This window comes from Salvelinus fontinalis, chromosome 6, assembly GCF_029448725.1.
Source record: "Salvelinus fontinalis isolate EN_2023a chromosome 6, ASM2944872v1, whole genome shotgun sequence".
Taxonomy (NCBI): domain Eukaryota; kingdom Metazoa; phylum Chordata; class Actinopteri; order Salmoniformes; family Salmonidae; genus Salvelinus; species Salvelinus fontinalis.
In genome coordinates, this window is record NC_074670.1 from 73,537,095 (window position 1) to 73,607,746 (window position 70,652).

At 43.4% G+C, this 70,652-nt stretch overlaps 6 protein-coding genes and 1 pseudogene across 9 annotated transcripts in view; 5 read left to right on the forward strand and 2 right to left on the reverse strand.

Annotated features, from left to right (window-relative positions):
* Positions 1-1,404: 1,404 nt before the first annotated feature.
* Positions 1,405-2,950, forward strand: pin4 (protein (peptidylprolyl cis/trans isomerase) NIMA-interacting, 4 (parvulin)). Its single transcript, XM_055928047.1, has 4 exons — positions 1,405-1,566; positions 1,741-1,814; positions 1,954-2,073; positions 2,498-2,950. Exons 1-4 carry the CDS (start codon positions 1,509-1,511, stop codon positions 2,654-2,656), a joined length of 411 nt encoding a protein of 136 aa, XP_055784022.1. The 5' UTR covers positions 1,405-1,508; the 3' UTR covers positions 2,657-2,950.
* A 307-nt stretch (positions 2,951-3,257) lies between these two features.
* LOC129858685 (long-chain-fatty-acid--CoA ligase 4-like) lies at positions 3,258-21,457 on the forward strand. Of its 4 annotated transcripts, none has more exons than XM_055928005.1 (14): positions 3,258-3,351; positions 5,326-5,828; positions 6,397-6,574; positions 7,234-7,343; positions 8,211-8,349; positions 8,566-8,716; positions 14,649-14,772; positions 14,898-14,969; positions 15,508-15,647; positions 15,873-16,045; positions 16,267-16,530; positions 16,678-16,792; positions 16,975-17,132; positions 20,035-21,457. In XM_055928005.1, exons 2-14 carry the CDS (start codon positions 5,475-5,477, stop codon positions 20,190-20,192), a joined length of 2,136 nt encoding a protein of 711 aa, XP_055783980.1. In that variant the 5' UTR covers positions 3,258-3,351; positions 5,326-5,474; the 3' UTR covers positions 20,193-21,457. The 4 variants fall into 4 exon arrangements, with proteins under 4 accessions (XP_055783980.1, XP_055783979.1, XP_055783978.1 ...); XM_055928004.1 differs by having other exon boundaries at positions 3,276-3,375; XM_055928003.1 differs by lacking the exon at positions 3,258-3,351 and adding an exon at positions 4,655-4,980.
* nxt2 (nuclear transport factor 2-like export factor 2) lies at positions 20,807-28,190 on the reverse strand. The gene is made up of 4 exons (XM_055928046.1): positions 27,970-28,190; positions 22,599-22,685; positions 22,292-22,436; positions 20,807-21,877 (listed from the first exon to the last, which is right to left on the reverse strand). Exons 1-4 carry the CDS (start codon positions 27,982-27,984, stop codon positions 21,693-21,695), a joined length of 432 nt encoding a protein of 143 aa, XP_055784021.1. The 5' UTR covers positions 27,985-28,190; the 3' UTR covers positions 20,807-21,692.
* A 2,989-nt stretch (positions 28,191-31,179) lies between these two features.
* Positions 31,180-33,525, forward strand: psmd10 (proteasome 26S subunit, non-ATPase 10). The gene is made up of 5 exons (XM_055928042.1): positions 31,180-31,401; positions 31,552-31,650; positions 32,041-32,187; positions 32,447-32,613; positions 32,747-33,525. The coding sequence occupies exons 1-5, from the start codon at positions 31,285-31,287 to the stop codon at positions 32,904-32,906; spliced, it is 690 nt and encodes a 229-aa protein (XP_055784017.1). The 5' UTR covers positions 31,180-31,284; the 3' UTR covers positions 32,907-33,525.
* On the reverse strand, positions 31,236-36,542 carry LOC129858665 (uncharacterized protein C21orf140 homolog; annotated as a pseudogene).
* Positions 36,543-43,246: 6,704 nt separating this feature from the next.
* On the forward strand, positions 43,247-50,052 carry xiap (X-linked inhibitor of apoptosis). The gene is made up of 8 exons (XM_055928015.1): positions 43,247-43,436; positions 45,169-45,443; positions 45,544-46,099; positions 46,261-46,360; positions 46,448-46,526; positions 46,658-46,697; positions 48,351-48,533; positions 48,982-50,052. The coding sequence occupies exons 2-8, from the start codon at positions 45,204-45,206 to the stop codon at positions 49,173-49,175; spliced, it is 1,392 nt and encodes a 463-aa protein (XP_055783990.1). The 5' UTR covers positions 43,247-43,436; positions 45,169-45,203; the 3' UTR covers positions 49,176-50,052.
* A 13,601-nt stretch (positions 50,053-63,653) lies between these two features.
* Positions 63,654-70,652, forward strand: part of LOC129858681 (cohesin subunit SA-2-like) — a 38,781-nt gene continuing 31,782 nt past the window's right edge. Inside the window, exons 1-5 of the mRNA XM_055927983.1 lie at positions 63,654-63,839; positions 66,790-66,918; positions 67,052-67,130; positions 69,318-69,470; positions 70,559-70,652. The exon at positions 70,559-70,652 is cut by the window's right edge and continues 80 nt beyond it. Coding sequence (XP_055783958.1) covers positions 66,875-66,918; positions 67,052-67,130; positions 69,318-69,470; positions 70,559-70,652 — 370 coding nt within the window. The 5' untranslated portion in view covers positions 63,654-63,839; positions 66,790-66,874. The remainder of the gene's footprint in view (positions 63,840-66,789; positions 66,919-67,051; positions 67,131-69,317; positions 69,471-70,558) is intronic.

Sequence of the window (70,652 nt, forward strand, 5' to 3'; positions counted from 1 at the left end):
GAATACTGTGTATCAGGATTTTATGGCCATTTACACAGATGGTTCAATACATCCAAGGACATACTGGGTCAGCATTTGTAGTGCAGGAATGTGGGGTGGCAGTCAGGAAACGTATTACAGATAATCTGGCTGTATATACTGCGGAGCTGATGGCCATACTATTGGCCTTGCAGTGGGTGGAGGAAGTCAAGACACACAGATTAGTTATTTGATCTGATTCATGTGCAGTGTTGATGAGTCTCCAGTCCTTTAGGTCATGTAGCAGAGACCTGGATTATGAGGTGTTACAAACCCATGGCAGGATTAGACAGATGGGTCTACAGATAAGATTCACTTGGGTCCCAGCCCATGTTTGGGTGGAGGGGAATGAGGCAGTTGATGTACTGGCTCAACAAGCACTTAGTAGTGGGGATGTTGTCGTTTCAATGAGCAAGGCAGAGGCAAAAAGCATGATACCGACAGTGCTGGTGCAGAGATGGCAGGAGCAGTGGAATAGAGATATTAAGGGCAGGCATTTATTTCAAGTACAGAGGAAAGTCGAGGAGGGGAGGGCGGCAGGAAGGGACAGAAGAGAGGAGGCTATTTTTACAAGTTTAAGGGTGGGACACATCCGGTTGAATAAGACCCTAAATGTGATAGGAAAGCATCCAACAGGAAAATGTGATGGTTGCCAGGAAAGAGAGACAGTGGAGCATGTATTGCTACAGTGTGGGCAGTATCAGAGATCTGGTATGAGGGAGAAGGGGATACAGGAAATGAGTTTACAGAGTATATTGAGTAGAACACACTTTTTTTTCGTATTTGTAAAAAAAAATATATATATTGATTATTAAAGTTGCAGTGAAGCCGCTCAACATCAACATCACATTAGTCATCTAACAGTCTCCCACCCAGAGAGACCCACTGAAGCACACTTTCCTATTTATGCTATTTGTATTCCTCCACGAGTTTTGATCCTATATATTGGGCAGACAGACCAGATCCCTACCTCCTCCCACTGCCACCTCTATGTTTGTGTTAATGCTGTAGTCATTTGGTTGTAATCTTGGATTGAGCAGACTTTCCGTCATTAGATATAGTCTAAAACAGGGGTGTCAAACTCATTCCACGGAGGGCCTAGTGTCTGCAGGTTTTTGGTTTTTCCTTTCAATAAAGCCCTAGACAACCAGGTGTGGGGAGTTCCTAACTAATTAGTGATGTTAATTCATCAATCAAGTATAAGGGAGGAGCGAAAACCCACAGACACTCGGCCCCCCGTGGAATGAGTTTGACACCTGTGGTCTAAAATATTGTATATTTTTTAAGAGCAACCGGGCTGGCAGGTAGGATTTAGCATATCCGTGTCTCTGGCCCACACTCCCGTACAGTAGGTGGCGGTAATGCACCATATTGTTGGCTGTCACCCGCCGAAGAAGATAAACCCCACCGAAGAAGACTAGCTTGCCTTGTGGTAGCTGGTAGATCTCTTCAGTTGTCCAATTCATTTTCAGTAAAGGGTATTTTCAAGAATGCCACCTAAGGGGAAAGGTGGCAAGGAGGCAGGGAAAGGTGGCAAGGGAGGCAAAGGTCTGTTTATTCTTCACTAAATCGACAAAGCATGTTGGATTGAACAAACATGCTAACTAGCTAGCCAACTGAACAACACAGCCTGTGTGCAGTTCAGTGGCAGTTAGTTAGCAGCTAGGAAACGTTAGTTATCTCCATGTAAGTCATGTTATTATGTTGAATGTTATCGTTCAGGTGGAGCTGCTGCAGGGGGTGGAGACAAAGAAAAAAAGGAAGAGAAGACGATTAAAGGAGGCACTTCTGTTAAGGTGGGTAGCTATGTTAGTTACTCTATGCAATGCTACATTCTAGCTACACCATATAGTCTTTAGCTACACTGTGTGTTCTTATGTAAGTATAGACAGCTAGTTAAATTGACTGACTATGCTGTTTTAACGTATTCCCCAGGTCAGACATATCCTGTGTGAAAAACATGGTAAATGTATGGAGGCGATGGAGAAACTGAAGGCTGGGGTTCGCTTCAGTGAAGTGGCCTCACAGTACAGTGAAGACAAAGCCAGACAAGGGGTAAAAGAGCAGTTCCCATGCACATACCTATTGGTTTATCATGTATAGGGCGCTGTCTGCTAGTACCTAAAAGGTCCACTGGATGGCATCCTCTTTGTCTTGCTGTCTACAGTTTTTCAATATTGTTGTTCAGATGAGAGAACTGGGGGGAATATTCATTAGTCGCAGACTGTTGTGGAACATTTTGGTCTGCCAAACTTTTTGCAACAGAAACCGTGTACTCTGGGAACCAGACAGATGTAAAAGCAATGAAATGGGAGAGACCTACCTGAATCTGTCCAATAGAAATGGATTTCTCATTTTGGAGTGATTTGTTTCCATTGCAAATCATTTTGCAACAGTGTCTGACTTATGAATACACCCCTGTTTTAGCCTTTGTGTGACTGTGGCAATATTGACTGTAGTGTTATCCTGGTTGTGACAGGGTGATCTGGGCTGGATGATAAGAGGGTCTATGACCGGACCCTTCCAGGACGCTGCCTTCGCCCTACCCAACAGCACCATGGACAAACCCATTTACACAGACCCCCCCGTCAAGACCAAGTTTGGCTACCACATCATCATGGTGGAAGGGAAGAAATGAACCTAAGGCTGGTAGCGGTAATGCACCATTAACAGTGGATGCCAACCACCATTAAACCCCATCGAAGAAGAAGAATGACCCAAAGGAAAGATCCACTACTCTTTACTTTGACATTGTGCCATCTCCTCAGAGAAAGCAGAGTGTCCCAATCAAAACAACTTCTTTTCTTTCTCTTGCATAATGTTTTTCATGTCCTGGTAATGGCACAACAAAAGCTAACAATTAAATGCACTGTGAAGAGACACCGGCTATTAAGATCCTGTCTGTAGCTAATAAAAAGTGGTGTAATTTTTACACTGGTGGTCAATTTAACAAACATTGTAAAATGTATGTGAATGAATGCCCATTGAGTTTGTTGCACAAACTTACTTCTGATACAAAGTTGTCCACTGCTTTCAGAACAAACATGATACAATTAATGTTTGATATTGCCTCGCTTTTCAATCATGCAACCAACGGTATGCCACTTACATTCCAAGTAATTGAATAACCTAAGTTAGATACTTTCAATAATGAAACTAATTTAATGAAGAACCTAAAAGTAAGAATCCCGCTTCGACAGCTCATTGGCCCAATAATATGGAATCAGATGACGTATTGTTTCCGGGTTCCCTTTCTGGCGGAGATCACAAAAGGTTACTTTCGGTCAATTCGTTCGGCAAGAGGGATCGACTGATCGGGTTTGGCTGCTGAAGGTACGAATGTTGAAAGCTTGCCAGGTAAATGGCTGTCAACTGCTAGCTGGCTGCTGTAATCTTATTAACAATGTAATCCGTATGTAGATAGAGGCTAATTTAAATGGCCAATATAAATATCTGTCTGCATTCATCTCTAACATAGGCGACTGCTAAAATGAAAGCACGTAGAATGTCTATTTTAAAGATCAAAATACGTTTACTTGGAACGTAAGGGAACTGAAACTAGTTCTTGTGTGTGGCCCTCTGGTCTGTCTGTCAAATTTGGGAATTTGAAGAACACAAAGCAGTGTCACTTTCAGTCGTTTTAAAGTGCTTTCGGTTTACCAACAGCCTGGCCTACTCGGAGTAAACTGTGTTGACTTGCACCTGCGTGTAGAGCAAAGTTGTGTTCTCTGTTGATGTGCAAATTTGACTGCAATCAGGTGGCAACTTTTTTTAACCAAATTATGTTTGTGGGTGTGTATACTTTGTGGAACGTTCCAACAGGAAACTGTTCCATAAACATACGGTTGCCAACAAACAATGCATACAAAGTTGTATAGCAGCAGAATAAGATACCGGGTAGGGAGTGGGTTTATTTTAATTACGGTACGTTTTTCACTCACCACGTTTATTCCTGAAAAATGTCTTTCCTCACTCTGGTAGCCTATGGACCAACATTAAGAATAAGCTACGCGGTGATTTGATGCCTATTCGGCAGCTAGTTAGCTAGGTCAATTGATCATGCTACTTTGTATGCGTTGTTTGTTGGCAAAATTGTTATTTATTACGTTTTTGGAAAAGATTCCTGCTCGAACGTTCTACAAATTATACCCACCCGTTGCTGCTGTATGATGGATGCGTCACATGATATAATCACGACCCATATAAATAGATCGCCTAGTCTCATGCCTAGTCTGGATTCATAAAATGAAAGAAAATAATATTGTCCACATTTAGATCATGACTTCTGTGTATGGCAACAACACTTTGACTTCAGCTCTGTGTCTCTGTCTTTCCGGTCCACTTGTCAGTGTGTAGTCCAATCAAAGGATGCTATCCAGGTTTAATGTTTAAGCCTGTTATGATGGCTTAAAGAGCAGTCAGCGTGACCAGGAGTACCCCAGTACTCTGACCCTGATCAGCTCATCGTGGGTTGAGCTGGGAAGATATCATTGGTCGTGACTGGCTCCATCTTCAGTTGGCTGAACTGTGGACATTGGTCAGTGAGTCAACTGGCTACTGGGGCTGGGTCTCAACACTGTGTCGTGGCTTCTTCTCCTCATCTCCTTCAGGAGAGTATACTGGGTGTGTTCCCACAACTTTGCTACCACCTGTCCTGCCCTACTCTGCCAGATCAGGGATCGTGGAGAGGACACAAGGAAAGGAAGCTAGTTAATAAGACACAGCCGGAGTAGCCTATATGAGGACCCAGAGCACAGTAGACTGGGTTGGTTGTTGTTCACAGGGAAAGGTAATTCAGGCATTGGAGGAGTGAAGGCAAAGTTCATTTCCACACTCTGGCTGCACCCTGTCCTCACATAGGACAGCTAACCTAGGGAGCAAGAGGCCAGCACTGGGAGAGAGGTGCCGTGTGTCTATACACATTTGACCATACTTGTGAGTACCAAAAGTCAGCGCAAAACCGTAAGTCAACCAAAATGCAGAGAAGTGAGGACATTTAGCCGGTTCTCACTTGTAAAAAGGCTATTTTAGGGTTAGAGTAAGGGGTTCAGGGAAAATCTGATGTTGACTGGGAATCCATTCCCTTTTTAATGAAGCCTCCGGCATGTGACATACTGTAGTAGTAAACTACCATTCCGTGTTGAAACCCTCTTGTCAAAATAACAAGCGGTCTAGAACAGGTAGACAAGAGAATCCTAACCTAATGATGTTATTGATAGATCCAACCTGACCATCACTGCTCTGTCTGTTTTCACTTACCCTTTTCTCACATATATTAACACCTTTTATTTTGTGTTCCAACATTAGGCTTACTCTGTTTGGATTGAGTGGACTTAGAACCAGGCGGCATCAGCCTAAAGTAAGCCCCTACTTGTCTCTGGATCCTTGGCATCGATAAGGCTCATCTCCTCTCCGGTTCACCTGACACCCTGACATTTAAACCCCCCCAATCCAATATGGGTCTCCACCAATCAGAGCTCCACTCCCTGTTCCTCCTCCCCCTCCACCTCGTGGTGTGGCTGTACTCCCTCCTTTCCTTCCTGCCCTGGTACTACCTCACCAGGGCTGGGGAGAAGAGAACCCAGGCCACACGGGTCAAGGCTCGCTCCACCTCCGGCCACTTCGAGGGGCCATACCGCTGTGTAGACCGCTTCCAGAGCTTGGCCACAGAAGACTTCCCTGGGAAAGACACGCTGGACAAACTGTTCCAGCAAGCCGTACAGCGCTTTGGGGACTCTGACTGTCTAGGGACAAGAGAGGTACTGAGTGAGGAGAATGAGCCCCAGCCCAGCGGAAAGGTCTTTAAGAAGGTAACCTACATGAATACGCCTGTCATAGTGCTACGTACGCCTGTCATAGTGCTACGTACGCCTGCCGTAGTGCTCCTGTAAGTTGCTCTGGATAAGAGCATCTGCTAAATGACTAAAATGTAAAGGTCGTAATGCTACATACGCCTGTCGTAATGCTACATACGCCTGTCGTAATGCTACATACGGCTGCCATAATGCCGCGTTTACGCGCTAGTCGGAACATTGACATTTTCCGATGTGCTAACTGGTCAAACGTGGCACGTGTATAACTACAACCAGTTAGAAATGTCAGTTTCTTAGTTCCGACTAGCATTTGAACGAGGCGTTAATGCCACACGCCCGGCAGTGCTGCACAGTGCCACAAATGCCTATTGTTGTGCCCAACTCAAATTAAGCTACATATGTCTACATAAAGCTGTCTCTCTTCGCAACACATGATCTTCACCCAGCTCTAGCTGACCTAAAATAAACAAGGAAGTGCACTCTTCCTCTATTCTAATAGGAGAAGAGCGCCTGCCAAATTACAAACATTCAATCGACTAACATGTGACAATCTCCTCTCTTGCAGCTGATTCTGGGGAAGTACTGCTGGCTGTCCTACCAGCAGGTAGACTCTGTAGTGAGTTACATGGGCAGTGGGTTGGCAGCACTGGGCCAGCAGCCTAAGAGTATGGTTGCCATCTTCTGTGATACGAGAGCTGAGTGGATGATCTCTGCTCAGGCCTGCTTCAGATACAACTTCCCATGTAAGTACTGTACCCTGAGGCTTCTTCCCAAATGGCACTCGATTCCCTACCTACGTAGTGCACTACTTTTTACCTAAAATAGTGCACTACATAAGGAATAGGGTGCATTCTGGGAGGAGATGGAAGGCTCAACATGACTAGATGTAGCCAACTAAACAACAGGGCTTTCCAGAACGTTTGATTAATCATAGTCATGTTGGCCGGGTGTTGGGAAATCTATAACATATAAAGATATCTTTAAATAGAGGTACATTGTATTAGATTAGAATGCCTTTTGTACACTAACACTGGAATACATTTTGTTCAGGTCAGCACATAACAAATACATTCATACAAATTCAGAGTACCCTGTCATGTACCCAGTCAGTTCAGTACCCTGTCATGTACCCAGTCAGTTCAGTACCCTGTCATGTACCCAGTCAGTTCAGTACCCTGTCATGTACCCAGTCAGTTCAGTACCCTGTCATGTACCCAGTCAGTTCAGTACCCAGTCAGTTCAGTACCCTGTCATGTACCCAATTAACAGAATTGGGATGTACATAATTCGATAATGTGCCTAATTCCCAATCAGTCCGGGAAGTATTGTGCAAGAATAAGAGATAGAAAATGACCCTAACACAATGTCTAAAGTGCATTGCCATTGCTCTGTGTTTACATAGTGGTGACGTTCTATGCGACACTGGGAGAGGAGGCGGTGGTGTTTGGACTGAACGAGACGGGAGTCACACACCTCATCACCAGCGCAGAACTACTGGAGACCAAACTGAAGGTGAGCTAGAACCACCTGACCTAGAACATAGAACCCTAGAATGGCTCAGTTGGGTTGAAACATGGTAGTGCAGCAGAGTTGATGGTTTGACCGAATGGACAGAATATACACTTGAGTTTACAAAACATGTTTTCTCCATGACATAGACTGACCAGGTGAAAGTTATGATCCCTTATTGATGTCACTTGTTTAATCCACTTCAATCAGTGTAAAAGAAGGGGAGGAAACCGGTTAAATAATTATTTTTATGCCTTGAGACAATTGAGACATGGATTGTGTTTGTGATATTGAGGGTGAATGGGCAAGACACAAGATTTAACCGCTTTTGAAACGGGTATTGTAGTAGGTGTCAGGCGCACCGGTTTGTGTAAAGAACTGCAACGCTGCTGGGTTTTTCACAACAGTTTCTCGTGTGTATCAAGAATGGTCCACCACCCAAAGGACATCCAGCCAACTTGACACAACTGTGGGAAGCAGTGGAGTCAACATGGCCAGCATCCCTGTGGAACACTTTCAACACCTTGTAGAGTCCATGTCCTGATGAATTGGGGCTGTTCTGATGGCAAAGGGAGGATGCAACTCAACATTAGGAAGGTGTTCCTAATGTTTCTATACTCCGTAGTAAACGTATGTGTCAACTAGCCTCAATTTTGAGTCCTTCTCATATGTGTTGCAATTGTCTGAGACTATTTGCCAACCGTAGCTAAGTCACGTGTCTGAATTTTATATATATATATATATATATATATATATATATATATATATATATCCAAACTTTCCCAGAGACTCCCTCGGAGAGTGGGGTCACGGACAGGGATGCATTTCTACTTGCTAATTGAACTTTTCTCCTCCCTCTATTCTTCATAGGGTGTTCTCTCTCAGATCCCCAAGCTGAAACACATCATCTCTGTAGACCAGAGGAGGGTCAGTACAGAGGGATACCCACCTGGTCTCGCCATCCACAGCATGGCATCAGTACAGGAGCTGGGGTCACAGCCTGACAACTGTGAGTAACACCAGAGTACTGCATGAGAAATGCTATGAAAATGACACAAGTAATGTTAGAGCATGGTTTTGGTCCATACCAGCACTAAAACACTTGATTAAACTAATTATCAATATCTTAATTGGCCAAATCGGGTGTGTAAGAGCTGTTGAACCATTGGCTGTGTCTGTTACAGTGAAGTGAGACCTGTTAAACCAACCAATGTCTCTGTTACAGTGGCTAGGCCGGTGGTGAGTCCTCAGCCATCAGACCTGGCTGTAGTGATGTACACCAGTGGTTCTACAGGCAGACCCAAAGGAGTCATGGTCGTCCACAGCAACCTCACCGCTGGAATGACCGGACAGTGTGAACGCATCCCTGGCCTAGGGTGAGTGACAGTTGGGTTTAGTAGTTTTACAGGGGGGAGAATAGGCTCTCTCCCTCCCTGCCTCCTGAGGCACCCCCTTAACCCATACCCATAACTCAGGGGTTCTCAAACTTTTTTGATAGCATATTTATCAGGGACCCCCTCATAATCACAACCCAACTCGAGTGAGATACAAAATAGCATACAAGGAGTTTTACTATGATATCGGCAGTGCATTGCCGAACGAACCAAGTATCGGGCCCTGGGAAGGAACATATTAAAGGCGCGCCTCTTGGAATTGGAGAGAACATTTTGCAGTTTTCAAGCGAATTTCCTCTAATTCTATAGATTTTGTCATGGGACAGATTATTTTTTTTTTCAGCTTTAAAGCTAATATCCTGCAATTCTACACATTGTTTCATGAGGCAGAGAACTTTGCAGTTGTTTAAATTACACTGCACTTAAGGAGGGAATAGATGAAGTATTGATTTGAAAATATTGAATTGGTGGAGTACTGTGGATACCAATATCCCCGTGAGCCTCCCAGGCCCATGTAGCCCAGGGTTAAAAACATAAATTCTAGATTAATATTATTGTATTACACACTGTTAACGTATTCCACGGATCCCTGAGACAAAATTAATTGTTCATTTCAACGACAAAAAGAATGTACCAGTTTTAAAAGTTTGGACACATGTTCTCATTCAAGGATGTTTCTGTATTTGTACTATTTTCTACCTTTTTCTACAATCATAGTGAAGACATCAAAACTATGAAATAACACATGGAATCATGTAGTAACCAAAAAAGTGTTTAAAAAATCCAAATATTTGAGGTTCTTCCAATAGCCACCCTTTGCCTTGATGACAGCTTTGCTTTGGCATTCTCTCAACCAGCTTCACCTGGAATGCTTTTTCAACAGTATTGAAGGAGTTCCCATATATGCTGAGCACTTGTTGGCTGCTTTTCCTTCACTTTGTGGTCCAACTCATCCCAAACCATCTCAATTGAGTTGAGGTCGGTTGATTGTGGAGGCCAGGTCATCTGATGCAGCACTCCATCACTCTCCTTGGTCAAATAGCTCTTACACAGCCTGGAGGTGTGTTGGGTCATTGTCCTGTTGAAAAACAAATGGTAGTCCCACTTAGTGCTGGGCGATATGACCAAAATATTATATTATATGGTATTTTGAAAAAATATTGACGGTATTTGACTTTTTATGTTTTTTAATAATAAAAGTTCTACATTTGTTTTATGATTAGTGCGTGACCCTAGGGTGGGAAAATATACATTCTAAGTGATTTCAATGGAATTTTCTCCATTCGGATTGTTTTATACTGTTCAACTTCAACCCCCCAAAAAAGTCATGATTTTCATCCATTTCTGCATTTGAGGTCATTTCCTCACTGCCATGTAGCTGCATGATATGGACAAGTAATCTGGGCCTTATTTTTAACCAAATGTTGCAATTGGAATTGCTATTTATAGCTTAACACTTGGGTTAACTGTTGGAATCATGGGAATAGAATGTCTATTGTAATTATATAGTTAGAATATAATACTGGGCACTTTTAATATGACAACAAATGAAAATGCCAGGGAGAAGTTATTGTGACAGGGTAGGAACTAATGTTTATATAGGGTCCCCTACGAAACACCTAATCTTTGGCTACATTGAATGTTTTCTCTTAGCTACATCATGTAGCTAACAAATTCTTGCTTTGTGTTTACCTCTTCACTTTAGAAGACACTGTTGCACAAACAACATGCTGATTTTAAGTCTACACAATCACTGGTATTATCAGGCTGTAAAGCTAATTATGCTTGCTCTTACTCAGTACATTTTATTAGCTAGCTAGCTAGTGATTAGCGTTAGCGGCTAACAAGATTTAGGAACAACTTGCTAAGAAAATATAAACTAGCTATTTGCAGATGTAAGAAATACAAGCTAATAGTGTAATTATAGAATGCTAGTAGATTTATATTAAGAAGCAAAGTGACAACTGCATCATTGTCATCAACAGTGTTGCATATTCTTATCCGCAGACTTGACAGCCTTGGTTTCTCAAATGACTGCCTCGCCTGGTTCACCAACTACTTCTCTGATAGAGTTCAGTGTGTCAAATCGGAGGGCCTGTTGTCCGGACCTCTGGCAGTCTCTATGGGGGTGCCACAGGATTCAATTCTCGGGCCGACTCTCTTCTCTGTATACATCAATGATGTCGCTTTTGCTGCTGGTGATTCTCTGATCCACCTCTACACTGTGCTAACTAACCTCCAGATGAGCTTCAATGCCATACAACTTTCCTGCCGTGGCCTCCAACTGCTATTAAATGCAAGTAAACTAAATGCATGCTCTTCAACCGATCGCTGCCCACAACTGCCCGCCTGTCCAGCATCACTACTCTGGACGGTTCTGACCTAGAATATGTGGACAACTACAAATACCTAGGTGTCTGGTTAGACTGTAAACTCTCCTTCCAGACCCACATTATGCATCTCCAATCCAAAATTACATCTAGAATCGGCTTCCTATTTTGCAACAAAGCATCCTTCACTCAAGCTACCAAAAGAAAACCCTCGTGAAACTGACTATCCTACCGATCCTCGACTTCGGCGATGTCATTTACAAAATAGCCTCCAACACTCTACTCAGCAAATTGGGTGCAGTCTATCACAGTGCCATCCGTTTTGTCACCAAAGCCCCATATACTACCCACCACTGCGACCTGTACGCTCTCGTTGGCTGGCCCTTGCTTCATACTCGTCACCAAACCCACTGGCTCATCTCTAAGTCTTTGCTGGTAAAGCCCTGCCTTATCTCAGCTCACTGGTCACCATAGCAGCACCCACCCGCAGTACGCGCTACAGCAGGTATATCTCACTGGTCATCCCCAAAGCCACTTCCTCCTTTGGCCGCCTTTCCTTCCAGTTCTCTGCTGCCAATGACTGGAACAAACTGCAAAAATCGCTGAAGCTGGAGACTGATCTCCCTCACTAACTTCAAGCACCAGCTGTCAGAGCAGCTCACAGATCATTGCACCTGTACAGTCGTGGCCAAAAGTTGAGAATCACACAAATATTAATGTTCAAAGTCTGCTGCCTCAGTTTGTATGATGGCAATTTACATATACACCAGAATGTTATGAAGAGTTATCAAATTAATTGCAAAGTCCCTCTTTGCCATGCAAATGAACTGAATCCCCCCAAAAAAACATTTCCACTGCATTTCAGCCCTGCCACAAAAGGACCAGCTGACATCATGTCAGTGATTCTCTCATTAACACAGGTGTGAGTGTTGACAAGGCTGGAGATCACTCTGTCATGCTGATTGAGTTTGAATAACAGACTGGAAGCTTCAAAAGGAGGGTGGTGCTTGGAATCATTGTTCTTCCTCTGTCAATCATTGTTACCTGTAAGGAAACATGTGCCGTCATCATTGCTTTGCACAAAAAGGGCTTCACAGGCAAGGATATTGCTGCCAGTAAGATTGCACCTAAATCAACCATTTATCGGATCATCAATAACTTCAAGGAGAGCGGTTCAATTGTTGTGAAGAAGGCTTCAGGGCGCCCAAGAAAGTTCAGCAAGCGCCAGGACCGTCTCCTAAAGTTGATTCAGCCGTGTGATCGGGGCACCACCAGTACAGAGCTTGCTCAGAAATGGCAGCAGGCAGGTGTGAGTGCATCTGCACACACAGTGAGGCAAAGACTTTTGGAGGATGGCCTGGTGTCAAGAAGGGCAGCAAAGAAGCCACTTCTCTCCAGGAAAAACATCAGGGACAGACTGATATTCTGCAAAAGGTATAGGGATTGGACTGCTGAGGACTGGGGTAAAGTCACTTTCTCTGATGAATCCCTTTTCTGATTGTTTGGGGCATCTGGGGAAAAAAGCTTGTCCGGAGAAGACCAGGTGAGTGCTACCATCAGTCCTGTGTCATGCCAACAGTAAAGCATCCTGAGACCATTCATGTGTGGGGGTTGCTTCTCAGCCAAGGGAATGGGCTCACTCACAATTTTGCCTAGGAACACAGCCATGAATAAACAGCCATGAATAAAGAATGGTACCAACACATCCTCCGAGAGCAACTTCTCCCAACCATCCAGGAACAGTTTGGTGATGAACAATGCCTTTTCCAGCATGATGAGGCACCTTGCCGTAAGGCAAAAGTGATAACTAAGTGGCTCAGGGAACAAAACATCGATATTTTGGGTCCGTGGCCAGGAAACTCCCCAGACCTTAATCCCATTGAACTTGTGGTCAATCTTCAAGAGGCGTTTGACATTTATGAAATGCTTCTAATTATACTATAATTATTCCATAGTAACATCTGACAAAAATATCTAAAGACACTGAAGCAGCAAACTTTGGAAGTTAATATTTGTCATTCTCAAAACTTTTGGCCACGACTGTACATAGCCCATCCAACTACCTCATCCCCATACTCTATATATTTATTTTGCACCCCAGTATCTCTACTTGCACATCTATCCCTCCAGTGTTTAATTGCTATATCGTAATTACCTTGCCACTATGGCCTATTTTATTGCCTTGCCTCCCTTATCTTACCTCATTTGCACACACTGTAATATACTTTTTTTTATACTGTATTATTGACTCTATGTTTGTTTATTCCATGTGTAACTCTGTGTTGTATGTGTTGAACTGCTTTGCTTTTTCTTGGCCAGGTTGCAGTTGTAAATGAGAACTTGTTCTCAACTAGCCTACCTGGTGAAATAAATAAAATATGCTGCATTGACCATGCAGAGTGAATGCAAGTGTCGCTTGGTTGAGGAACATCAAATGCGCTCCTCGAGTTAGGGGGCGTGGCTAGGTCTGTGTGGAAAGCGACATAGAGCGAGTGGAGAGAGATGACTCAAGTAGCAAAGTAAACTATAAAATGGACGTTACACATTGCGTATCACATTTTAACAAACTAAACATTCAAATTCCCCTATAGAAGTTCTAATATTCATTGCTCGTGTTTCTGCAGCAATTCGACCATGAAGGCCTGATTCACGCAGTCTCCTCTGAACAGTTGATGTTGATGTGTCTGTTACTTGAACTCTGAAGCATTTATTTGGGCTGCAATGTCTGAGGCTGGTAACTCTAGTGAACTTATCCTCTGCAGGAGGTTAGGTCACTCTGGGTCTTTCCTGTTGCGGACCTCACGAGAGCCAGTTTCATCATAGGTCTTGATGGTTTTTGCGACTCCAGCTTAAGAAACGTTCAAAGTTCTTGAAATGTTCTGGATTGAATGACCTTTGTCTTTAAAGTAATGATGGACTGTCGTTTCTCTCTACTTATTTGAGCTGTTCTTGCTATAATATGGACTTAGCCCAATTTGGTAAAATAACATCTTCTGTATACCACACCGACCTTGTCACAACAACTGATTGGCTCAAACGCATTAAGGAAAGAAATTCCACAAATTAACTTAACAAGGCACACCTGTTAATTGAAATGGATTCAGGGTGACTTGCCTCATGAAGCTGGTTGAGAGAATGCCAAGAGTGTGCAAAGCTGTCAAGGCAAAGGGTGGCTACTTTCAAGAATCTCAAATATAAAATATATTTTGCTTTGTTTAAAACTTACTACATGATTCCATATGTTATTTCATAGTTTTGGTGTCTTCACTATTATTCTACAATGTAGAAAATAGTAAAAATAAAGAAAAACCCTTGAATGAGTTAGGACACACCAACGTTTGACTGGTACCGTATACCTGTCTGCAGAGCCCACTTTGAGAACCCCTGCTCTAACTGTATTCCTAACCCTGTTCTTTGCCCCTGACCTAACTTCACATAGGTTATGTACCTGCTCTCTAAAAACCTTACTCTAACCCCTGACCCCATGCAGTATTATAATGTATCTGTTCTCTGTCCAAAAGACTCCTAAATAGCCTACCTGCCCTTAAACCTCTGACCCTAATGCTAACCATGTTCTCTCTCAGGCCTAAAGACACCTACATAGCCTACCTGCCTCTGGCTCATGTTTTGGAAATGACAGCAGAAATCTCTTGCATGGCGTACGGCTGTCCCATCGGTTACTCCTCCCCTCAGACACTCTCTGACCAGGTAATGAACGCTTGATTTAATCAGTGGTTCCCCTGTTATTCTGTCTGCATACTGTCACTGAAGATAATTAAAGCCTCTTCATTCAGTCCCATGTTGATGCCCTCTCTTCTCCTCTCTCTCTCCAGTCCACTAAGATAAAGAAAGGAAGTAGAGGAGACAGCTCTGTGCTGAAACCAACTCTAATGGCTGCTGTACCGGTAAGACAACTGTCGTGGAAATTCAGTACTGAGAGAGATTTGGTCATTTCTTTGAACAATCATCTTTATTTAATATCGATTTAATTATTGCAATAAGAAACCGTCAGCCCAACAGTCTTGACTGTTAGACTAACTAATAATAAAAAAACAGACATCTTATATAGGATTACTAAAATGTTTAGTCATGCAGATCAGGGGGCATCATAAGCCACCCTGGGCTCATCCTGTCTATCTGCACCTGGTTATCTTAACCCCCGACCCTGGCCTAATTTCCCAGATGCCAGGATGTCTAAGAACCATTGTGGCCTTTGTTCTACTCCTCTCTATCCCAGTTACAACCACTCCACCTCCTGTCTGGAATGTTTTATCACCAAGTCAATCAATTGTCAGCTCAAACCCCACAGGCCCAACTCAAACCACAGACACAGATTAGAGGGTACTCATCAACCCTTATTTGATGCATAAACAGTATTATAACAATCTTGTCACTTTTTTATCTGTCTGGTCTACTGTACCGTTTGTTTGTTTGTTTGACCAGGAAATTCTGGACCGCATCAATAAGAATGTGATGAGTAAGGTTGGGGAGATGAGTTACATTCAGAGGACGCTGTTCAACCTGGGATACAACTACAAACTGGAGCAGGTCAAGAGGGGTTACGATGCTCCTCTCTGCAACGTGTAACAACATTTTATACCTTGCTAACATGTGATATCTAGTAGTAGTAAAATGTGTTTTCTGACGATCACATTAACCTAGAGAATAAGTATTATTCGCATGTTAAATGATTGTGTAAATCACCTAGAATAACCACACATGTATCCAGAGAGGGAATCATACATTAAACAGAACTATTAGTTTTAGTGTATTAGTGTGTGTTTACAGTTCTGTGTGTGTGTGTCTAGGCTGCTGTTCAGTAAGGTGCGCAAGTTGCTGGGCGGCAGGGTGAGGCTGATGTTGTCTGGAGGGGCTCCGCTTTCCTCTGCCACACAGAGGTTTATGAACATATGTTTCTGCTGTCCTGTGGGCCAGGGGTACGGACTGACGGAAACCTGTGGAGCTGGCACCATCACCGAGGGTAAGGGAAAGGGGGATACCTAGTCAGTTGTCCAACTGGATGTATTCAACTGAAATGTGTCTTCTGCATTTAACCCAACCCCTCTGAATCAGAGAGGTGCGGGGGGGCTGCATGTCTTTGAGGCCTCGGGAGGGTATGGAGTGAGGAGGGCGGGTAGTATGGAAAGCCTTTGCTTTACCTGTATAACTAAAGGTTGTGTTTCCTCTATTCCCCCTGTCCAGTGGCAGACAACAGCACGGGTAGAGTTGGAGCTCCTGTCATCTGCTGTGAGATCCGACTCAGGGACTGGCTGGAGGGAGGCTACACCAATCAGGACAAACCTCACCCCCGAGGGGAGATTCTGATTGGAGGGCCTAACATCACTATGGGTTACTATAGGAACGAGAGTAATGGCCAGGACTTCTTTGTGGACGAGAAGGGTCAGAGGTGGTTCTGTACAGGAGACATAGGAGAGATCCACCCTGACGGATGTCTGCAGATAGTGGGTGTGTAACGGGTGTGCGTTGGAGGATTTTCTCATTGTCCATCATAGGCATATACATTCTAACCTAGTGGCTAAAAATTAAAAGCATCTGTAAATGAATTTAAAGCAATATCTTGCATTGTGGCGTGTGTGTGTTATTGCTCGTTAGATCGTAAGAAGGATCTAGTGAAGCTCCAGGCTGGGGAATACGTCTCTCTGGGGAAAGTAGAAGCTGCTCTGAAGAACTGCTCCCTCATCGACAACATCTGTGCTTATGCTAACAGGTGAGCCCTAGCCCAGTTTTACCTCTCAGACCCTAGTGGTAGAGGTTTACATTTGCAGAGTGTGAACTGGTCTTAGATCTGTGCTTACTGGCAACATGTAACTCCAGTGATCTCAGCCTATATGGGTGCTTCTAACCCATGAACTCTGACATTGGATCCATTCTTACCTCTAACCCCTGCAGTGAGCAGAACTATGTGATCAGTGTTGTGGTACCCAACCAGAAGATGTTGACTGAGCTGGCTAGACAGAGGGGAGTGAAAGGGAGCTGGGAGGAGGTGTGCACCCACCCTGCCATGGAGAAGGAGGTGCTGAAGGAGATCAAAGAGGTGGCCACTTCAAGTAAGAACCCCTGGGTCCTATTCATTAGAGCATACCGTAGCAAAACGTTTGGCAACATAAACAAGGGTTCAGTCTGTTTTCTTAAGTTTGGTCTAGTGAATACAACCCTGATGTCTATTAGATTGATTTAGATGTTTGGATTGATTTCGTCTCACTGGGCAGGTTTCCATCGACCCAGGTTCATGTGACAATGTCAAAATGATTGCGGCGTATAATGTAAATGGAAAACGTAGGATACATTTTCTAAAGAACTAATACATTTTTATGTTTTACAGGCAGATTTTTCTATTGTCGAACTTGTTTTATTGCGACAAATAATAAACCGTTTTTCTAATAAATTATGATGGCCAGATAATATTGAACGTATGCCATTCGAGGCTGCTCAGAGGATGAACGGGAGGACCATCCTTAGTGAATTTCATAAAAATGAAAATTGTAAAACATTTAAAGTTACGCTTTTTAGATAACTAGACTAAATATAATCACGTCACCAAACAATTGATTAAAACACATTTGGCAATGAAGGTATACAAGTAGCATCAACAGCACTCTGTAGGGTAGCACCATGGGGTAGCTGGAGGACAGCTAGCATTCGTCATCCTCTGGGTACATTGACTTCAATACAAAACCTAGGAGTCTCATGGTTCTCTCCCCATTCCATAGACTTACACATTATGACAGGCTGGAGGACATCCTCCGGAAGTTATCAGAGCACTGGCAGCATGAACTGACATGTTGTCCACCCAATCAAAGGACCAGAGAATTAATTACTTAAAGCATAATCTAGTACTGAACGCATAAGCTTCTTCCACTTACTTAGCTAGCTAGTTTAGCATACTGAAACACCCTGCTCAAACAGAGGGATGACATGTTGGCTAGCTGTCTGACCTAACGAACACAACACTGGAACTCTTCCAAGTCAAGGTAAGCTTTTAGTAATACCAATCTATTGCCACCGGACCCGCAGGGGGAAACTGCTTACTGACTGTACACTAACGTTACTGCATGATTGTAGTGGGTTTACTAACTTGTTAGCTCTATTAGCTGACTATGATGTTACTTTAGCATTTTTATTTTATTTTACCCGGTAAGTTGACTGAGAACACATTCTCATTAACAGCAATGACCTGGGGAATAGTTACAGGGGAGAGGAGGGGGATGAATGAGCCAATTGTAAACTGGGGAAGATTAGAGGACCGTGATGTTATGAGGGCCAGATTGGGAATTCAGTCAGGACAGCAGGGTTAACACCCCTACTCCTCTTACGATAAATGCCATGGCATCTTTAGTGACCAGAGGCAGGACACCCGGTTAAAGTCCCATCCGAAAGATGGCACACTACACAGTGCAATGCACCCAATCACTGCCCTGGTGCATTGGGATATAATTTTTTTTTCCTTCTGGCCCTCCAGCAGCATGCACGTTGTCAACAATACTATGGTGACAACGATGCAGGTTGTGTGTAGCGGTTTGGCTTGGAAAGTTTTGTTTTTTCTCGCCTGGTCACCTACAGCTGATGTGCATTTGAAGTCAAGTGAAGGGGTAGAAGGAGGAGAGCACATAGAAGAAATACAACGTGGCTGCTATGAAAGTGAACTGCATTTGAGTGATCAAGGGTGTATTCATTCCGCCGATTTATATTAAGACTTTTCATAAAGGGAAGCAAACGTAACAAAACTGGGATAAACATGACCTGAATTTGTACAAGTACTCTCGTTTGCAACTGCTGGACTGATTACATCCTAGATCAGCTAGATGCAGGCAAGAGTGTGCAATGTGATATTGAATGTCTGTCTGTTGCCTCAAATTTCTCTTGACCTGTGTGCAGGGTATAGGGAAAATAAGAGTATCATATAGAAGCCTAAACCTATCAATGTTACATTGAACTGGGTGAATGGAATATGAATGAGTCATCCAATATGTTGTAATATAAATAAGGCCATGCTCATGAAAGTGTCCTCCTTCATCATAAACGGCACTGACCGTTTAAAGCACAACTCATTTAATTCTAAATGCCTACTGCTTGAAAAATCTATTTATTCAACAATGTGTTTCTTGACTTTCAAAAATGCCTGAATTGATTCACATTGCAATTTCACCATCAAATTGTTTCAGACCAGCTAGGCCAAGTTATCTCCACAGTGTAAGTAGGCACATGAGAATTACTGTATTAGAATATGGCAAATATTAGTCAATTCTTGCATTCTATCCATACTGTTTTTTTTCAGGGTCCCTGAGATGTTAAAGATAGGTGGGCAGGGCATTAAGTACCACAGTATAACCCATAAAACCTAGCGGTCAAACAGGGATATGGTTCCATTCATGTTTTTTTCCATAGGGGATTTTAGAAAGTTAAAACAAGGTCTGTTTTGTGCAGGCTTACCCTGGGAGGACATTTAGAGAACTGTGAATCTCTAGGACAAGGTGACTTATCAATATAGTACCTGTATTTATACCCCCAAAATTGTAATGCTAATGTGGCTATCATAAAGAATAGAGCTAGTCACCTTGTCCGAGAGAGCGTTACCCTGGTGTGACGTTTTGATAACTGTGTAAGTCTACACAACACAGCCCTTAAGTGTTTCTAAAATCCCCAGTGGGAAAAATGAATGGTTGAAAAAGGATTGGAACCATTTCCCTGTTTGACAGTTAGGTTTTGTGGGGCTACTAACCAGGATGTTGCCAATTTGCCTAATAGGATAATTGAAACACTAACCACATTTTTATTCGACAAGTGTTTATATAGGTGTGACGTTCAAGGGAAATGCATCATGGCAGACAATTGTTGCAACAAATTTCTATGCAAACTTAAATGTCGACAAAATAAATGGATAAGTTAATGGAACACAGATTTTGTAATGACCTTCCCCTCTCTTTACATCACCTTCCTTCTCCCTCCTAGTTAAACTCCAGAGGTTTGAGATCCCAGTCAAGGTACACCTCAGCCCAGAGCCCTGGACCCCTGAGACAGGACTGGTGACTGATGCCTTCAAGCTGAAGAGAAAAGAGTTGAAGAACCACTATCTCCAACACATAGAGAGGATGTATGGGAGGCCGTAATGTAACGACCTACAACTTCCTCTAATGCTCATAGGCCTCTGGTCAAAAGTAGTGCACTATATAGGGAATAGGGTTCCAGACCTTGAGAGGTGCAGGGTGTGCAGGCTTTCGCTCAGCCCTGCTGTAACATTTGATTTCAGCTAATCAAGGTCTTGGTTACAAGCAGCCAATTAGTTGAATTTGGTGTTAAGAGTAGGGCTGGAGCAAAAGCATCCACACTGTGTAGCTGTTCGAGTAGGGTTGGCTACTCCTGACCTAAACCAAAGTCGCCAACGTTCTGCTGTTAGTTTGTAGCCTCAGTCGGTGCCAGTCAGGTTTCTGCTTCAGCTGACTGTCGTCTTGTGGCACCCTATTCCCTAAGCCGTACACTGCTTCTGACCAGAGTCCTATGTGCTCTGGTCAAAAGTAGTGCACTGTAAAGGGAATAATTTGGGATGCAGCTCTAGTGTTCAACAGAAACTGTTCAATACCCAGGTTACTATTGTGTGTGTGTGTAAAGAATATCTCTATTAGACAGTTATTTGTGCTAATAATGTACTTGTAGAAAAACATTGCACTCAAGCACGTCCAGTTCTGCCCTCAACTGTTGTCATTAGAAGACACTGAGTCTGAACTGTAGATGGTAAATTATTTATTGGGAAATCAAACTTGAAGCTGATCCAGCATTTATAGAAATGTATGTTTATAGAAAAGTCCACTACTTTCACCGACAAACAAATGGAACATTGAGGAAAGGGAAACATTTAGTCAACGCTTACCTGCCATTCCAGCCTAAGCTTTGTAATGGATGTATTTTTGAATGTCTGTATTTCTCATGTTATGTAGTTGTTCTGCTGCCCTCTAGTGGTAAAATGGCAGTATCAACATTACTGTGCCTTTCCCTGCTCTCACTTCCCAGTGTCTGTTAAATTTGGTTATTTATTTAGAAGCATGTTAGCCAAGGTATATTGTAAGACTAAATAAGCATTGACTATACCAAATGTTTTGCTTTTGTTGCACCAAACATCACTCAGGAAACTTAAAATAGCTATTTAATATTATTTGGCCAGAAGGATAGACTGCATGGGCAATAGCAATTGATGTTTTTACCTGAATAGTCAAAGCAATGTTGTGAAAATATTAGTATCCTTGTCATAACAAAAAGGTCTGTAATTAACATTTGAGTCCATTTCTTTCTCCAACTACTGTGAAAAATGGTTACTTATTCAGTTCTGGGGGTCACATGCTTTAGAGGACATTGGTGAATAAAAATGTTTTGTATTTGACTACTTTGCCTAAAGTCTTTTGTACTAAAAAAAACAAGTATAACTTTGAAGAAAGTGGGCTGTAGCAGATATACCAACTATAAGACGGTCCATAACTGGTCAACTTTTATAAAAATCTTAAAGCAGGGTTGTACTCATCAGTCACCATACAAACTTGTCATTGTAGCCCGTTGCAATTTGTTTTGCTATTGTGTGCCCAAAAGAATATGACCCTGAAAACATATTAAAGTAGCCCTCAGCTACTCCAGTCCTGGAAGCGGAAACAGTCACTGGCAATCTTCCAGACAGGCTGGTCACTGGTGGGTGAGGCCTGGGCTGTGAGGAGGAAGTTCTGATTGAAGTAGCGCTGCTTTTGACCGTCAAACTTCACCTGTCCTGCCGTCACCACCAGCAGCGTGGTCTGGCCCTGCGTTGCCTGCTCTGTATGGGAATATAAGGAGGGGAAAATGGTGTTGGCCTCTTTCCACAAACCTGATCACATTATGTTTCTCTTGTGTGATCAGGATGGTGGAACGAGGCAAAAGTTGGACTACTATATATTTTGGGTTGCAAATGTCAGTATTATACATTTTTAGGAAGGTGAATTTTTACCATCAATGAATCCAAGCTTATCAAAAAACAGGATTACAGTCTAATTGCCAAATATGAGTCAGAAGCATTTCTAAATGAGGATATAAAGACGTACATGCTGTTTAGTGTCAACAATATAATTGGGTCTATATTTACCTCCATTAAAACATGTTTTAATTGAATGTGCAATATGAGTCAATCATTGTTTACATTAACTGAATAGATCCCAGTTTTGAAAATTGTAATTGTGGGAAAGAATCTCACCATGCACTGGCTGACAGTCCAGAGTCTGGATACTGAACTCGCTGGAGGGAAGTGACTCAAAGAACTCTCCAAGAGCAACCTGCCCTGACACAGCATTCCCGTTCCAAACCAGGGTCGCTTTGTCCAGGTAGAGCCGCATCAAGTTCTGGGGAAAGATCAACAGTAGGGAGTTAGCTATCAACAGATTTTTTTTTTTGAAGGAACCCACAAAGTATTTTCCAGAGTAGGGATACCAAGGGAGGTGTTTGTACCTGTGTAACCAGTATGGTTGAGTGCATTCACACAGCCCAGATGAATCAGTACCTACCCTTCTTTTCTTGTCCATGCAGTCATAATAGATGTTGGTGAACTCCTCTGAATACCTGCATGATGCGTCAACGTGGGTCCTGAAATCCTAGAGAAGGGACAAGAGGTGTGATTGAATGACAGCCATTGACAACTTGGTCCATTTGGAGATATGCCTTAGATTTTTTTGCGGGAGGGAAATAGATGATAGAATTACATTTCAGAAATAATTTACTTCAATAGAATCTGAGTCAGACCACAGCGATCCTGCCGCTGTGTTAAAGCAAGGGTGGGCAACATGCGAGCCCATTCAATCTGGCCGGGTGGGGGATTTTGGGTAAAAAAAGACACTCCAGGCCACTCTTGAATGTCTAAAACTAGATAGACGTTATAATGGGACTTTTTTTGGCCCACATTGATTTTGACAGCTGAATTTTGAAATCACTTGATGGTTGCCCACCCCTAAGTCACAGGGAGACCAGTCGTCCTCAGGTCTAATTAAAATGATGGCATAGGTGGTAATCGTGTACTTGCGCTGTAAGGCTGTCACTAGGTAGCAGTTAACCATGATGAAGGCCTGTAGTTAGGTAGCAGTTCACCATGACGAAGGCCTGTAGGTAGGTGTGTGGCAGTTCACCATGATGAAGGCCTGTAGGTGGGTAGCAGTTCACCATGACGAAGGCCTGTAGGTAGGTGTGTGGCAGTTCACCATAATGAAGGCCTGTAGGTAGGTAGCAGTTCACCATGATGAAGGCCTGTAGGTAGGTAGCAGTTCACCATGATGAAGGCCTGTAGGTAGGTAGCAGTTCACCATGATGAAGGCCTGTAGGTAGGTAGCAGTTCACCATAATGAAGGCCTGTAGGTAGGTAGCAGTTCACCATAATGAAGGCCTGTAGGTAGGTGGGTGGCAGTTCACCATAATGAAGGCCTGTAGGTAGGTGGGTGGCAGTTCACCATGATGAAGGCCTGTAGGTGGGTAGCAGTTCACCATAATGAAGGCCTGTAGGTAGTTAGCAGTTCACCATAATGAAGGCCTGTAGGTAGGTAGCAGTTCACCATAATGAAGGCCTGTAGTTAGGTAGCAGTTCACCATGACGAAGGCCTGTAGGTAGGTGTGTGGCAGTTCACCATGATGAAGGCCTGTAGGTGGGTAGCAGTTCACCATGACGAAGGCCTGTAGGTAGGTGTGTGGCAGTTCACCATAATGAAGGCCTGTAGGTAGGTAGCAGTTCACCATGATGAAGGCCTGTAGGTAGGTAGCAGTTCACCATGATGAAGGCCTGTAGGTAGGTAGCAGTTCACCATGATGAAGGCCTGTAGGTAGGTAGCAGTTCACCATAATGAAGGCCTGTAGGTAGGTAGCAGTTCACCATAATGAAGGCCTGTAGGTAGGTGGGTGGCAGTTCACCATAATGAAGGCCTGTAGGTAGGTGGGTGGCAGTTCACCATGATGAAGGCCTGTAGGTGGGTAGCAGTTCACCATAATGAAGGCCTGTAGGTAGTTAGCAGTTCACCATAATGAAGGCCTGTAGGTAGGTAGCAGTTCACCATAATGAAGGCCTGTAGGTAGGTGGGTGGCAGTTCACCATGATGAAGGCCTGTAGGTGGGTGGCAGTTCACCATGATGAAGGCCTGTAGGTAGGTGGCAGTTCACCATGATGAAGGCCTGTAGGTAGGTGGCAGTTCACCATGATGAAGGCCTGTAGGTAGGTGGGTAGCAGTTCACCATGATGAAGGCCTGTAGGTAGGTGGGTGGCAGTTCACCATGATGAAGGCCTGTAGGTAGGTGGGTGGCAGTTCACCATGATGAAGGCCTGTAGGTAGGTGGGTGGCAGTTCACCATGATGAAGGCCTGTAGGTAGGTGGCAGTTCACCATGATGAAGGCCTGTAGGTAGGTAGGTAGGTAGCAGTTCACCATGATGAAGGCCTGTAGGTGGGTAGCAGTTCACCATAATGAAGGCCTGTAGGTGGGTAGCAGTTCACCATAATGAAGGCCTGTAGGTAGGTAGCAGTTCACCATAATGAAGGCCTGTAGGTGGGTAGCAGTTCACCATAATGAAGGCCTGTAGGTAGGTAGCAGTTCACCATGATGAAGGCCTGTAGGTGGGTAGCAGTTCACCATGATGAAGGCCTGTAGGTAGGTAGCAGTTCACCATAATGAAGGCCTGTAGGTGGGTAGCAGTTCACCATGATGAAGGCCTGTAGGTGGGTAGCAGTTCACCATAATGAAGGCCTGTAGGTGGGTAGCAGTTCACCATGATGAAGGCCTGTAGGTGGGTAGCAGTTCACCATGATGAAGGCCTGTAGGTGGGTAGCAGTTCACCATGATGAAGGCCTGTAGGTGGGTAGCAGTTCACCATAATGAAGGCCTGTAGGTGGGTAGCAGTTCACCATGATGAAGGCCTGTAGGTGGGTAGCAGTTCACCATGATGAAGGCCTGTAGGTAGGTAGCAGTTCACCATAATGAAGGCCTGTAGGTGGGTAGCAGTTCACCATGATGAAGGCCTGTAGGTGGGTAGCAGTTCACCATGATGAAGGCCTGTAGGTAGGTAGCAGTTCACCATAATGAAGGCCTGTAGGTGGGTAGCAGTTCACCATAATGAAGGCCTGTAGGTAGGTGGGTGGCAGTTCACCATGATGAAGGCCTGTAGGTGGGTAGCAGTTCACCATAATGAAGGCCTGTAGGTAGGTAGCAGTTCACCATGATGAAGGCCTGTAGGTAGGTAGCAGTTCACCATGATGAAGGCCTGTAGGTAGGTAGCAGTTCACCATGATGAAGGCCTGTAGGTAGGTAGCAGTTCACCATGATGAAGGCCTGTAGGTAGGTAGCAGTTCACCATGATGAAGGCCTGTAGGTAGGTAGCAGTTCACCATAATGAAGGCCTGTAGGTAGGTAGCAGTTCACCATGATGAAGGCCTGTAGGTAGGTAGCAGTTCACCATAATGAAGGCCTGTAGGTAGGTGGGTGGTAGTTCACCATGATGAAGGCCTGTAGGTGGGTAGCAGTTCACCATGATGAAGGCCTGTAGGTAGGTAGCAGTTCACCATAATGAAGGCCTGTAGGTAGGTAGCAGTTCACCATGATGAAGGCCTGTAGGTAGGTAGCAGTTCACCATAATGAAGGCCTGTAGGTAGGTGGGTGGTAGTTCACCATGATGAAGGCCTGTAGGTGGGTAGCAGTTCACCATGATGAAGGCCTGTAGGTAGGTAGCAGTTCACCATGATGAAGGCCTGTAGGTAGGTAGCAGTTCACCATGATGAAGGCCTGTAGGTGGGTAGCAGTTCACCATGATGAAGGCCTGTAGGTGGGTAGCAGTTCACCATGATGAAGGCCTGTAGGTGGGTAGCAGTTCACCATGATGAAGGCCTGTAGGTGGGTAGCAGTTCACCATGATGAAGGCCTGTAGGTAGGTAGCAGTTCACCATGATGAAGGCCTGTAGGTGGGTAGCAGTTCACCATGATGAAGGCCTGTAGGTAGGTAGCAGTTCACCATGATGAAGGCCTGTAGGTAGGTAGCAGTTCACCATGATGAAGGCCTGTAAGTGGGTAGCAGTTCACCATGATGAAGGCCTGTAAGTGGGTAGCAGTTCACCATGATGAAGGCCTGTAGGTAGGTGGGTGGCAGTTCACCATGATGACGGCCTGTAGGTAGGTAGCAGTTCACCATGATGAAGGCCTGTAGGTAGCAGTTCACCATGATGAAGACCTGTAGATAGGTAGCAGTTCACCATGATGAAGGCCTGTAGGTAGGTAGCAGTTCACCATGATGAAGGCCTGTAGGTGGGTAGCAGTTCACCATGATGAAGGCCTGTAGGTAGGTGGGTGGCAGTTCACCATGATGAAGGCCTGTAGGTAGGTAGCAGTTCACCATGATGAAGGCCTGTAGGTAGGTGGGTGGCAGTTCACCATGATGAAGGCCTGTAGGTAGGTAGCAGTTCACCATGATGAAGGCCTGTAGGTGGGTAGCAGTTCACCATAATGAAGGCCTGTAGGTAGGTAGCAGTTCACCATAATGAAGGCCTGTAGGTGGGTAGCAGTTCACCATAATGAAGGCCTGTAGGTAGGTAGCAGTTCACCATAATGAAGGCCTGTAGGTGGGTAGCAGTTCACCATAATGAAGGCCTGTAGGTAGGTGGGTGGCAGTTCACCATGATGAAGGCCTGTAGGTAGGTAGCAGTTCACCATGATGAAGGCCTGTAGGTAGCAGTTCACCATGATGAAGGCCTGTAGATAGGTAGCAGTTCACCATGATGAAGGCCTGTAGGTAGCAGTTCACCATGATGAAGGCCTGTAGGTAGGTGGGTGGCAGTTCACCATGATGAAGGCCTGTAGGTAGGTAGGTAGCAGTTCACCATGATGAAGGCCTGTAGGTGGGTGGCAGTTCACCATGATGAAGGCCTGTAGGTGGGTAGCAGTTCACCATAATGAAGGCCTGTAGGTAGGTAGCAGTTCACCATAATGAAGGCCTGTAGGTAGGTGGGTGGCAGTTCACCATGATGAAGGCCTGTAGGTAGGTAGCAGTTCACCATGATGAAGGCCTGTAGGTAGCAGTTCACCATGATGAAGGCCTGTAGATAGGTAGCAGTTCACCATGATGAAGGCCTGTAGGTGGGTAGCAGTTCACCATGATGAAGGCCTGTAGATAGGTAGCAGTTCACCATGATGAAGGCCTGTAGGTAGGTAGCAGTTCACCATGATGAAGGCCTGTAGGTAGGTAGCAGTTCACCATGATGAAGGCCTGTAGGTAGGTAGCAGTTCACCATGATGAAGGCCTGTAGGTGGGTAGCCGTTCACCATGATGAAGGCCTGTAGGTAGGTGGGTGGCATTTCACCATGATGAAGGCCTGTAGGTAGGTGGGTGGCAGTTCACCATGATGAAGGCCCGTAGGTAGGTGGGTGGCATTTCACCATGATGAAGGCCTGTAGGTAGGTGGCAGTTCCAGTGCCTGTAGGCCTTCACCATGTTAAACTGCAGCCTTGCCTGGCATGAATTTATTTACTTTTTGTGTGGGTAAGTATGTAGGGAGGGAGGGAGAGGGGGTGTACGCTGTGTCAATTGATTCTATTAATTTATGTGGAAGCAGCAGCACTATTATCCAAATCAAATTACGCCTCAGGGACAATAAATTATATCATAACTAACAGTGTTGCTGGTTCTAACCAATGGTGTATATATGAATCACTGGTTCAAACCCAGCTTCACTGTCCGATCACGTTGGCTGCATTGGTGGCCCCAGTGGCTTTTGTGAACAGTACACCGCTGTTCACATGTAGGGTTTGTAGTGTAGCTAGGTGTCTACAAATATATAACCAACAACTAAAAACGTAACTACAATAAAGAACACATGAGGTTAGCTTATTGTAGTTAGATAGCTAGAAGATAAACTTACAACTGTTGCAGCCATCGCTGTAGACCTTTTGTTGTCTTTCCTCGTCGTCAAACGGACAAGCAATTTCTACATTTGAGGGATATCAAAACACCACAGCATTCAACTTCAAAAACACGATGTTAATGAAAATGTGTGTGATTCAAAATAATGTTTTTGTCGACGAGCGTGTGGTGTAAATACTTCCGCTGGTCATAGATAATGTTTCTTCAAAATAAAAGTAATTTGCGATGAACGTTACTTTCATTTAATCGCACCCAACGTGTATACAGCGCCACCTACTGTATTGGAGTGTGAGGCCAGTCACGGCCTATTTTCATTAAATTCTCTTCGTTAGTCCTGTTCCTCTAAGAAAGTGAAATAGAGCCCTGAAATCCACTTCCCTCCATTTTCCTCCCTTCACTGCACCACCCAAACCCCGTGAAGCCGTTCTTACCCTTTCACACAATCTCTCCTTATCTACCTCATACTGTTCACATGCTCCACTCATCACACCGACCTGTTTCATGTCTCCCTATCTACTTCATACAGTTCACATGCTCCACTCATCACACAGACCTGTTTCATGTCTCCCTATCTACTTCATACAGTTCACATGCTCCACTCATCACACAGACCTGTTTCATGTCTCCCTATCATCCACAACCTAGCTTTCGAATCTGTGTGCCCAAACCGTAATCTACTACACACAACTTCCTCTCTCCTACTTTCCATATTCCCCACTTCTTCCTTTACTGATTGGTGCATGCAATATAATTCCCTCCCCTTACTGCTAGCATCCCAGTTCCTTTGCCAAAGATCGAGACTTTTTTCCTGGATCAAGGACCTGAATATCTACTCCCTCAGCACTCTTAGCCACCACATCGGCCTTCTCATTACCCTCCACACCCACATGGGCGGGGACCCAGCAAAAGCTTACCACCCCTCCCACCCTCTCCAATCCCATTAACAGCACCCTCATCTCCACAAACAAGTCTCCCCTATCTGACCTGCCCGTCTTCACACTACTCAACACTGCAGCCGAACCAGAGCAGATTAACACTCTGAGCGGTTTCACCTCCTCCAACCATCTCAAACCGAGAATCATGGCCATCAACTCGGCCGCATACACTGACACATAATCAGTTAACCGCTTACATGCTCTAACATTGAAATCTGGGATATACACCCCTGTCCCCACCCTACCACTGACTGGATCATTTTAACCATCTGTATATATCCTTACATTTTCTTGTTTTTTTTTACAAATAATGATTATCTATATATATCTCACGTCCCCACCCCATTCTCTCCTGCCCTCAATCATGTCCAGGTCGACACTTGGTTTCGGAAAAAGCAACAGAGGAACGTTCCCCAATGCTATTGCTGACCCTATCTCTCTCTCGCCCAGTCCATATTCAACCATCTTCTGCCCAATTGTCCACCCGTACGCCCTCTGCTTAACCCCACTCCTCACTCCCAGCATTCCCCAGTTGCCATGACCGCAGGATGTCCTTCTGAACTCCATTTCAACCTCACCAAGTACACTAAACCAAGTTAGTCCCACCTTATTCTCAGTGGCAGTTGCCCACTATCCACCTGCAATGCCTCAACAGGTGTCGTCCTGAAGACACCCACACACAATCTCAGGGCCCTTGACTGTATCTATCCAGGCACTGTAGTAACGTTTTGACTGCCGATCCATATAAAAAACACCCACAATTCAAAGATGACCTGATCAATCAATGCCTGGTACATATACAACAGTGTTTGTCTATCCGACCCCCAATCATATCCTGCCACTGCCCTCATGAGGTTCAGCACCTTCCTACACTTCATTTCAATATGCTCAACATGTCTCTTCCACGTAAGCCTCTTATCAAACCAAATACCTATATACTTAAACTCAACCATCCTCCCTATATCCTGACCGTATATTTGCAGCCCAACATCTATAACCTTCCTCCTAGAATACACCATAAAACAGGACTTGGCCACAGACATCCTAGGCCTCCATGTTAGACCAATCTTCCACAACTCCGACAGCTTCTTGCATCTTCACATATTTGACATCTCCACCTCTCCATACAGCCAGATCATCGGATTACAAGGCCACACCCACTTCCTGTCCCACCTCCTTAAATACGTAATCTGTCATCAGGGTGAATAACACCGGACTAACCACACTTTCCTGAATACCATTGTCCACTTCAAACTCCATTGACAGTTCTGAGTCCACCCATATGACTCGATCGGAGAGGAAGTCCATGATCCAGTTATACAGACGTCCCCCAATGCACTCAATTTGATCAACAACCCTTCTTTACACATGGCATCTTAAGCTTTCTCAATGTCAAAATACACAACACTCTTCACCTCTTTTATTGTCAGGGCTTTGGTAATCTCTGTACTAACTGTAACCAGGGAATCCATGGCAGACCTCCCTCTCCTGAACCCACTCTGTGCTACGTTCATCAAACCCCTGACTTCCAAGAGGTACATCATCCTACTCACTATCATCTATTCCATCAATTAACACATGTTGGATGTCAGAGCGAGAGGCCTATAACTGCCCGCCCTAGCAGGATCTTTACCTGGTTTTACAAACGGTAACACAACCGCACGTGTCCACCCAGAAGGAATCACCCCAGTCCTCCACACCACCTTTTGGGGCAGCAGGTAGCCTAGTGGTTAGAGCATTTGACTAGTAACTAAAACGTTGCAAGATCAAATCCCTGAGCTGACAAGGTAAAATCTGTTGTTCTTCCCCTGAACAAGGCAATTAACCCACTGTTCCTAGGCCGTCATTGCAAATAAGAACTTGTTCTTAACTGACTTGCCAAGTTAAATAAATTTTCAAAAATACAACCCTAACACTGCTTCCAACACACTGTCTGGTGTGTGCTTAAACATCACAGAACACACCATGTCTTCTCCAGGAGTAGTCTGCCCGCAGCCCTCCAACACCCTTGTCATCTCAAACATAAAGAACTCTACATCCATAGCTTCTCTGGACTCTCCATACTCATTTAACTTTTCCCTGTCTCCTCTTACTCTGATCACACAGGTGCCCACATCTATGAACCACTGTAAATGCACCACCTAGGACATTTGATTTTTTTTTTTACTTGATAAGGCTGTGACGTTTCCTTTAAAAAATGAACAAGCCCTCTACCAGTAATGGAGCAAAATTCCCGCCATTCTGCTGGGAGCTTTTATTCTGGAAGCTCAATTTACGCGCACTTACAACGGAAATAGAACCTAGGTAAATTTCCTGAGTCATGGTGATGTTTATTTCAGTCCAATTTACCGCTTAGTGAGTTGAGCTAGCTATCTTTCATGATGGAGCAAACTGTTTCAAATGTGGAAGTCTGTAATTTAGCCTTCACTGGTGAATTTGACAAATTAAAGAAATGTATTTTAACGGATAAATCGCTCGCTTGCAAAACGGACCAGGTAAATGATCATCACTTGAAATAAATTACTAGAGCTAGCTGCTTCAGGCAGCAGTCAGTCAATTAACGTTAGCTAGCTACATTTGCTGATACATCCACATGTCCCTCCCTTCTTATTCATCTGGTCTCCTGTGCTCTTCCCCTCTCCCAGGACCAAAGAACCGCACTCCACTGGGCCTGCTCGGCTGGACACGTCAAGATCGTTGAGTTTCTGTTGGATTTGGGGGTGGATGTCAACCTACAAGATGATGTAAATATTGAAAAGTCATTGTCTGCAACATTGTACAGTTATATTGACTTGCTGTGTTGCAATAATTTGATCTTAAATTGATCTTGTACGTACTGTAGATGTTTGATCTATTGATGTCACTATAGTGTATTAGTACAGATGAACAGGGGAATTGGTTATAAGTGTCTTTGGTAGTAGTTTCCCCAACACACACATCCATTTCTACGGGCTCTGTCAAGAGGTCTGGAGACACTGGACCTGTATGTTACAGGAGACACACTTACTCTAACCACTGAGTCTCTGGTTCATGCCTGCTCAGTTACTCCCTCTATCACTACATGACTATCCTAGAAGAAGAAGTAGTTACTGTCCATCTGAGAGTGATGTCTCATCTCTTGTCCTTGTCCCCAGGCCAGTTGGTCTCCCCTCCACATCGCAGCATCTGCAGGCAGGGAGGAGATAGTGAAGTCACTGATTAACAAAGGAGCTCAGCTGAACTCGGTCAACCAGAACGGCTGCACCCCTCTGCACTATGCTGCCTCCAAGGACCGATACGAGGTACACCAACACTGGGTCCACAATGTTAGACAGATACTGTTCTGAAGTAATCTGGTTGACTCAATACCAAGTGGGTTAGTTAGTTGGCACAGGGGTCATTAGCTCCGTCTTGGGATTGAGTGTTGCTAGTTCAATCCCTGCCAGAACCAACTATGTTCCCCTGGCTTTGCTACAATAGTTCTGCAGCTATTAAAGCAGAAAATAAGAACTGTATAACGTTATGTTGATTGATAATGCAAATGGTTGGTCTTCTTCACAGATCGCCCTCCTGTTGCTTGAGAGTGGAGCGAACCCTAATGTCACAGATAAGCTGGAGTCTACTCCCCTACACAGAGCTTCAACCAAGGGCAACTGCCGTCTGATCCAGCTGCTGCTCAAACAGCGCGCTTCTACCAACATACAGGACTCGGAGGGAAACACTGCACTGTAAGCACTGGCGTGTGTATTGAAGTTGTGTTCTAGATGCTGTGTGTTTTACTGTGCTTAATGTTTGTGTCTGTGTGTTGATGATGCTGTTTTCTACACTTTTTACACCATGCTAAATATTTGTCTCCCCCAGCCACCTGGCGTGTGACGAGGAGCGTGTGGAGGCAGCTAAACTCCTAGTGGAGAACGGAGCCAGCATCTACATAGAGAACAAGGAGGAGAAGACGCCACTACAGATCTCTAAAGGAGGTCTGGCCACTCTGCTGCGGAGGATCGTAGGAGGAAACGTCTGATGCATCTGACTACACACTGAAGCAGCGAGAAGATCCAGTCGACATGGTCTAAATGGGCTTCCTCATCTCACCTCTCCATCCTTTCTTCTCATCTCTCCTTCATCTGCACTGATTTGAGGAAACAGGATAAACTCTTCCATATTGCTTTGACCTATCCTCTATATTCCAGTCTGGGGGGGAGGGTACTTCCACCAGTCCAGTTACAGTTCAGTGGCGATGAGGAGAGTGAGAGGAGGCCACTGGACTATTGAGATGCAGTCTGTATGGCAGCATTTTTGTTGGAGGAAAGAGCTTTTCTGACTGGACTGGATGTATCTGACTGACCATGATAATATCCTACAGCTACTTACCAGAGGAACCTATGTTGTATGAAACTGTTCTAGAAATTCAACTTCTTAAACATTGTTTTTTTTTTCAAAAGATGTAATAAGTTGGTGTCTTAACAACTTGATTAAATGAATCACCTCCACTACATATGTTAATATCCAGGCCTATTTAAAACATGTTTCACTGTCTGGATGTGTAATGTGATTTGGTAGTAAGTTCATTGCATTCATTTGATTCCAATTAAATTGATCATCTGTAACAAGTTACATTAAATTCCTATTTTGGTTGTGAATCTGAACGTGTCAGTGTTTGATAATATACAGTAGTGATTGAGGAGGAGCAGGAACCGTGCTTGAACCAATAACCTTGCAGTATGGGGTGAGTGCACTATCTTGTGCCAGAAAGGTTCAGACCTCTTGGCAGAGACCATAGCACTAACCTCACATACAGCACATACTTTTACAAAAAAAAGTCCCTTAGCCAATGTCACTTGCATCTGTTCTATATAGTCTGAATTAACCCCTTGTCACTGTCATTTAGGTAATGATTCTCAATCAACCTAACTCGAGACGAAGCTTCCTCCCATTTCCTCTTGCTCATCATCAGAGTTCCCTCCAATAGCTCGTTCCAAAATATGTATTTATGTAGAGTGCCTCAGTTGTAGATTGCCGGTCAGTGGGTGCAAACCATTTCACGTTGGACCACGCCCTGTTCAGAAGGCTCAGGTGTGCGCACTGGAACGGGATTTGAAGAAGCTTGTGCCCGTACGTGCGCGCCACCGCCGGGCAACAGGTCATGGGCATGAGATCCACCGAGGCCTCAGGCAGGTGTCGAACATACCTCGCTAAACACGAGTTACAACCGGTACCTTTTCTTGGCGACCTCCAGCTTTGAATGTTCACCACTATTGCACATTTCCCGTAGTTCTCCCTCAAACTGCCACACCACTCTTCAAATATTTCTCCTGAAGGCTGCAGTGAGGAGACACCGCTACAGTGGAACCGTAGTTTGTAATTCCATGGGACGCATCCTCTCTGACTTCCTGCGTGAATGACGCTACAGGTGTGTCTGCTGCACAAGGTGCCCATTGCCGTGGAGATGTCACCGGTGATCAGACCAAATGGAATCTCGGTTTCACCTACAAAGGTAGAATTTTAAAAAAAAATGTATTTGTCACATGTAGACCTTACAGTGAAATGCTTACTTACAAGCCCTTAACCAACAATGCAGTTAATTAAAAAAATTACAAGAAGAAATAAAAGTAACAAATAATTAAAGAACAGCAGTAAAATAACAATAGCGAGGCTATATACAGGGGGTACCAATTAGTTGAGGTAATATGTACATGTAGGTAGAGTTATTAAAGTGACTATGCATAGATAACAGAGAAGCACCATGGTAAAAGGGGGGGGGGGGGGCATTACACTAGATGTTCGGGAGTCTTACGCCTTAGGGGTAGAAGCTGTTTAGAAGCCTCTTGGACCAAGACTTGGCGCTCCGGTACCGCTTGCCATGAGATAGCAGAGAGAACAGTCTATGACTAGGGCGGCTGTAGTCTTTGACAATTTTTAGGGCCTTCCTCTGACACCGCCTGGTATAGACGTCCTGGATGGCAGGAAGCTTGGTCCTAGTGATGTACTGGGCCGTATGCACTACCCCCTGTAGTGCCTTGTGGTCAGATCCCGCTGTTGGATCTCCTGTTCCACATCAACTGCAGAAGGATCTGCTGCTTGAGGCGCATCTTCGGGCCTATTGGATAGGTCTCAGGTCTGGGACACTCAGTTCTGAGTGCGCTTCTGGCGCACATTTACAAATTCTAAGGTGCGTCATAATATAGCCAATATTTGAGCAGAGGTTCTGACCCATCAGCTTGTCGCCTAAACTTATTTCCAAAATTGAAAAGGAAAACAATAGGCTTGATTAAATCAGATGATTAAATAATCATGATTCAACATTCCATGTATTTCCATATTTCAGGCCTATGTAAAAACACATGAGTTCTGTAGTTGTCATGGCGCCCTAGTAGCAGCCTCAGCCTGGTGTAATAGACTAGACATAACATAGTAAAAGTACATCATCCGGGACACTGAAACTAGTATGATGTTATGTTTGGTATGGTTGCATAAGACAGATGGTTACTTAAGGCAAAAGTGGATGGATGGGTGAGCATATAATGGGTGGGCGTATAACGCGAACGTCTAGAAACCCAAAGGTTGTGAGTTCGAATGTCGTCATGGACAACTTTAGCTGATTAGCAACTTTTCAACTACTTACTACTTTTTAGCTTCTTTGCAACTACTTAGCAACCCTAACCTTGACCTTTTTAGTTAACCCTTACCCTAACCCCAACCTTAATCCTTTATCCTAACTCCTACACTTAACCATAACCCTAACCCCTAGCCTTGCTAATGTTAGCCAGCTACCTAGCTATAACGTAACAAATCATACATTTTGCAAATACGTAACATATTGTATGTTTTGCAAATTCATAACATATTGTATGTTTTTCAAATTCAAATCTTTATTTCAAGATAAAGTACGTTTAGAAAATTAATACATACCATACAGAGGGCAACATATAATATTAAATGGGGCACCTCGATTTATATACATAATAATACAAAATGCTCTGAGACCAGGTTGGCTGCCTAAGCACAGAGCTCCTGTAAATCTGAATATATTGAGTTATTTTGTATTTTTTTTTATAACAGTTTTTATTGCATATATAGTGCTTTTGAGCCACGGATTTACAGATTGACTGACAAGTTAACACTTTTTGGCTTGGCTAACTAGCTAGCTGGCTAATATTTTTGTTTGAAAAATGCATCTGGACAGTACCAGCTTTTTTGTTTCACCTGGCTGCCAATTTCTGATCTTCTGAGAACATAATTTGAGGAGTTGCCTGAAGTGTGAGAGGAATGGGAGAGAGAGGAATACAGCAGTGCTGATGCAGAGGGGTGATAGTGAGCATGACTAGCAGGTAGCCTAATGGTTAGAGTGTTGGGCCAGTAACCGAAAAGTTGCTGGATTGAATCCCCGAGCTGACAAGATAAAAATCTGTCGTTCTCCCACCGAGCAAGGCAGTTCCCCAGATGTTGATTAAGGCAGCCCCCCGCCTCTCTGATTGAGAGGGGTTGGGTTAAATGCGAACCTATACAGGGTCGGTGTCCCCCTAATGCTCTACCCAGCACCAATTGTATTGTGGACTTAGCTGAACTGGTACTAACCTCCAACTATTTTCTCTTCAGAGGAGACTTCTTCCTCCAGACCAAAGGGACAGCGATGGGGACCACTATGGCTCCTAATCATGCGAACCTATATCTAGGAATGTTTGAACAACAGGTGGTGCTGAATCCAGACCGTATCCCTTTTCTCTCTAATATTCTCCTAGTTCGGAGATATTTGGGGACATTTTTGTGATCTATACAGACACCCAGGAAGAACTTTTGTAATGCCATGCTTATCTAAACTCTATGAATGAACACCTTCCTTTCAGCATTAACAGCATTAACTATGACCTTTAACCCTTTCACATGTACCATCACACAGGTGTGATCGTTTTACAGTGGTCCCTAAAGCGTACGATCACACCCGTGTGATTAGAACACTCATTTAGAACGCTCGTTTGGAACGGCCAGTTTCGAATGATGACAATCAGCGTTTGAGCTGGCCACACTTTTTTCAGAAACTATTTACACAAATACAGTCCTTACAAAGTTATGTCCAGAATGTGAGCAGTTTATATTTGGATTCAATGTTCAGATATTCACAGAAGTATATATAGTACAACACAATCATCCTAACCGGAAAAATGTAGGCTACCTTTGTCCTAGCGCTAACTGAGGAAAGATTGACCCAACACAAGCAGTCATATTTTCTAACTCTAGGCTGACATAAACAACAATATGAATTAGCTAATAGCAATTACTATGTATAATTAATCACATCACGGGTGAGCTCACCATTGATCGAAATAATTAGGTAAAACACTTTATAGAAATCGAAAGTAATCCGATTAGTTTCAGCGAGCAGCCATGCATTTTTCCTCACAGAAACCGAAGATAATAAGAGAAGACGAGATAAGTTTGGTCTGTTTATAGTATGCATGTTGAAGGGGTGTGTCATCTACCGTCGTTCACATCCCACCATTCATTTCCGGAAGTCCTCAAAGAATTTGTGAACTCTTACTCACCTCATTTTGTTATAACATCTTTGGTCAAACAGACGATTACGTGAAACCCAGAATGCATTGTATGCCAACAAACATGGCTACATAGCTGGAATTAGCTTAGCTCATCATAATCAGTACAACCTTCAAAAAAATTATTTTACACACATAATATGTGCCCATTACAATCTGTGCAAGAATCGGAATGCATGATTTGTCACCTATAATTGAAAACATGTGAATAAAACCGTAAATACACAAATAATTGCCACACGAAACATTTTCTGATAGTGATTTATTGATACAAGTGGCGCGTGCCGGTAGTCAAACACGTACCCTCTCACTCTGAGCCATTCCTCTGAGCCATTCAGTGTTGTTGTTTATGTATGTAGCTAGTGAGCTAAGCTGTAGCATTAGCAATGTCTTTCAAAAGGAGACAACTCACAAATGTGGAAATTCTGGAGATTTTTTAAAACTCTGACAATGAGTCTGAGTATGAAAGTCATGAATCAGATTCTGACAGTGACAGTGAGGAGCTGCCCTCCAACCTTGTAGCCATTGAGAACCCTGAATCTGAATTTCCCTTGTCCACTGACGAAGTACCAGTTCCCTTTGAAGATGCTGGTGGTGATGGAGGCAGACCAACAGTGGATGAAGTACAGGAGTTCTGTGGTAGCTGGAAGGCCACCAGTAATTTCACCCCTCCTGGCCCTGCTGTTTGCTTTGACGAGTCCCAGTCTGGAGTGCAACGCCCCTTGCCATTTCCAACTCAGGCAGAGTGCTTCAAGTTGTTTCTGACAGAGGAGCTGGTGGGAGACATAGTAGAGGAGACCAATCGCTATGCCTTGGAGAAGAGAGAGCCAGGAGTGAGGGGGAAACTCGCTAAATGGGTGACAACCACAATTAGTGAAATGTATACCTTCCTGGTGACAGTCCTCCTCATGGGGATAGTAAAGAAGAACTCCCTAAGAGAATACTGGAGCACAGATCCTATGTTTGCAACTCCCTTCTTTGTCACCCTCTTTTCCCAAGACCGCTTCCTAGTTCTGCTGCGATGCCTGCATTTCGTCAACAATGCAACTGCCATCTTAAGTGACCCGTTATACAAAATAAGAAATGTTCTAACCAGCCTGACATCAGTATTTGGTCGGGTCTTTGTGCCATACAAGGACCTATGCATTGATGAGTCCCTGATGTTATGGAAAGGTTGGCTGGCGTTCCGTCAATATATTCCCTCCAAAAGGCACAGGTTTGGAGTCAAGTTCTTTGTCATGTGCGACGTGAAGACAGGATTTGTCCAGGATATTATAGTTTACACAGGGTCCACCACTGACATCAAACATTATGAGGGGCTTGGGGTGTCCGGGTCCGTAGTGATGACCATGCTGGCTCCTCATCTCGGCAAGGGACACACTTTGTACATGGACAATTGGTACAGCAGTCCCCACACTCTTCCAGCATCTGCTCTCCAACAGAACAGGGACCTGTGGCACAGTCAGGTCGAACAGGAAGGGGATGCCGGCATTCGGATGCAGGAAGATGCAGAGAGGGGAGGTAGAGTTCCAGGAGAACGGTCAACAGCTGGCAGTAAAGTGGCATGACAAAAGAGATGTCCATGTCCTCTCCACTGTCCATACAGCAACCATGTCGGCCACAGGGAAGGTGGATCACCTGACTGGAGAGAGAAAGATCAAACCAGATTGTGTGCTCGACTATAACCTCAAAATGGGGGCAGTGGATAAGGCAGACATGATAAACAGCTTTGTGGAATGCACTCGGAAAACAACCAAGTGGTATAAGAAGATATTTTTCCATCTGATCGACACTGCTGCCCTCAATGGCAGCATAGTTCACCGCCAACTAACTGGTGAGATGATTACTGAACAAGCTATTTTTGTAATTGGATGTACAGTTCACATACAAATCCATTATGCAATTATAGTGACAATATCTCACCCACCTACCCACTGCCTCATCATCCTCTAACTTTCTTCATCCTCCCCACTCCCTCTTAGGTAAAGTAATTACCTACCAAAAATACAGAGAGAACCTAATGAGAGAGCTGCTGGAGGAGCACCACACCCCTCGGCGCCCATCCACTGGGGGTCGTCCTGCTGTAAACAATCCCCTACGCCTTACTGCACGGCATTTTCCCTGCAAAGTCCCTCAAACTGCTGCTCAAGGTAGTCGCACAAGGAGGCACTGCAAAGTCTGCCTGTCTGGCACCAGGAGAAGGAAGCAGAGGAAGATGACAAAATACATGTGTTTAGCTTGTGATACACCTCTATGTATTTCACCATGTATATAATAAAAATATACGGACAGGTGAGACAGAAAATCTGGTTGCTGCTCATTTTTGTACAAGCTGGACTTCCTGTTAGTTCTCTAAGATACATTGGAATAGAAATGGTCAAGATGTCACACAGGAGAGGGGACATTGAGAGGAAACTTCTTCAAAGGGAATCTTTCTGGATCCACAGGCTGAACACACTGTCTCCTCTTGGCCTTAATGAGGAATTTGACTTGAAACCATTTTTATAGTTTCAATAATTCAAATTATTATATATATTTTTTTATCCTAATTGAATATTGTATGTGTATGTATATTACTATAAATATTGATCACATTCTCTGTGTATGATCACATATTTGGATACATTGAATGTTAATATTGAGAAACTATGTTATACATTTTTTACCTCCTGTTTCAGGAAGTGACGTCACTGAGTACTGACCCTATATATAGGACCTTCCACCTCCACCTGGGATATGGATGCCTGATGAAGACCTAAGGGTCGAAACGTTGTAAATATATTTCACCTGGGAGAATGAGAAGCAAGCAGTGTGCGGAGTTTTCCTTTCTGTTTTCCATGACTTTGCCTACAACTCCAGCACCTGCTGAAAGTACCTGGATGTGCGGATGTTCTTCAGATTTTGAGCTAACGTAGGCTAATGTGATTAGCATGAGGTTGTAAGTAACAAATAAATCCCAGGACATAGACGTATCTGATATGGGCAGAAAGCTTAATTTCTTGTTAATCTAACTGCACTGTCCAATTTACAGTAGCTATTACAGTGAAATAATACCATGCTATTGTTTGAGGAGAGTGCACAAGTATGAACTTGAAAATGTATTAATAAACCAATTAGGCACATTTGGGCAGTCTTGATACATTTTGAACAGAAATGCAATGGTTCATTGTATCAGTTTAAAACTTTGCACATACAGTACTGCCATCTAGTGGCCAAAATCTAAATTGCACCCGGGCTGGAATAATACATTATGGCATTTCTCTTACATTTCAAAGATGGTACCAAAAAAAAAAAGTTTTTTTCTTTATATTATCTTTTACCAGATCTAATGTGTTATAATCTCCTACATTAATTTCAAATTTCCACAAACTTGTGAAACAAAGTGTTTCCTTTCAAATGGAATCAAGAAATGCATATCCTTGCTTCAGGTCCTGAGCTACAGGCAGTTAGATTTGGTATGTCATTTTAGGCGAAAATTTAAAAAAGGTTCAGATCCTTAAGAGGTTTAAATGCGGAAGACACATTTCAGTTGAAGGCATTCAGTTGTACAACTGACTAGGTATCAGTTTTCTGGCACACAGAGCTGCTGAGGTGTCACCCAAGTGGCTGATACACAGAGTGGAAGAGGAGAAGTCCAGTGGCTATAAGAGCAGTGCTTTCTTGGGCAGGTGTTTATTGGAGCTGAGTAACTGCACCTCAAATGTTCTACTGCTTGAGCTCCTGTTCCTCTTGTAGAATATTAGCTCAAACGTATTGTTGAGCTCCTGCACATAAACTGTAAACAGTACCGACACCCAAAATGAGTACCGGCACCTATTTCAGTCCAAGTCGAGCGCTGTATAAGAGTCAGGCTGGTTCCCAGACTTGCCCTCTACAAGATCATCAGCAAAATTACATTTTGGGTAGGAGGATGTTTGGATTAATGAACAACTCCAAATATGGAAATAAATGACAGCATCACATTTCCGATGTCACAAAGGCCTAATGTGTAAACTTCACAGAAAGTCTGGGGTGGTTTTAGAAAGAAGGATCTGTTCCGTTTCACCTCTAAAACCACGGAAATGCCCATATTCTTCCCATATCACTTTTGGTTTGCTCAGGGTTTACAAACTCTCTCTCTCGCTCTGTGTGTGTAGACTTGGGAGAAACAAATGGTGGATAATTGGTTTGAGCATATAAAATAAAAAGCAGCCCTGGCCCTTTTGCCTCCCTTATTGAAAGTTAATGTATAGCCAAAGAGTATCTATTATATTGACAAGATGGTCGAGTGACTGCTCTAACAATGGAAATACATGTCCTCAAACATGGAAGGGAGGCGAGGTGTGACCATTCTAGCCAATGAGAGGCCAAATAGGTGTGAACAACAGGCACAACTCCAATAAGATATATATATTTTTTTCTCTCCAAAGTTTCCCGAGATGCCACGTGCGTCCACTTATATCAGTGCAGTCATAACAACATAGCCATTACGAAACGTATATTCTATCAAATAAGCCTCACCTAGCAAATTAGCAATTACATTACAAATTCGACACTCATTGATCTTCATAAAAAAAAAATCCTCACTTCGTGGCATTATTTTCTTGGACAGGTTTTGGTTGGAGTAAACCCTCTCGCTTCGCTTCTTCCTCTCTGGTATAACCTACATCTCTGTCCATACATCCACTTTCATCAAAACAGCCTATTACTAATTACTAATTTCTCATTTATGTTTTTTTATTTCATTTTTTATTTCACCTTTATTTAACAAGGTAGGCCAGTTGAGAACAAGTTCTCATTTACAACTGCGACCTGGCCAAGATAAAGCAAAGCAGTGCAACAAAAACAACAACACAGAGTTACACATAAACAAACATACAGTCAATAACACAAAAGAAAAATAGAACAATCTATGTACAGTGTGCAAATGTAGAAGAGTAGGGAGGAAAGGCAATAAATAGGCCATAGAGGCGAAAATAATTACAATTGAGCATTAATACTGGAATGATACATGTGCAGATGATGATGTGCAAGTAGAGATACTGGGGTGCAAAAGAGAAAGAGGGTAAGTAATAATATGGGGATGAGGTAGTTGGGTATGCTATTTACAGATTGGCTGTGTACAGGTATAGTGATCAGTAAGCTGCTCTGACAGCTGATGTTTAAAGTTAGAGAGGGAGATATAAGACTCCAGCTTCAGAGATTTTTGCAATTTGTTCCAGGTATTGGCAGCAGAGAACTGGAAGGAAAGGCGGCCAAAGGAAGTGTTTGGCTTTTGGGATGACCAGTGCAATATACCTGCTGGAGCGCGTGCTACAGGTGGCTGTTGCTATGGTGACCAGTGAGTTGAGATAAGGCGGGACTTTACCTAGTAAAGACTTATAGATGACCTGGAGCCAGTGGGTATGTAGTGAAGGCCAGCCAACGAGAGCATACAGGTCACAGTGGTGGGTTTCGACCCCAATGTAATGTAAATGCTGCGTTCAAGTAGTAGTCGGACCTAGGACTTGCCTACTCAGGGGTGTCAAACTCATTCCATGGAGGGCCGAGTGTCTGCAGGTTTTTCATTTCAATTCAGCCCTAGACAACCAAGTGTGGGGAGTTCCTTGCTAATTAGTGACTTTAATTCACCAATCAAATACAAGGGAGGAGCGAAACCCTGCAGACACTCTGTCCTCTGTGGAATAAGTTTGGTTGTAGTTAGCTCCGTTCAACCATTTAGCAAGTCAGAAATGTTAGAGTTTCCTAGTTCTGATTTGAACTTGAACGCAGCAAAACTACGCACGAATTCCCACATACTTCCCCCCTTTTCGTCCTACGTCATAAACTATCTATTTCCACAATGGTGGTCAGGTGGGCTGCGCCTTTACTGGTGCGCAGAACAACACCAACGCTGAATGTACTTCCCCAAACCATTGTTAAATAGTCTGGTCAAAAATTATTGACGATCTATCTTATTTGGAAAGGAGACAGGCAGCATCCAATACCTCAGAGGCACTAGGTGACATCCAAGTTTTTCCAAGGTATGTGTATTGGGTATGTCTTTGCATGCATTTTCAACTGTTACTGTTGACAGCTCGTCGGTCGTGCTTCGTTACTGTCTATGGCGAAACAGCTCAATATCGACTGATCAAAGTGCATTATAGACATTTAACGTTGGCTTTGTTTTCGTTAGACAACGTTGTTTTTGTTTTATTTAACTATGTCCTAAATATCATTGGAAGAGTGCGTAATCCCTGACAGCACGCATCCATGCCCAGCAGAGCTCAACTGTCAGACAGGACAATCGGCAGCACATTGCGATCCGCGTCAATTTATATTTATGTTTGGCGCCTTTGTCTGACTATAGACACAAACAAGAGCCTGTGAACTTTCCAGAATTTACGTGGCCGGTCAGTAGACCCCCCCATGTGTCCATCTGACTGTTGCGATTGAGTGGGAACAGTGAGTCGGAGTGGAGTTTGAACCAATGACACGGCGCTAATGTGCGGAAAAGGTCATCCAGACCCCTTGGCATGCACTTTGCACACATATGATCAGCCTATTGCTGTCATTCGAGAGATTAAGGTTCAGCTCTGGTCAGTAACAGACGGGCCACACATAAGTACTAAGCTGTAGTTATACAATCATGAAAAGCTAACCAGTTCATAGTCAATAATATGTTATGCTCAGGGCCCTGTTTATGATGATGGCATCCACATGATGCCTTTTGGAGCTGTCAGGGAGAGCATGGGAGGAGTGGATACAGCAAATGTTCCTAGGACATCATCACATATTTACTCATCTGTTTTCACAACAATATGGCAAGTGTCAGGTTCATATTAGTGTGAGAGTGCTGCCTGCAAAACCATGACAACCTCCAGTCTAACTGCATTTTTAAGTCTGAAGCTTGCCTTGCTTGCTGCGATGGGGATGGCAGGTATACAAAAGATTAAAACCAGCATGAACAATATTGATTGGTAGCATAGACAACAGCCAATTTCTATTCCATAGAAATTATCGTTTTATGTTTGGTAGCCTGGGTGCCTGTCTGTTGCTGCTTTAGCCAACGTATCTATCCTAACACAAGGCATGGCAACGATGTATGTAATTGATTGCATTACTGTTGATAGCAGGAACAGTGATGGGATTGGATCATATTTGATTGGTGAATACAGCCTGAGGTGAAATACCTGATTGTTCTAACTGACAACGGTTCCTGTTCCTCCCTGATGGTGGGGATGGTGTGAAAGTAGCATAACGCCTAGCCTACAGTAGCCCAACATTGATACGGCTGGGGATTGATTGTGTTGCAACACACTACCCAAAGAGGCCTGATTGATTCACTTCACAAAGTAAGCATTATGTAACTCCTTTCCTATGAAATGCTGAGCTTTGTTGATCATAGGAACGAATGGAAAACTGAGGCCAGTACTCACTTAAAATAATAGTGTTCCTTACATTTGGCTGTGTGTGTCGTTGTGTGCTTGCTTTGTGTATTTGTGTGTGTTATGGTCTATGTATTCCTGTGGTGAGCAGGGCAGCCTGGTAGCGTGAGAACATATCCTAAAGCCTGTTCCTGCCTCCCCACCCCTCACATGTAACAGCCAACGCCTCCATGTGACCATAGCAATGTGCATATTGCCATCTAGTGGTACTCTATGAAATACAATGCTCTCTCTTGTCAAACTTATGCATTTACATGGTGTCTGTCCAGATTCCTGATCGCTTGTTCACTAGCTCCTCCGGAAATTACTTTATATATATATTTTTCAGCTCATTCATCCTAGGCAGCCCAGCCCTGTGTCGTGATGTCAGGCCCCGGGAGAGACAGTGATCTGGAGTCAGACCACGCAGTAGACTGGTCCATGATGGACATGCGGCTGGACTCGTTCCGGGGTTCCCTCCTGGCCCAGCAGGTGTCAGCGGAGAGGCTGGCCCGCGCTGGGTTTTACTTCACAGGACAGGCCGACAAGGTGCGCTGCTTCAGCTGCCACAAGACTGTAGAGAACTGGTGTGGAGGGGACGCACCTGTGGAGAGGCACGCGGAGGTGAGGATGAAAAGGGGATGACAATGATGTGCAAAACTTTATTTTATTTTATTATCTCATGTTTCTGACAAATTATCATTCTACTGTTGCAATGTTTCAGGTCTCCCCTACCTGTAAGTTCCTGAGCTGCACCCATCGATCCAGGGTTAACTCTCTTCAAGCTGCCATGCTGACCAATGAAACCTCCTACAACGAAGACGCTGAGGACATGGAGTTCCGCCTGAGGACGGGAGAGGTGGTAGACGATACCACCTACCCCATGGCCCCGCACATGGTCAGCGAAGACTCCCGGTTCAACACCTTCGGCCCGTGGCCCTCCACATCCCCGGTCCGACCTAGAGAGCTGGCCCAGGCGGGGCTCTTCTATTTGGGGGAGGGTGACCAGGTGCAGTGCTTCTGCTGTGGAAGGATGCTAAAGGGCTGGGAGGCTGGGGACACGGCATGGGGAGAGCACTCCAAACACTACCCCTACTGCTTCTTCATCCTGGGGCATGATGTGGGGAACCTCCCCTCTCAGGGGGGGAGGGAGGTGGAGGAGACCAGGCCACGTCCTCAGGTCCCCATGCAGAGCTTTGAGGAGAGGCTAGGCAGCTTTGCAGGAATCCAGCACCCTATTGACCACGAGAGGCTGGCCAGAGCAGGCTTCTACAACACAGGTGAGACCTGGGAGTGGGGTAGACTAGAGCTTTGGCTGTGAGAAAAGTAAATAACAAATACAATTCATGCTTACCATTACTTGCTACGGTAAAAGGGCCAGGGAGGAGTTGATATAGAAAGGACCGGGTATATATCCTAACGTGTGTGTGTGTTGGTGCAGGTGCACCAGACCATGTGGGGTGTTTCCGCTGTGGTGGAGGTCTGAAGGGCTGGCAGCAGGATGAGGATCCCTGGGAGGAGCACGCCAAACACTATCCTGGGTAAAAACACACACAAGTAGAAAGTAAACAACCATATGCATGCTTCTTCTCCCTGTCACTAACATTGCGAGTCATGTTTTAATCCAGGTGCAGTTTTCTACTGGCAGAGAAAGGACAGGAGTTCGTCAGCAGCGTTCAGCTACAAGGTCCTGACTGGAACAATGCTGTAAGTCTCCAAGACTTCATCCTCCTAACCCTGACCTCTAACCCCTAAACCTGTGGTCAAAGATATTAAACTGCACCCATCCTTGCATGACTCCTACCATATCAAATCCCTTCCTTCTATTGATTTCCCAGGCTTCAAGTCACCTAAATGGATGTTCAAGTCATGAGACAGGTAAAACCATTTTTTGATGTAACATAATATTTTTTGTAAAGTTGTTCCCCTTTCACTTTTTTTTATTCATCAGAGCTTTGGAACTTTAGCTAAAGGTATTGTTAGATTATATATACAGTACCTGTCAAAAGTTTGGACACACCTACTAATTCAAGGGTTTTTCTTCACTTTTACTATTTGATACATTGTAAAATAATAGTGAAGACATAAAAATTATGAAATAACACATATGGAATCATGTAGTAAACAAAAAAGTATTAAACAAATCAAAATATATTTGAGATTCTTGAAAGTAGCCACCCTTTGCCTTGATGACAGCTTTGCACAATCTTGGCATTCTCTCAACCAGCTTCACCTGGAATGCTTTTCCAACAGTCTTGAAGGAGTTCCAACATATGCTTGTCCTTCACTCTGCGGTCCAACTCATCTCAAACTATCTCAATTGGGTTGAGGTTGAGTGATTGGTCAAATAGCCCTTACACAGCCTGGAGGTGTGTTTTGGGTCATTTTCCTGTTGAAAAACAAATGATAATCCCACTAAGCGCAAAGATGAGATGGCGTATTGCTGCAGAATGCTGTGGTAGCCAGGCTGGTTAAGTGTGCCTTGAATTATAAATTAATCACCAACAGTGTCACCAGCAAAGCACCATCACACCTCCTACTCTATGCGTCATGGTGGGAACCACACTTGCGGTCATCAGTTCACCTACTCTGCGTCTCACAAAGACACGGAGGTTGGAACCAAAAATCTCAAATTTGGACAGATTTCCACCGGTCTAATGTCCATTGCTCATGTTTCTTGGCCAAAGCAAGTCTCTTCTTATTATTGGTGTCCTTTAGTAGTGGTTTCTTTGCAGCAATTTGACCATGAAGGCCTGATTTCATGCAGTCTCCTCTGAACAGTTGATGTGTCTGTTACTTGAACTCCAAAGCATTTATTTAGGCTGCAATTTCTGAGGCTGGTAACTCTAATGAGCATCCTCTGCAGCAGAGGTAACGCTGGGTCTTCCTTTCCTGTGGCGGTCCTCATGAGAGCCAGTTTCATCATAGCGCTTGATGGCTTTTGCGACTGCACTTGAATAAACCTTCAAAGTTCTTGAAATGTTCCGGATTGACTGACCTTCATATCTTAAAGTAATGATGGACTGTCATTTCTCTTTGCTTATTTGAGCTGTTCCTGCCATAATATGGACTTGGTCTTTTACCAAATAGGGTGATCTTCTGTATACCACCCCTACCTTGTCACAACACAACTGATAGGCTCAAATGCATTAAGAAGGAAAGAAATTCCACAAATTAACTTAACAAGGCACATCTGTTAATTGAAATGCATTCCAGGTGACTACCTCATGAGAATGCCAAGAGTGTGCAAAGCTGTCAAGGCAAAGGGTGGCTTCTTTCAAGAATCTCAAATATAAAATATATTTTGATTTGATTAACACTTTTTTGGGGGTTACTACATGATTCCATATGTTATTTCATAGTTTTGATGTCTTCACTATTCTACAATGTAGAAAATAGCCTAAAATAAAGAAAACCCCTTGAATGAGTTGGTGTGTCCTAATGTTTGACTACTACTGTATATCTCTCTCTCACAGGGTGCTATTTCCAACACCTACTAGTACATGCTCAGTCTCCTCCTTCTCTCTACAGAGGTGCTGCAGTCAGCCAATGCCCAGAAGGCGGTGGAGATGGGTCTGGAGCCTGCCTTGGTAGAGAGGACTATACAGGAGAGGATACGCAGGGATGGGAGAGGCTACTCCACCCTGGAAACTCTGCTGCAGGACTGCTTTAACAGAGACCCTGACAGTGACGCAAAGACAGCAGAGAACCATGGTGTGTGTCTCATAAGGGGGAAACTCTTAGCATTGCTTGCTAGTATCATTATACCAGGGCACTGTTCTATTAAAACTGGTATTAAGGTTTACAGTATAAGTCAAAAAGAATCCTGAATTTATTCCACAGGATTTTGCAATTTGACCTAGTTTATCCAGTAACAGTGCTATTCACACCGTAAGCCTACATGAGGCTTGGCTATAGAAGGAACATAAAAATAAATAATATTTAACCTTCATTTAGGCAAGTCAGTTAAGAACAAATTCTTATTTACAATTACAGCCTAGGAACAGTGCCTTGTTCAGGGGATTCGATCTAGCAACCTTTCGGTTAATGCTCTAACCACTAGGCTACCTGCCGCCCCCAAAACATAATTGAGCTGTGTTGGTCAGTATTCTAACTACTTCATTGTGCTCGGTTACCAACTGCTGTTTCTCCCCTATTTCAGACGAGGATCCCCTTGAGAAGCTACGGAAGCTGCAGAGGGAGAAACAGTGCAAAGTGTGTATGGACAGAGACATCTGCATCGTCTTCATCCCCTGTGGGCACCTGGTCGTCTGCAAGGAGTGTTCCGAGGCCCTCGGCAAGTGTCCCATCTGCTGTAGAGCCATCACACAAAAGATCAAGACATACATCTCCTAACATGCAACCTGGTGTCAGGGATTGTTGTCTCAGAGTAGGAGTGCTGACCTAGGACCAGGTCCCGTCTCTTACTCATTATGTTTTAAAAGGCAAAAGTGATCCTAGATCAGCACCTAATATGAGATGCTTAAATAATGTGGGCCCAAGAGGATGAGACTCTTTTTAAATGGCAATGCTGCTTTACCTTCTCAATTATTTTGTTAACACATGCTTTCCTACTACAAATGTACATAAAGATATATTATATTTGAGGAGGACCACTGTAAATATGAATAAGAGAATCATGAGAAGTGTGGGGATTTTGTTTTTCAATAATTGTTTTAAAGATAATGACAGACACGTCCTTGTTATGTGATGTAGTGTTCGCTCACTGATACAATACCCAAGAGGCAATGGGCCTAAATCTTCAAACCAAGTTGAGAAAGTAAGTTTGTGAGACTAGATGGAGTACAGCTAAGGACGGAAGGGACTTTACGTAGCAGGTTAGCAGAACTAACGAAGGTGAGTCAAACATGCAACTTTTTGTCCATGGCTGTACTCCATATACCCACAGTTCTGATACTTCCTCTGTACAGAACCATGATCTACCATTGCAGTTATCAACAGTGCCTTTTCAAACAGTTTAATTTACTTATTGTGTGTATATTTTCTTTATTCTGACTATTATGCCATTTCCATGTTTTTGTCATATTTCTCTTAATATTATGAAGTTGTTGACTGGGCTTTCCTTATTGGTTTGCAAATCATGCGTTTCTCGTTAGTTTGCAAATTACAGGTTTCTGAAATAGAAGTCCTAAGGGTTCCCAAACTTATGTTCCTTAGGCCAACTAGTATGATTCATTATGTGTGCTCTGTGTGAATAAATGGATGAATTGTATACTTGGATCAATTTCCTTTATTTAGGTATAACGGCATAACTGATATATCCACTTCATCATTTGATTTAGTTGTGGTGATCACATCAAAATATTGTACCTCTTTAAATCATGTTATTCCGAAATTAATCTTTCCTTTGCACTTCAGTGCAACTCCTGTTTGACCAAAAGTGGAAAATAAATCATGTTTTTAAAAATATATGTACTTTCATGTATGCTGCTAACATTAACACTACCTACGGCAAGCCAGATAAAATTAAAAGGGCCTATTTATATAACGAATATGAATTCGGAGGGCAGAAATTATTAAATATTAAAGCATTAGACCTCTCACTAAAGGCATCGGTCATACAAAAGTTATACTTAAATCCAAACTGGTTCTCTAGTAAACTGGTACGAATGTCTCATCCTATGTTCAAGAAGGGCCTTTTTCCCTTTATTCAGATTACACCTGCTCATTTTCGGTTGTTTGAAAAGGAAATGATCTCCAAAATATCCTTATTCTTTAAACAAGCCTTAGAAAGTTGGTTGCAATTTCAGTTTAATCCACCTGAAAGGACGGAACAAATAGTACAACAAATATTGTGGTTAAATTCAAATATAATAATTGATAAAAAAACTGTATTTATCGAAGAAATGTTTAAAAAAGGTATAATTTTTGTGAATGATATCATAAATAGGACTGGTGGAGTTATGTCACACATGCAGCTAACACAGACATATGGAAAAGTCTGCTCTACCCAAAATTACAACCAATTAATTGCAGCATTACCACAAAAATGGAAGAGGCAAGTAGAAGGGGAAAAAAGTAAGGAACTTGTATGTCGGCCCTGTATTAAAGAACAAAAATGGTTAAAGAAAAGTGTGATAAATAAAAACATATACCAATTTCATTTAAGGACCAAAAAACTAACAGCTGTGCCATACAAATTGCAAAATAGTTGGGAAGAGATTTTCGATGTACCCATTCCATGGCACATAGTTTATGAATTGATACGCAAAACAACGCCGGATTCAAAACTTCGAATTTTTCAATATAAATTACTGTACAAAATTCTTGCAACTAATAGAATGTTATATATATGGGGTATACAATCTTCCCAGCTCTGCAGATTCTGTTGTGAGGAGGCAGAGTCATTAGATCATTTATTTTGGTATTGTCCATATGTAGCTCGTTTTTGGTCACAGGTCCAGGAATGGCTGAAGAATTGCAACATTTGCCTAAAACTAACGCTACAGATAGCAATACTGGGGGATTTGAAAAGCCATAGTCAATCAATCAATAATATAATAATTATTTTGGCAAAGATGTTTATTTTTAATTTACAATCTGTAGAAGCTATGAGAATAGGAAGGTTCAGGTCTTTTATGAAGCATCACAGCACAGTTGAGAAATGTATAGCAAATAGAAATCCGAAATGGATGATGTTGGAAGATAGATGGGAGGGGTTGGGTGGAGCTGAAGGGTGGGACTAATAACAAGATAAACAATATAGGGCATACGGGATCTGTGAAATGTGTATAGGTGCGGAGCTTTTGTGAAATAGCACAGTTACAAGTGGAAATAAAATTGGATGGACAACAGAAATAGAGGAAGGACTAAGAACAAATAAGAGAGAACTATTGTAAAGTGGACTGTGTCTGTAAGATAGGTATAAGATGTAGAAATTGAAGGTAAAAGCAGAAGTGTTTATAAGTTTACTCCAATTGGGGGATTGGTGGTAGGGTCGCGGGGAATAATAATAAAGGCATATTCTTTAAAAAAGTATGTATGTCTATATAGGTATGTGTATGTATATATGTGTATATGTATGCATACGTATATGGATATATATATTTACCCAAAAAAATATGGGGGAATGGAAATGATGCAGACAATTACATTGGAAGCAACATTCTTTCCGCAATACTAAGCTGATCCACCCCCCAAAAAAAAAAAAAAAAAAAAAAAAAAAAAAAAAAAACACTACCTACGCTGCTATTACTAACACTAACATTAATGCTGCTAACACTACTAACACTGCTATTACTAACGCTAACACTAACGCTGCTATTAACGCTAACATTAATGCTGCTAACACTACTAACACTGCTATTACTAACGCTAACATTAATGCTGCTAACACTACTAACACTGCTATTACTAACGCTAACATTAATGCTGCTAACACTACTAACACTGCTATTACTAACACTAACATTAATGCTACTTACACTAACACTACTATTACTAACACTACTAACACTGCTATTACTAACACTACTATTACTAACACTAACATTAATGCTGCTAAAACTAACACTGCTATTACTAACGCTAACATTAATGCTGCTAACACTAACACTACTATTACTAACGCTACTAACACTACTATTACTAACGCTACTAACACTGCTATTACTAACACTACTAAAACTGATATTACTATTGCTAACACTGCTATTACTAACACTACTAACACTGCTATTACTAACGCTAACATTAATGCTGCTAACACTAACACTGCTATTACTAACACTACTAACGCTAACATTAATGCTGCTAACACTACTAGCGCTGCTATTACTAATGCTAACATTAATGCTACTTACACTAACACTACTAACACTGCTATTACTAACACTACTAACACTGCTATTACTAACACTACTAACACTGCTATTACTAACACTACCTACGCTGCTATTACTAACACTACCTACGCTGCTATTACTAACAATACAAATATTACTAACGCTGCTATTACTAACACTACAAATATTACTAACGCTGCTATTACTAACACTACCTACGCTGCTATTACTAACACTACCTACGCTGCTATTACTAACACTACAAATATTACTAACACTACCTACGCTGCTATTACTAACAATACAAATATTACTAACGCTGCTATTACTAACACTACAAATATTACTAACACTGCTATTACTAACACTACCCACGCTGCTATTACTAACACTACCTACGCTGCTATTACTAACAATACAAATATTACTAACGCTGCTATTACTAACACTACAAATATTACTAACGCTGCTATTACTAACACTACCTACGCTGCTATTACTAACAATACAAATATTACTAACGCTGCTATTACTAACACTACAAATATTACTAACACTGCTATTACTAACACTACCTACACTGCTATTACTAACACTACCTACGCTGCTATTACTAACACTACCTACGCTGCTATTACTAACAATACAAATATTACTAACACTACCTACGCTGCTATTACTGACACTACCTACGCTGCTATTACTAACACTACCTACGCTGCTATTACTAACACTACCTACGCTGCTATTACTAACACTACCTACGCTGCTATTACTAACACTACCTACGCTGCTATTACTAACACTACCTACGCTGCTATTACTAACACTACCTACACTGCTATTACTAACACTACAAATATTACTAACACTACCTACGCTGCTATTACTAACACTACCTACGCTGCTATTACTAACACTACAAATATTACTAACGCTGCTATTACTAACACTACAAATATTACTAACGCTGCTATTACTAACACTACTAACATTAATGCTGCTAACACTACTATTACTAATGCTGCTAACATTACTAACACTGCTAACGCTGCTAACATTACTAACACTGCTAACGCTGCTAACATTACTAACGCTGCTAACATTACTAACACTGCTAACACTGCTAACATTACTAACGCTGCTAACATTACTAACGCTGCTAACGCTGCTAACATTAATGCTGCTAACATTACTAACACTGCTAACGCTGCTAACATTACTAACGCTGCTAACATTACTAACACTGCTAACATTACTAACGCTGCTAACATTACTAACACTGCTAACGCTGCTAACATTACTAACGCTGCTAACATTACTAACGCTGCTAACATTACTAACACTGCTAACGCTGCTAACATTACTAACGCTGCTAACATTACTAACGCTGCTAACATTACTAATGCTGCTAACATTACTAATGCTGCTAACACTGCTAACATTACTAACGCTGCTAACATTACTAACCCTGCTAACATTGCTAACACTGCTAACATTACTAACACTGCTAACCCTACTAACGCTGCTAACATTACTAATGCTACTAACATTGCTAACGCTGCTAACACTGCTAATGCTACTAACACTGCTAACATTACTAACACTGCTAACATTACTAACACTGCTAACATTACTAACGCTGCTAACATTACTAACGCTGCTAACATTACTAACGCTACTAACACTGCTAACATTAACACTGCTAATGCTACTAACACTGCTAATGCTACTAACACTGCTAATGCTACTAACACTGCTAATGCTACTAACACTGCTAACATTACTAATGTTGCTAACATTACTAACGCTGCTAACATTACTAATGCTACTAACACTGCTAACATTACTAATGCTACTAACACTGCTAACATTACTAACGCTGCTAATATTACTAACGCTACTAACACTGCTAGCATTACTAACGGTACTAACACTGCTAACAATGACACTAACGCTACTAACATTACTAACACTGCTAACATTACTAACGCTGCTAACATTAATGCTACTAACACTGCTAACACTATTAACATTACTAACGCTACTAACACTGCTAGCATTACTAACGGTACTAACACTGCTAACAATGACACTAACGCTACTAACACTGCTAACATTACTAACGCTGCTAACATTACTAACGCTGCTAACATTACTAACACTGCTAACATTACTAATGCTGCTAACATTACTAATGCTACTAACCCTGCTAACATTACTAACCCTGCTAACATTACTAACCCTGCTAACATTAATAATGCTACTAACGCTGCTAACATTACTAACACTGCTAACATTGCTAACACTGCTAACATTACTAACACTGCTAACCCTACTAACGCTGCTAACATTACTAATGCTACTAACATTACTAACACTGCTAACACTGCTAATGCTACTAACACTGCTAACATTACTAACACTGCTAACATTACTAACACTGCTAACATTACTAACACTGCTAACATTACTAACGCTGCTAACATTACTAACGCTGCTAACATTACTAACGCTACTAACATTACTAACGCTACTAACACTGCTAACATTAACACTGCTAATGCTACTAACAGTGCTAATGCTACTAACACTGCTAATGCTACTAACACTGCTAATGCTACTAACACTGCTAACATTACTAATGTTGCTAACATTACTAATGTTGCTAACATTACTAACGCTGCTAACATTACTAATGCTACTAACACTGCTAACATTACTAATGCTACTAACACTGCTAACATTACTAACGCTGCTAATATTACTAACGCTACTAACACTGCTAGCATTACTAACGGTACTAACACTGCTAACAATGACACTAACTCTACTAACATTGCTAACACTGCTAACATTACTAACGCTGCTAACATTAATGCTACTAACACTGCTAACACTATTGACATTACTAACGCTACTAACACTGCTAGCATTACTAACGGTACTAACACTGCTAACAATGACACTAACGCTACTAACACTGCTAACATTACTAACGCTGCTAACATTAATGCTACTAACACTGCTAACATTACTAACGCTGCTAACATTAATGCTACTAACACTACTAACACTGCTAACATTACTAATGTTGCTAACATTACTAACGCTGCTAACATTACTAATGCTACTAACACTGCTAACATTACTAATGCTACTAACACTGCTAACATTACTAACGCTGCTAATATTACTAACGCTACTAACACTGCTAGCATTACTAACGGTACTAACACTGCTAACAATGACACTAACGCTACTAACATTACTCACACTGCTAACATTACTAATGCTGCTAACATTAATGCTACTAACACTGCTAACATTACTAACACTACTAACATTACTAACGCTACTAACACTGCTAGCATTACTAACGGTACTAACACTGCTAACAATGACACTAACGCTACTAACATTACTAACACTGCTAACATTACTAACGCTGCTAACATTAATGCTACTAACACTGCTAACATTACTAACACTACTAACATTACTAACGCTGCTAACATTAATGCTACTAACACTGCTAACATTACTAACACTACTAACATTACTAACACTGCTAACATTACTAATGCTACTAACACTGCTAACATTACTAACACTACTAACACTGCTAACATTACTAATGCTACTAACATTACTAACACTGCTAACATTACTAATACTGCTAACATTACTAATGCTACTAACACTGCTAACATTACTAACACTACTAACATTACTAACAATACTTTTTAAAATTTTATTTATCCTTTATTTAACTTTGCAAGTCAGTTAAGAACAAATTATTATTTACAATGGCGGCCTACCCAGGTCAAACCTTAACGACGCTGGGCCAATTGTGCGCTGCCCTATGGGACTCCCAATCAAGGCCGGTTGTGATCTTCTTGAACACCAGGCAGAGATACTGGTATCTAGATTAATGACTACCCTCTTCGGGTACATGTCAATCGTTTAAACTGACTTCCTCACATTGTCTGCTTTCCATCATCCCCATTTCTATAAAAGAAACAGATAGGGGAAAGTCACAAAATAGGTCTCTGCCATTTCTTACACCAGTGTTTCCCAACCCTAGTTCTCGATTACCCCCAACAGTACACATTTTTATTGTAACCCTGGACAAGCACACCTGATTCAATTTATCATCAAGCCCTCAATGAGTTGAATGAGGTGTGTTTGTCAAAAACTACAACGAAACTGTGTACTGTTGGGTGTACTCAAGGACCAGGGTTGGGAAACACTGTTTTACACTATATGTGTCTTCAGAATCTGAAACAGTTCTAATTAAAGAGAAAAGAAAGGAAGGACAGACGAGGAAGATTATTCCTCCCACAATGGGATAATCTCAATTGGATTCCTTGATTCCAGATGTCCTCCCCTCTGACCTTCTCCTCCAATGGATTTTGAGGAGGTGAGAAGAGAGTACATGGGGAGTCAAGGAAATGCAATTGAGATTCACTTAGTATTGAGATGCGGCCACACCATTGACTGCAGGGCCAAAGATAGTACAGTATGAAGATAGGCAGAAACTGCTTCTCCAATTGAAATCCGTATGTATAGGCGATGTCATGGCGACATTGGTAAACTAAACTCATGCACAAAAACCCGTCATCGGGTCTAACGTTCGTCTCTCACCGAACTGCGTAAGTGCAGGCCGTCAAATCAAAGGCATTCCTTCGATTTAACATACTTTTTTTTAACGAACATTAAAACGTGTCAGTTTGTCAATTTCACGAGGTTGGAGTAATATGTTCCTCTACTCAAGACATTGACTCAAACCTAGGTTGTGTCTTTAGATTTCGAGAAAATGAACAACTAAGGAAGAATTGTTCACTTCTCTCATTGACTTCTCAAACCAAGGGCGCCACTTTGGTTTTAGAAGTGGAGTGGACATAACCTGGTTTGGGTTCTGAGGGTCCTCCCCCAGAATTTTTTTGGGGGCATCTAAAGTTTATTTCCTGAATTTTTACACAATCCAATATGCCGTCTCTATGTAGAACAAAAAGTAAGCTAAAATTGTCACGTTCCTGACCTATTTCTGTTAGTTTGTTATATGTGTTAGTTGGTCAGGACGTGAGGTTGGGTGGGCATTCTATGTTTTCTGTTTCTATGTTGGTTTATGGGTTGCCTGGTATGGCTCTTAATTAGAGGCAGGTGTTTGGCGTTCCTCTAATTAAGAGTCATATTTAGGTAGGTGTTTTCACAGTGTTCGTTGTGGGTGATTGTCTCCTGTGTTTGTGTATGTCGTTGCGCCACACGGGACTGGTTTCGGTTTGTTTGTTCAGTTTCATTTATGTGTAGGCTTTTTTCCCTGTTCGTGCGTTCTCGTGTGTTATTGTGAGTCCGTCGTTTAGGTCTGTCTACACCGTTTATTTGTTTTGTTGGTGTATTAGTCGAGTTCGTGTTTATTCTTTAATAAATCATGTCGACAAACTCAGCTGCATTTTGGTTCGATCCCTGCTCATCCTCTTCTGATGAAGAGGAAGAGGAAAGCCGTTACAGAATCACCCACCAATCCAGAACCAAGCGGCGTGAAGTCAAGCAGGATTATACACAGGAATCATGGACTTGGGAGGAAATATTGGACGGGAGAGGTCCATGGGCACAGCCGGGAGAATATCGCCGTCCCAAAGCTGAGCTGGAGGCAGCGAAAGCAGAGAGGCGGTGGTATGAGGAGGCAGCAAGGAGACGTGGCTGGAAGCCCGAGAGGAGACCCCAAAAATTTCTTGGGGGGGGGGGGGGATAAGAGGTAGTGGGCCATGGGCAGGTAGGAGACCTGCGCCCACTTCCCAGGCTTACCGTGGAGAGCGGGAGTACGGGCAGGCGCCGTGTTACGCAGTAGAGCGCACGGTGTCTCCTGTACGAGTGCATAGCCCAGTGCGGGTTATTCCACCTCCCCGCACTGGTAGGGCTAGATTGGGCATTGAGCCAGGTGTCATGAGGCCGGCTCAACGCGTCTGGTCTCCAGTGCGTCTCCTCGGGCCGGCTTACATGGCACCAGCCTTACGCATGGTGTCCCCGGTTCGCCTACATAGCCCGGTGCGGGTTATTCCACCTCCCCGCACTGGTCGGGCGACGGGGAGCATTCAACCAGGTAAGGTTGGACAGGCTCGGTGCTCAAGGGAGCCAGTACGCCTTCACGGTCCGGTATTTCCGGCACTACCTCCCCGCCCCAGCCCAGTACCACCAGTGCCTACACCACGCACCAGGCTTCCAGTGCGTTTTCAGAGCCCTGTGCCTCCTCCACGCACTCTCCCTATGGTGCGTGTCTCCAGCCTAGTGCCTCCAGTTCCGGCACCGCGCACTAAGCCACATGTGCGTCTCCTAAGTCCTGTGCACACTGTTGTTTCTCCCCGTACTCGTCCTGATGTGCGTGCGCTCAGCCCGGTGCCACCAGTGCCGGTACCACGCACCAGGATTATAGCACGCTTTGAGAGTTCAGTGTGCCCTGTCCCTGCTCCCCGCACTAGGCTTGAAGTGCGTGTCCTCAGTCAGGTGCCTCCAGTTACGGCACCACGCACCAAGCCTACAGTGCGTCTCAGCCGTCCAGAGTCTGCCGTCTGCCCAACGGCGCATGAACTGCCTGTCTGCCATGAGCCTGCAAAGCTGCCCGTCTGCCATGAGCCTACAGAGCCTTCCGCCAGACAGGAGCAGCCAGAGCCTTCCGCCAGACAGGTGCCGTCTGAGCCATCCGTCTCCGCAGCGCCATCTGAGCCATCCGTCTCCCCAGCGCCATCTGAGCCATCCGTCTCCCCAGCGCCGTCTGAGCCATCCGTCTCCCCAGCGCCGTCTGAGCCATCCGTCTCCCCAGCGCCGTCTGAGCCATCCGTCTGTCCTGAGCCATTAGAGCCGCCCGCCTGTCCCGAGCCGTCAGAGCCGATAGTCAGTCAGGAGCCGCTAGAGCCAGTTATCAGTCAGGATCTGCCAGAGCCGCCAACCAGACAGGATCTGCCAGAGCCGCCAACCAGACAGGATCTGCCAGAGCCGCCAACCAGACAGGATCTGCCAGAGCCGCCAACCAGACAGGATCTGCCAGAGCCGCCAACCAGACAGGATCTGCCAGAGCCGCCAACCAGACAGGATCTGCCAGAGCCGTCAGTGAGCCATGAGCGTCCAGAGCCTTCAGCCAGCCATGAGCGTCCAGAGCCGTCAGCGAGCCATGAGCGTCCAGAGCTGTCAGCGAGCCATGAGCGTCGAGAGCCGTCAGCCAGCCATGAGCGTCGAGAGCCGTCAGCCAGCCATGAGCGTCGAGAGCCGTCAGCCAGCCATGAGCGTCGAGAGCCGTCAGCCAGCCATGAGCGTCCAGAGCCGTTAGCCAGTCATGAGCTGTCCCTTAGCCCGGAGCGGCTATTTACCCAGAACTGCCCCTCAGTCCAGAGCTGTCTCTCTGTCCGGAGCTGCCTTTCAGTCCGGAGTTGCCCCTCTATCCTGATCTCCCTCTCTATCCTGAGCTACCTCTATATCCTGATCTATCCCTCTGTCTTGAGCTATCCCTCTGTCTTGATCTATCCCTCTGTCCCGGTGCTGCCCCGGTTGTTGATGTTACCAAAAGGATTTTGTGGGGGTAAGATGAGGGTGGACATTCATAGGGGGAGATGGAAGCTGGGATTGACTATGGTGGGGTGGGGACCTCGCCCGGAGCCTGAGCCACCACCGTGGTCAGATGCCCACCCAGACCCTCCCCTAGACTTTGTGCTGGTGCGCCCGGAGTTCGCACCTTATGGGGGGGGTTATGTCACGTTCCTGACCTATTTCTGTTAGTTTGTTATATGTGTTAGTTGGTCAGGACGTGAGGTTGGGTGGGCATTCTATGTTTTCTGTTTCTATGTTGGTTTATGGGTTGCCTGGTATGGCTCTTAATTAGAGGCAGGTGTTTGGCGTTCCTCTAATTAAGAGTCATATTTAGGTAGGTGTTTTCACAGTGTTCGTTGTGGGTGATTGTCTCCTGTGTTTGTGTATGTCGTTGCGCCACACGGGACTGGTTTCGGTTTGTTTGTTCAGTTTCATTTATGTGTAGGCTTTTTTCCCTGTTCGTGCGTTCTCGTGTGTTATTGTGATTCCGTCGTTTAGGTCTGTCTACACCGTTTATTTGTTTTGTTGGTGTATTAGTCGAGTTCGTGTTTATTCTTTAATAAATCACGTCGACAAACTCAGCTGCATTTTGGTTCGATCCCTGCTCCTCCTCTTCTGATGAAGAGGAGGAGGAAAGCCGTTACAAAAATCAAGCTAGGTAAGAGCTCATTATTAAATATATTTAAGTGATTAATAAGACTAAACTAGATCAAAGATAATTCAATAACAAATGTTGTGTTGCACCTTTAACCAATAGCCTAAAAAATGAACAATTCTTGAAAAAATACAGACTTTTGATTGTCTTTATTAAGACATCCTCTATATCAAATTTCGGCCAGACCGACCAGCCAGCCCGAGCTGCCTGCACGCCCAACCCCCCACCAGTCTAGTCAATAACTCAACTCTGTCCCAACACAATTTCCTTCCCAGTTCACACCTTTAATTGTTTTAATTCCCAAGAAAATGGTTTAGAAACAACAAAAAAAACAAAAAAAAACACACATAGACCTCAAATATACATTAACACACAGAAACAGAAAATCCTCCATATAATTAATCTCATAGGACTAATAGTACTGTAGAGGTCTTTTTACTTGCACACAATATATCCGGGTCACCGGATACGTCTTGTCCCTAGGGGTCCACCACCCTGCAGCTCCCCAACCCAACACACCCCACTCAGCTTTAGGATCTTAGTGAAACATTCATTATTGAGCTTAGGTCAGTGTGTATGTGTTGCGCTCATTCACCGAGTTGTAAAAGCAAGCAGAGCAGAAACTGGCTACTCATTAGTTTACTGATTTAGCTGTCAATGTAACTGCTGTTTAACTTAACATACATTTTTTAAACTATTGTTTATTTGAAGTGCTGAGCTAGTATTGTAACTGACATGTAATGTTAGCTAATGTTTCATTCCCTCTTAACTGAGGTGAATATATAAGCTACACTAGCTAGTAGCTACCACAGCCAGGTCAGCTTTAGCCTCTAGTTATCTGTCAGATAGCGATATGAGGTGGCGATTATTACTGTTGCTGTTAGCTGTTGTTTGTATAGAAATGTTTTGTAGCCTTCGTTTTGTTCCGTTTCAGAAGTACATTAACTTGGCTAGCTTTCTCCAGTTGATGTACTGTTAGAGAGAGAGCTGGCCAAAAGTTGGCTAACTTAAGCTATTATTTTTGCCTCAATCACACTAGACCTGAATCAAACGATGAAACCAGATGGCCAAATGATTGAAGACTGATATTCTGACATTCTTTTCATTGCAGCGTGAGTTTTATTAGTCAGTATGGCAATGTTATTGATCTGTCAGTTTCCCTAGCTAATTCCCTACTTTTCACACTGGCACAGTAATACACAGCTCTAACATAACAGGCTTCACTGTCATGGTGCACAGTAGAGGTCTACGCAGAACCGATTTCTTCATCCTGCTCCCACCACACCCGCTGGCTTTCGGTCTGACTCCTACCAGCTACTGCAAGAACTGGTCCTAAAAACAACCTAGTCCCGCAATGTAACTTTTTACATGCTGTCTAGACCAGGCACAAAGATGCATCCGTGTCCGCCATCGTACGCATGTTGATTTTGTACATCCACACCAAACGCGATCCAGACACGCAGGTTGAAATATCAAAACAAACTCTGTCCCAACTATATTAATTTAGGGACAGGTCTAAACTGGATATCCACTGGATATCATAAGGTGAATGCGCCAATTTGTAAGTCGCTCTGGATAAGAGCGTCTGCTAAATGACTTAAATGTAAACAAATTAAACATTCATGGACATTTAGCTAGCTAATTTGTCCTGGGATATAAACATTGGGTTGTTATTTTACCTGAAAGGCACAAGGTACTTTTTTTCTGGATCTTTTTAGAATTTGGACCCATTTTGAGTCACACAAAATAGTGTGTTCTCTACTGAGACATTTAATCCACAGATAAAAGGGGAATCTAATAGTTTCTAGTAAAATCTCCTCCTTCAGTAGTTGTAGTAGTAGCAAAGATTTTTATAACTAAACCAAGATAGACCACAGCCCGATGTTTTAAATGGGAACAAATTAGTCATAGTGGGCAGAACAAGCAAGGAGGTGGGCAGAGCCAAGCACAAGCTAGCGAGATCCTATTGGTGCGTTCTAGCATACATTTGCATATTTTAGTTAGGGAACGCCTACTCTGTAAAGTGTGTGTGTGCAATAACTAAATTCTCCTTTGCACGCCTCCTAAACAACCTAAAACCAACTCTCCTGTGCTGGTCCAGCCAGCCTTCCAGAAGTTTTGCCTTCATGTGGCCGATGTGAAATGGCTAGCTAGTTAGCGGTGGTGGCCGCTAATAGTGTTTCAATCGGTGACGTCACTCACTCTGAGCCCTAGTTGTTCCCCGCGGCTTTTGTGGCGCGATGGGTAACGATGCTTCGTGAGTGACTGTGGTTGATGTGTGCAGAGGGTTCCTGGTTCGAGCCCAGGTTGGGGCGAAGAGAGGGACGGAAGCTATACTGTTACATTCACACAGCCTGTCTGCCAACTCTGTGGTGTCTGTGCGTCCTAAATACAGCCTGCTGACCACTCCAAACAGCCTACCTGACCGCTCGGAGGCGTCCGCATGGTCCTAAAGTACACCATTGCCGTCCTTTGTATCACTGCTCTTATCACAATGATAAAACTGGGGAGGGGGGCAAAAAGGCAATTTCAGAATGTGGTGGGGACATGACCCCTGTATCCAAACCGTGGCCTGGTCGGTTTGGTCTTTGCAAGCGTATCCGGAAGTCTTGCGATGTTGCGCCTTTAGGTTTAGAAACTCAGCAGTAGGGCCATCCAACCCCCATCTGTCACGTACTTGCTGGCAGCTGCACAGCTTGTAAATAACCGCTAGATGTCAGATCACTTACGGTCACGGGGAATCGGAAGTATTTAATCTGGCCGCTAGGGGGCAGCTGTGCACCAAGAGTTTTCCTTCCCCCTCATCGTCGAAACAACAAACCCTACTACGGAGCAAGTGGCGGGGTGAGAGCGTCCAAAACCGCCTCTGACCGCCAGTTTCAAACTCATTTGCGGAAATCGTGGTAATATCCATAAAAAGAACAGACAACGACTCAACAAAGTAGTGTCTCGTTTGGAAATAAATTGAATAACGGGGTAAGTTATAAAATGGCGGAGTGGAATCTCGAAGTTAGTTGGTTTGTAGCAATTTTGTTGGTAGCTAGCTTCTCATGCTAGCTAGCTAACATAGGCTAGAAGTGCGGAGGCTGCTAGCTACGGAAAGTCGTAAGCTAGCCGCTGGCGCTGTAAGCTACTTTTTTGTCTAGTTTATCGTGAATCTGTGTTACGCATACCCGAAAGTAGACTAATTTCACTGAAACATATCTAGTAAGTTAGCTAAGCTAATATATATTACAAAGTGTTTGTTTACATCCAATAAATGTTGTTCTGTTGAGGAGTTAACGTTAGGTAGGTAACGTATCGGAACTCCCGAGGCAAGATGGAGGACGTAGGGACGCGGTGTTTTTATGTAACTAAATGGATGTATTGTTGCTCCACAACAAGTGTGTTGTATAAACAAACTAATTTAGATATTTACATGAACTTTGAGTGCCACGCCGTATTAGCTAGCTAGCTAAATATCAACTGTTTTATTGATAATATGGCTGGCTATCCGAACTCCGTTCGATTGCAGGCAACGGGCTAGGATAGCTAATGTTAACATGGCTAACTAGCCAGGAAACTAGCTAACATAACAAGATGGAGAATGGTAGCTAAGCTGCAGCTATACTAAGCTAACGTTAGTTAGCTACCCAGTCAAAATTGAGATTTGAGTGTTTTTGCCCTGTTTGAACTGTAACTAGTTAGTTTACAGAAAAGTGGGTACTACCGTTACTTGAAGGATACAATTTTAACTCTTGGTTTAACGTTAGCCATAGATGGCAAGTTGTTATTTTCATGTACGTAAAGGGTGACGTTCTGATGACAGCTGATGATGTTAAGCTAGCTAGCTTCGTTAGCTGGCTAGCTCTTTGGCAAGCCAGTCCGGGCAACCTCTCGACATAATACCGGTGTCAATTCTGGACAGTAGCCATCACTGAGCAAGCCCAAGAGAGCGGCTGTCATACTACCTAGCCAACGGTAGCTAGCCTTGTTCAGGATGCTCTCCGTCGGTTATTTCGACGACGTTAGCTATCGCTAATATAGTTTTAACGTGCTTTGTGTTGCCCAGGCACCCGGGTTTGGCGCCACTTTTTCAGTCCCCATCTTCGAAGTCTTCCTCTCTAGTCAACCAGCCAGAGCGACTACTGTCTCGCGAGTGTCTCCGCTTGTGTAATAAGAAACACAGGATGTTGCTAGCTGATGCTGTTTTATTGCTTGGCAATACAGTTGTAGCTGTATTGTACAATACACTGCTAGCATGTGTAGCTGTATTTGACCCAATTTCAAACACATTATGTATGAATTTAGCTTGCAAGAATGGCTTTGGGCAATTAGATAACATGAAATAAGTCTAATGTCCATTGGAATTGTCGAATGTGTATTGGAAGTCACGTGTTGTAATTCAAGACCATGGGATAAAGTACTTAGCTATCTGGCATTTTAAAGTTGAGTTTGAATCCATCCATTTCCCATTCCTTACATCTCACTGGTTGATGAGGGTAAAGATGCCCCACTTCTCCCCCCAAAAAGCTTTTTACAACCTGCAGAAAAGCATAAACCGGTTACTTACAGATACGAGCAATTTTATTGTACAGTCAAATGCAATTGATTCCTCGTTGGTCGTTACAATTCATTTTCTGATTGACACCTCCTACTGTAATCCTTAGTACAGTATAGTACAGTATGTCCACGATCGCAATTAAGACACACCCAGGATAGGCTGCTAGGCTCATTTTGGCCTCCTGTAGCCCAAAACCTGTCCTGACGACATGCTAGTATTAACAATATTGTTGATTCATTTTTATATATAAAAATGAAAACTATTAAATAATATTTGTTTTTAATGTCGTAATTTGCTTGAGTATCCCACTCTCCTCCCTGCTGTTTGCTTTGTAATATATCCACTAGTGTTAATACTTTGTTCTGATTGGTTAGGATCTCTAACGAGGATGAAGTGAACTCTCCTTTATATGGTCATGGAGGGACGTTCCAATGTCCAGCCCTGGGGTGATGTTTCCTGTAAACCAAGGAGCGAGATAGCCAATCAGCTCACAACTGAGCATGACAGTAGGGATAGAGCCCGCCCCCTGTTACCATGTGAAAGCAGTATATATATATTTTTTTGTCTGTGTGAAGAACCACTGGCTCATACTGAGGCCTGTTCACGGGATGCAATGTGTATGTTGTAGAAGTTCAGCAGCAGGTTATCATACAACTCCTCTCAAATCAAATTGTATTAGTCACATGCGCTGAATATAACAGGTGAAATGCAGTGAAATGCTTACTTACGGGCCCCTAACCAACAATGCAGTTTAAAAAAAATACAGATAAGAATAAGAGATAAAAGCAACAAGTAATTAAAGAGCAACCGTAAAATAACAATATCGAGACTATATACAGGGGAGGTACTGACACAGAGTCAATGTGCGGGGGCACCGGTTAGTTGATGTAGTATGTACATGTAGGTAGAGATAATAAAGTGACAATGCATAGATGATGACAACAGAGAGTAGCAGTGGTGTAAAGAAATGAGGTGGTGGGGGGCGATCACTGCAAATAGTCTGGGTAGCCATTTCACTAGATGTTCAGGAGTCTTATGGCCTGGGGGTAGAAGCTGTTTAGAAGCCTCTTGGACCTAGATTTGGCTCTGCGGTAGCTTGCCGTGCGATAGCAGAGAGAACAGTCTATGACTAGGGTGGCTGGAGTCTTCAACAATTTTTAGGGCCTTCCTCTCTCTGACACCGCCTGGTATAGAGGTCCTGGATGGCAAGAAGCTTGGTCCTAGTGATGTACTGGGCCGTTCGCACTACCCTCTGTAGTGCCTTGCAGTTGGAAGCCGAGCAGTTGCCATACCAGGCAGTGATGCAACCAGTCAGGATGCTGTCTTCTCTGAATGTAACTCCAATACCCATGCATTCTCTTCCCCTTCTGTTTTCTCCTCCAGGTCCTATGCTACCGTTCCACTGCCTTGTGGACACTGAGGATCTGAGGTCTGTTCTTATTTGAGTTGGGTCAGACATGATAGAGAAATGATAGCAGCACCAGAGTTACCGTCAGAGTTCCACTATCCTCAGTAAGTGGCTACTTCCATGGTGTGTGTGTGTGTGTGTGTGTGTGTGTGTGTGTGTGTGTGTGTGTGTGTGTGTGTGTGTGTGTGTCAACCGGCATGCAACAGACTGTTTCTAATGTGTGTGTTTTTTTGCCAGGGATTCGGACACCCGTTTCTCCTCAGACACAGACTTCTCTGAGGCTCCTGATGTCAGTATCAACCCAACCAAAGGAAAGGTACGACCAGGCCTCGTCTTCCTCAAGCTCTACACCACAGCATATTATAACCTCTTCCCCAAGCTATATACTACATATTATAAACTGGGTGGTTTGAGCCCTGAATGCTGATTGGCTGACCGTGTACCACGGGCATGACAAAACAATTATTTTTACTGTTCTAATTACGTTGGTAACCAGTTTATAATAGCAATAAGGCACCTCCGGGGGTTTGTGTTACATTGCCAATATACCACGGCTAAGAGTAACCTTACTCAAGGTTACATAATATTAGAGCCTCTTCCTCACGCTATACCCCACAACATAATATTAGAACCTCTTCCTCACGCTATACCCCACAACATAATATTAGAGCCTCTTCCTCACGCTATACCCCACAACATAATATTAGAGCCTCTTTCTCACGCTATACCCCACAACATAATATTAGAGCCTCTTCCTCACGCTATACCCCACAACATAATATTAGAGCCTCTTCCTCACGCTATACCCTACAACATAATATTAGAGCCTCTTCCTCACGCTATACCCCACAACATAATATTAGAGCCTCTTCCTCACGCTATACCCTACAACATAATATTAGAGCCTCTTCCTCACGCTATACCCCACAACATAATATTAGAGCCTCTTCCTCACGCTATACCCTACAACATAATATTAGAGCCTCTTCCTCACGCTATACCCCACAACATAATATTAGAGCCTCTTCCTCACGCTATACCCTACAACATAATATTAGAGCCTCTTCCTCACGCTATACACCACAACATAATATTAGAGCCTCTTCCTCACACTATACACCACAACATAATATTAGAGCCTCTTCCTCCCGCTATACCCCTCAACATATTAGAACCTCTTCCTCCCGCTATACACCACAACATAATATTAGAGCCTCTTCCTCACGCTATACACCACAACATATTAGAGCCTCTTCCTCCCGCTATACACCACAACATAATATTAGAACCTCTTCCTCACGCTATACCCCTCAACATAATATTAGAACCTCTTCCTCACGCTATACCCCTCAACATAATATTAGAGCCTCTTCCTCACGCTATACACCACAACATAATATTAGAGCCTCTTCCTCACGCTATACACCACAACATAATATTAGAACCTCTTCCTCCCGCTATACACCACAACATAATATTAGAACCTCTTCCTCCCGCTATAGCCCTCAACATAATATTAGAGCCTCTTCCTCACGCTATACCCTACAACATAATATTAGAGCCTCTTCCTCACGCTATACCCCACAACATAATATTGGAACCTCTTCCTCACGCTATACCCCACAACATAATATTGTAACCTCTTCCTCACGCTATACCCTACAGCATAATATTAGAGCCTCTTCCTCACGCTATACCCTACAACATAATATTAGAACCTCTTCCTCCCGCTATACCCCACAACATAATATTAGAGCCTCTTCCTCACGCTATACACCACAACATAACATTAGAACCGCTTCCTCACGCTATTCATAGGTTGCACCTCTGTCTTGGTTATGCCATTGTTATGAATGTTCACAAGATGTCCTCTATCGGCGGTGTTTTAAAGTGGTGAGAAGCCCAGTCGTTCTGGATGGAGGCTAACTACTGTTTAGTCAAAATTACACTATAGTGCCTGGAAATACCATGACATTGCTAAAGTAGTTAAATATTTAGTAGGAAACTACTTTTCCAACATTATCATGTTGTCAAATTTACTTTAAAGAGATGGCAATGTTGTTATTAGCTAGCAAAGTTTGTCAGAAATAGCTAGCAATGCTAAAGTTAGCGAGCTCAAATCCGATGGCCTCCCCTCAATGTTAGCTAGCTAGCTAACGTTATACTGCATCTAAAGTCAATTTGGTGACATCAAAAGATTTTCCTACTAATTATTTGACCCCCCCCACCCCCTTGGAATGTCATTGTATTTCCAAGCCAATGTAATGCATTTTTTAAATTTAATCTTCATCAGCGCTCTTTGATGATGCATTAAGTAGAATGCTCAATCGGGCATCAGTCCAAAACAATATTGTGACATAACATGCAATCCATCAATACACACCACGTAATATTCACTTCATCCTCAAGTTACTGTATACACACCACATAATATTAGTAAGTATTATGCTGTTTACACTTTTATTGACTTTTCTCTTTCTCTCCACCACTCCCTCCATCCCAGGGGGGGAAAAAGGGGAAGAAGGCGGCAGGAGAGAAGGGTAAAGGAGGGAAGGGAGTGGGGGGTGCAGGGAGGATGAACGGCCACTACCAGGAGAATGGCATGGAGAACCTGATGCTGTTCGAGGTTGTCAAGATGGGCAAAAGCGCCATGCAGGTGTGTGTGTGTGTGTATACGCTGCTTGACCAAAAGTATGTGGACAGCTGCTCGTCGAACATCTCATTCCCAAATCTTAGGCATTAATATGGAGTTGGTCCCCCCTTTGCTGCAATAACAGCCTCCACTCTTCTGGGAAGGCTTTCCACTAGATGTTGGAACATTGCGGGGGACTTGCTTCCAGTCAGCCACAAGCATTAGTGAGGTCGGGCACTGACACTGGGCGATTAGGGCTGGCTCGCAATTTGTTGTTCCCATGGCAGCGAGCTTACACCACTCCAGCTGACGCTTGGCATTGCGCATGGTGATCTTAGGCTTGTGTGCGGCCGCTCGGCCATGGAAACCCATTTCATGAATCTCTCGACGAACAGTTCTTGTGCTGACGTTGCTTCCAGAGGCAGTTTGGAACTCGGTAGTGAGTCTTGCAACCAAGTACAGGTGATTTTTACACGCTTCAGCACTTGGCGATCGCGTTCAGTGAGCTTGTGTGGCCTACCACTTCGCAACGTTGTTGGTCCTAGACATTTCCACTTCACAACAACAGTTGACCAGAGCGGCTCTAGCAGGGCAGAAATTTGACGCACTGGCTTGTTGGAAAGGCATCCTATGACGGTGCCACATTGAAAGTCACTTCTTTTTTTTTCTCTATTTTATTCCAATGTTAAATTTATTTAATTTTTTATACACCTGTCAGCAACTGGTGTGGCTGAAATAGCCGAATCCACTCATTTGAAGGGGTGTTCACATGCACTATGCTTCTACCGTGCTTCTACACCTGCATTACTAGCTGTTTGGGGTTTTAGGCTGGGTTTCTGTACAGCACTTCGAGATATTAGCTGATGTACGAAGGGCTATATAAAATAAAATTGAAATTGATTGACTATGTGTTTCACACACTATATATACAAAAGTATCTGGGAGCCTACACACAGAAGTGGCTTGAGCCTTTAACAGGCCAATAGTTTATTTGATTATCAACAGTTCTTGATTATTTAATGACCAGAACAGCTTTATTAGAGTTGAAACACAGTGACTGTATGTTAGTTGTACTTATTGTCTAACTCTGCTGCTGTTTGTCCTGGCTCCAGTCTGTGGTGGATGACTGGATTGAGGCGTATAAAACCGACAGGGACATGGCTCTGCTAGACCTGATCAACTTCTTCATCCAGTGTTCTGGCTGTA

Bases quoted from the DNA above. Each gene is read 5' to 3' on its own strand.
- pin4 (XM_055928047.1), top strand. From the start codon at position 1,509: ATGCCACCTAAGGGGAAAGGTGGCAAGGAGGCAGGGAAAGGTGGCAAG. The intron at 1,815-1,953 runs GTGGGTAGCTAT...CGTATTCCCCAG, and splicing joins AAGGAGGCACTTCTGTTAAG to GTCAGACATATCCTGTGTGA. The intron at 2,074-2,497 runs GTAAAAGAGCAG...TGGTTGTGACAG, and splicing joins AAGACAAAGCCAGACAAGGG to GGTGATCTGGGCTGGATGAT.
- LOC129858685 (XM_055928005.1), top strand. From the start codon at position 5,475: ATGGGTCTCCACCAATCAGAGCTCCACTCCCTGTTCCTCCTCCCCCTC. The intron at 8,717-14,648 runs GTGAGTGACAGT...GTTCTCTCTCAG, and splicing joins GAACGCATCCCTGGCCTAGG to GCCTAAAGACACCTACATAG. The intron at 15,648-15,872 runs GTAACAACATTT...GTGTGTGTCTAG, and splicing joins GATGCTCCTCTCTGCAACGT to GCTGCTGTTCAGTAAGGTGC.
- nxt2 (XM_055928046.1), bottom strand. The intron at 22,437-22,598 runs GTAGGTACTGAT...ATCTTTCCCCAG, and splicing joins GCATGGACAAGAAAAGAAGG to AACTTGATGCGGCTCTACCT. The intron at 21,878-22,291 runs GTGAGATTCTTT...ATTCCCATACAG, and splicing joins GGACTGTCAGCCAGTGCATG to AGCAGGCAACGCAGGGCCAG.
- psmd10 (XM_055928042.1), top strand. From the start codon at position 31,285: ATGATGGAGCAAACTGTTTCAAATGTGGAAGTCTGTAATTTAGCCTTC. The intron at 31,402-31,551 runs GTAAATGATCAT...CCCCTCTCCCAG, and splicing joins TCGCTTGCAAAACGGACCAG to GACCAAAGAACCGCACTCCA. The intron at 32,614-32,746 runs GTAAGCACTGGC...TGTCTCCCCCAG, and splicing joins TCGGAGGGAAACACTGCACT to CCACCTGGCGTGTGACGAGG.
- xiap (XM_055928015.1), top strand. From the start codon at position 45,204: ATGTCAGGCCCCGGGAGAGACAGTGATCTGGAGTCAGACCACGCAGTA. The intron at 45,444-45,543 runs GTGAGGATGAAA...GCAATGTTTCAG, and splicing joins CTGTGGAGAGGCACGCGGAG to GTCTCCCCTACCTGTAAGTT. The intron at 46,100-46,260 runs GTGAGACCTGGG...GTGTTGGTGCAG, and splicing joins AGCAGGCTTCTACAACACAG to GTGCACCAGACCATGTGGGG.